The 72,089-nt window shown below is 30.3% G+C and overlaps 3 protein-coding genes across 3 annotated transcripts in view; 2 read left to right on the top strand and 1 right to left on the bottom strand.

Moving 5' to 3' along the window:
- Window positions 1-3,434: 3,434 nt before the first annotated feature.
- LOC142332197 (uncharacterized) lies at window positions 3,435-21,801 on the bottom strand. The gene is made up of 6 exons (XM_075378481.1): window positions 21,689-21,801; window positions 20,869-20,977; window positions 11,379-11,523; window positions 9,813-9,876; window positions 7,200-7,366; window positions 3,435-3,654 (listed from the first exon to the last, which is right to left on the bottom strand). Exons 1-6 carry the CDS (start codon window positions 21,773-21,775, stop codon window positions 3,510-3,512), a joined length of 717 nt encoding a protein of 238 aa, XP_075234596.1. The 5' UTR covers window positions 21,776-21,801; the 3' UTR covers window positions 3,435-3,509.
- A 514-nt stretch (window positions 21,802-22,315) lies between these two features.
- On the top strand, window positions 22,316-35,803 carry RpS16 (ribosomal protein S16). The gene is made up of 5 exons (XM_075378482.1): window positions 22,316-22,443; window positions 22,540-22,578; window positions 26,407-26,538; window positions 32,920-33,034; window positions 35,607-35,803. Exons 1-5 carry the CDS (start codon window positions 22,426-22,428, stop codon window positions 35,750-35,752), a joined length of 450 nt encoding a protein of 149 aa, XP_075234597.1. The 5' UTR covers window positions 22,316-22,425; the 3' UTR covers window positions 35,753-35,803.
- Window positions 35,804-50,750: 14,947 nt separating this feature from the next.
- Window positions 50,751-72,089, top strand: part of insc (spindle orientation adaptor protein inscuteable) — a 253,116-nt gene continuing 231,777 nt past the window's right edge. Inside the window, exon 1 of the mRNA XM_075378868.1 lies at window positions 50,751-50,962. The gene's annotated coding sequence lies outside the window, so the exon portion shown is untranslated. The remainder of the gene's footprint in view (window positions 50,963-72,089) is intronic.

Genomic DNA, 72,089 nt, shown 5'->3' on the forward strand with positions numbered 1-72,089 from the left:
TACGTAATTTAAATTAAAAGCAGATAAACCATTTTTCAGGAATTCATAAAATGTAGAAACCAATTATCGGTTGGTTAATTTATCACTAATTTGTAAACTAGTTTTGATGTTGCCAAAAACAAGACCATTATTATTTAAATCATTCTATAATTCATATACTGTTATTAAATCCATTAAAAGTTAAATTAATAATGAAATTGTTTAGTTAATTAACAATATGAGCCAATGCTTGTTTGGATATTATGATTTTTTTTTATTATATGTTAGATAAATAAGCTTAAACTACAAACTTATTTTCTAGTAAAATGGTGCACTGTAGCTTTTAAGATTTATTGAATGGATGGTTCAATACCACAATAATTTATTTACCATTTTTCCAGTGTGATTGTCAAAGAGAATGTTAAGATAAATGTTGTATTGTCTAAGAGAAAGATAATGGATATCATTTCTCTATGAATTAATAATTATTAATAGTGGGTACCTCAAAAGAAAAAGCTGAAAGCTTTAAGATCTTTTTATTTTAGCTTATTCACTAAAATGGAAAAGATTGAATTTTATATAGTATTAAAAAACTGATTATTTCTGTATCATGCATATTCTACAAAATATTGTATTATTTATATATATATATATATATATATATAATGCAAAACTATACAAACAATTATAGAATATGCATAAAATGCACTGTTTTAGAAAAACATTTTTTTAATATAGGTTTTAATATGACTGCCATCTTTCTTAATGTTATTTTAAAAAATTAAGTGAAGACCTTTGTCTTAACAAGGCTGTTTATTAGATAAGAACACACTATTTTACATTAGTACAGAATACAGAACAGACCGCACATTTGTCTGTATAGCTGTTTTACTCTAACAAATATACTTTCTTCTTGGGCAATGAACATTTTTTCCAACAATATATATATATATATATAGATATGTATGGTGTTTTATTTTAATCGCTCCCAATTTTCTCATAAACTACACACAATAATAAAAAAATGACTTGAAAGTTAATTATAATACAAAAGTTACTTAGATTGGAGGGGGACACCTCATGGCAACCTTGGTTTTAATATTGAACTTGACCTTATTTCAAGGTTAACATAATTTTTTCAAATGGAATGACCTATTTTTGACCCCACCAATAAAAAGGGAAGAAACTTTACATTGGAATATGTGGTCGCATACATAACCTTGCAACTCTTTTGAAGGTTATGCGGTTAACCATTAGAGATAATATACGGGACACCACCACATAGCAATCTTCTCAAAACTTAAAAACCAGTGACTATAAATATCTACAAAAAAAATCCAGCACCTGTATAAACTATCTCTCAAGGTCATATGTGTAACACCACATGCTACAATGTAAAATTTTCTGCTCTTTTCATTAGTGGAGTCAAAAATAGGTCATTCCATATGAAAAAATCATGTTAACATTGTAATACAGGTCAAGTTCAAGGTCAAATCCAAGGTCACCATGAGGTTCCCTCTCCAATCTGAGTAACTTTTGTTTAGGTCATTTTTTTTTTGTATGTAATTTATGAAAAAATTGCCTGGGACGATTAAAATGAAACACTGTATATATTTATTTATAATTAAACATAATAATCAAGCAGATAATACATTTACCCCCACTATCAAGATAAATCACTATGGCAACCTATGTCAAGAACGGCCCACCATTAAGAATACTCTGTACTGCTGTACATATTTTCATTTATATATACATATTTTTATTACTTTTCAATAATGTCATTTACTACCACTAGTTACATCTATAGAGAAACAATTAATTAACCTTCACAACTATGTTCTTTATGTTCTCAATTCGAAATATCTGTTAGGTCTATTCTAAAATACTGTTGCAAATGTAAATGTGATTGTTTGTTTGGTAAGCATGTTAATAAAATATTTGTTTACATCAATAAAAGTATCTATAAACATTAAAATGAATAAAAATAGCAAAATCACTTATTAATCCTGTTACTGTTCTTGCGAACATATATTAGTTAATACTAATCATGTTTACTTTATTTCTAATTGTACATAGAAATGGCTGAACTCCAGATTTACTTCTGTAGTTATTGGGGCTAAGTGTTAAAATACATGGTATTTATATCGACTTGAAATAACAATTTTGAAACTAAAATTTACATAGAACTGACCATCAGATGAATTGTTAAAACATTTAAATTATGGATATAAAACTCTTCTTAATATACAATATTATATTTATTTTTAAAAATATAATCCTTTAACAAAGTTAAATAAAGTAGTAATCGAATTTGAATGAAAGCAGGAGAAAAATGATTATTTTTTGTACAATTTTTCATTATTCCTACAGCTTTTCTTCAAAATTTTTTTTCCACAACATACGTAATCGTAAAGACAACATATGAGCAGCTTAAGGAAGAATAATACTGATATTAGAAGAAAATTTATTAGTAAATGACTTCAGCAATAAAAAAAAAATAATTCTCAATCAAGATTTAAGTGTACAATAAAAAAAAACACCTAATAAACTGATTTAAAAAAAAACCTTACTTTCCTATTAAGACACTATCAAAAATAATTTAGTTTTTTATTTTCTCTAATTTTCAATAGAATTTTTTTGTTATTATATTGTTAATTTTAAAACTAAATTAAGTTCAGTATGTAACATTCAAGAAAACCAGACAAATAAAAATGTCAGATATATCAAACAAAAATAAATTTGAAATCATTAATTATGAATAATGTGGAGCATATAATTAAGTTTTTAACATTAATAACTTTTGAGTATAATTTTGTTTACTTTCCCTAAAAACTTTCTTTTGCCTGTCTAATTTGTTAAAAAAAAATCTGACTCAAACAGTATCACTTCCATTAAAATGTTATACTATAACAATGGAATGGCACAATATTTATGTAATTGGGGTATATATTTTTAAACATCCATTAGTAAAAAATAATAATAACAATGTAGAAAACAAAAATCCTTATTTTATTAATAAATTAAAAGAAATAATAAATAACTTTCAATCTATATAATTAAATAAATAATAACATTTTTAACATTTCCGTAGCAATAACAAAGCATACAATTGAGTAACCATACCTGAACCACTTAAAGTAGATATTTACATAAAAGCAAACTTTTATTCATTCTAAAGAATACATTTACTTATTGGTAATTATTTTTTGTTAGAAAATCAAAACCAGTTAACCAATAGACGCTCTGTTAATATATTACCTAATAAATATATCTTTATTATATATGTAATAAACAATATTAATATGTATTTATTTATGTATAATATCAATATAATGTAAAAAAAAAAAAAACATGTAAAAAGAAAATAACTATCTCTACACTTCTTAAATAGGAACTTTTTCTTTGTATATGATTAAATTGTATTAAATTAATAATTTAGTAAAATAGGAACTCTTTAATGTAAAATTATACATATAAAAATAAAATAAATGATTGCCACCTGACTTTTAAATTGATTACAATAACATTTAGTTATCGATTGACTGATGTTGTAGTTTCAATGAATGAAGTTCTTGTTTTAGGCCTGCAGACATTTTTCCGAGTGTTTTTAATTGGTTATCAAGGTTTTCTGTATCAGAAGCTAATAATCTGTTTTCTTTTTCAGTCGATATCCTAACATAAAAATTAAAGAAGATAAAATAAAAACAAAAAATTAAATTATTAATTTTTCCATACGTTATAGTCTACAGATAAATTAACAGTTCAAGAGTAACTGACAAATGATAAGATGAAATACATACTAGATCTGACACGACTCGATGTGTAGCGTCCGTAATAAAACAAATCTTGAAAGAATTATGTCTGTTCAGAAAATACCTAACCATTTTTAATTACGTGCCAACTGAGATATTTACTGACATATGGTTGACAGCATTATGTTCCATATAACCTCCTCTGTAATCAAATGTTCTTGGATTGTTGATATCTTGATTAGTTCTCAAGCATTGATTAGTTAAAGCGTAAGTCTTGATTAGTTAAAGTGTTAGTAGTGATTTTTGTAATGTGCGATTCTCAGGAGCAACGATACAATGTAAAATTTTGCGTGAAACTGGGGAAAACTTTTACAGAAACCTTTCAACTTTTGAAGCAATCTTACACAGAAAACGGTCTGGGTCATATCCAACGTTATGAAAGGTTTTCACGATTTAACAAATGGTTGTCAGTCAATTGAAGATGAACCTTCTCCAGGAAGGCCTTTGACTTCAACTGATGACACCCGCATTCAGAAAATCAACGATTGACTGTCAGAGAACTTGCATAAGAGTTAGCATCTCAATTGGATCATGCCATGACATTTCGAGTGAAAAATTGAACATGCATCAAGTTGCAGCAAAGTTTGTTTCTAGTTTGATGACCAAACAGCAGAAAGAACATCAAGTGGACGTTTGTCTGCAACTTTTTGAACAAGCCGATAATGATGAAACATTCATGTAAACGATCATATCGGGAGATGAAAACTGGGTTTACGGCTACGACACTGAGGCAAAAGTTCAATCATCAAACAATCGCTACAAACACTTAACATCTTGCACTCAAATAATAATAACATGAAAACTAAATGATACATCAACAATCGAAAAACATATGGTTACAGAGGAGGTTATGCGGAACACAATGCAGCCAACTGCATGTCATTAGATATATCCGGCAGCACATAATTAAAAACTTTCGGCTATTTTCTGAACAGACATCATATATCTTACAAACCACTTGAAGAAACAAAATTAAGTTCTACATCATATTAAATCATGTTTTTTTACATTAATCCTTAATTTATGGGGTTTTTTTTTTATTTTCCTAATAGTATATATCTTGATATATTCGCCACTTCAAAAAATTATATGTTTTAACACTGTTACAAAATGTATACATAATTTCAATTAAAAATGGAATAGGAAGAGGCTATGAAGAAAAGAATTTTCTTTAAAAAAAAAAAAAAAAAAAGGAATCTTAATTCTCTAAAACGAGAGAATAGCCGGTCTTACATGTGATAAAGTTCATGCTAATGTACTTCTCACAGATTCCCAATAGTTATAATAGAAATTCTTCATACCTTCACAGCCAATTTACTTCCTTGTATGAACTAAAAGGTGTATTGTGAGAAAAATTTTGGTTTCAAGATTTCAATGGAATATCCATTTTGACCATCCCTGAATCCATTTTGACTAGTTTTGGCGTGATGTCTGTATGTTATGTTGCAAATTTTGGATTTAGGACTGTTGTAACATCTAGTTCTGCCCCTTCCATTTTGATTGCAATCGTCTGAATCAAAAGTGTCCAAAAAAAAACCCAAATACAAAAAAATTCAGATTTTGGGCTTTTTCTTTAACTGCAGTAATAAGCCCCCATTAAAAGCTTTTCAACAATATATCATAAGTGGTACTTATTTTCATTGCTTCCAGAGTTATAGCCAAATAAAATTTTAATAAATGAAGTATTTGGACCTTACAAGAGGAAGGGGCACTCGGTTCAAATCAGACTGTAAAATAAGTTTTATGATAAGTAATAATTCAATAATAACAATAAAAAAAAATATAAATTTTATGTAATTTTCATTTTTTTAAAAATGTGTACCTTTAAGCTTACAAGAAGTCATTTGGTGTCCACATCAGATTTTTTTAATAGTGTCATTAAAATTATGCAGATACTTCAACAATGTTATTAAAATACAAAGTTTGACAAAAAAAGTCCTCTGACAGGAAAAACTTTTCTTAAATATACATAAACACTAACTTTCTGTACAACTTATTTACAGAATCATATGATATTGAAGTTGCACTATTGCAAAAACTAGTATCACTTTACTTTACTATAATTCCTACTTACTGAAACCATCACGAATACTGCAGAAATGAACACGGTACAAACAAATGATACAAAACTAAATTTCCTCTATAAAGTGGTTTGTAAAACAACAAATACATGCTCTTTTGCTTCATGATGAACAATACAGACTATCTAGCCCTTAGCCAGTTAATTTTAATAGATGGACTGAAGGGGAAATCATGCAAAGAGAATGAAGCTCATGGCTAGACTCCCCAAGTCAGCCCCAGTCAAATAATTTTGTTCATAAAAAATAAACCAATAAATATAACCGCTATTAAATAAATAATTACCCACTCGATAAAAGAATGATACAGCAGCAAAGGACTTTTGTCCAGGTTGTGATTAGTAAAGAGGTACATAAATCTTCAGCTATACTTCAATTCCATTAATTTTAATTTAAATAATTTGTGTTCTCGTTTCAGCAGCTGACATGAATAAGTGGAGCAAAATAAATAGTAATATTATAGAAAAACTGAAATAAGAAAATAGTATTATGGAGTTTGAAAAAAAAATTGTTGAGTAACAAAACAAATACTAATTGGAAGACCAAATTAAAATGTCAGGAAATGGATGAAAGTGTTTTTCTACTTTTTATATCAATTAAATTTAACATTATTACATAATTTCTTTTAGGAAGCTTAAATTTTGTTAAAAGGGGTTGTAAACAATGAGATTTTTATCAACCCCTTTTAACAAATTTAGGCTTCCTAAAAGAAGTGATGTAATAATGTAAATTTAATTGATATAAAAAGTTGCATAAAAATGCTTCCAATGAGAGTCTGGCTAAACTAAGAAGGGTTTTTTTAACATAAGGTTAGTTTTGAATTTGCTGCCTACACACATGAAGTAAAATGATGGCACTTGCACAGTTGAGTTATTTCAATCAACAGTCAGTTGTTAGCAACAATAGTTTAATCATTTTGTGAATAGTTATTTTTATTAATCCATATATAATGAATGGATTATAAATACGCTTAATTTGCACTACAATACACTTAATTTGTTTATGGCTTTTTCTATCTACATATTAAATAATCATGATGATGATGATGATTTTCAGCCCTGCCTTATTCCTTTCAACTCCAACATCTCTTTTGCTTCCCATTTATCTTTATAACTGAACTCAAATTTTAATTGTCTTAAAAGATTTTCATTGTAACAGCTAAGTTTTTTTGTCATAAAATTTTAGAAGGTTTATAAAAATGACATGCATCTTATTATTTCTCAGAAAACTTTCCTTTATGATTAAAAAACACTAATGGATTTAAATTATAATTAATATATAACTAAAATTTCAATAACACTAAATAATTCTTAAAAATATTTCTTACCTCAAAATATCTTGCTCTGTTAATGGTTCTGTAACTAGTGTATCTTTTTCAAGATTAAACTTCTTGCGTGTGGCTTCAAGATCACTCTTTATACTAAGGAGTTCTCTTTTAACTTCTTCCTGAATTTCTACTAATCTTTGCATTCTATCGGACAGCACATTCTGACTCTGAAATTAAAATATTACAAAACTATAATCCCACTGGTTTCGACATCCAAAACCAATAATGCAAATTATAATTCAAAATATTATTGATATTCAAGTTCTAATTTAGCTTCAGTTACATACTGATCTTTATTTCAATAAAAAATATATAAATATAGTTTGTCTTTTTTATCTGTCTTAATATAAAAATATTAAATGTATAAAAACAAAGAAATCATAAATCATTCAACAAACAACCTTGCCTTGGCTTTCCCAATGTTAAAGGGTAGAATTCATTCGCTCTATTAATTATCTGGTGTGTACACTTTGCAAGTTTGTCGATTCCCCTACTGTTCTTGTCATACTTGCCAAAGGAATCTTTGTACCCGATCCACTTTCTGAACCTCCCATCTAAATGTTTGAGTCCGAGGCAAATCACAAGTACAGACTGAGATTACAACCGGTCTATGATCCGCTTCCAAAGAAGTTTTTTGAAATGCACCAGATAAGACGTGGTAGTTAAGGTTAATAACTCATGGTGGTTCCAGAGGCTGAACAGAAAAAGTGACAGGAAGTAAGGTTAAGGTTGCTGAACACAAGGGTAGACTGATCCACGAAAATAAATAGATAGATAAATAGATGTACCTGATGAAAATGACGAATGTGTATGATCCATTGCTTAATAAGCAGAGATCTAAGTTCTGCTTCAGTCGATCAACTATATTGATGTGAAACATTGACTCATCACTAAAAATTACACTGTCTGTAAAAAACTGTATCATCTGCAATTTTATCCATCTTTCTACACAAAAAACAACTTCGTCATCTGTAACATGTTGAACCATAGTTAGTTTATATGACTGAGTCCAACCACTTATGTAACACGCGCAAACAGTCATTTGTGGAATGCCAGTTTCATGTCATGCATGTAGAGTTGATTTCTTCGGACTACATGCAAAGTCTTACCTGAGTTGTTCCACAGCAGCATCAGGGATGCATGGGCATCCTAATTATTTTGTATGTTTAACAGAACAACCTGGCTCAATGAAGGTTTGGTGCAGAGTAAGTTGAATTTGCAACTGCAGTTGCTGACTGCAAATTATGAAACCAAAACACACAGCGAGCACACATTCTGCACCAGTAAATATATCTAATTTTAACAATACTGATGACCAAATTCAGTACTAATGAACTGTGCGTGTCAAAACTTTGTGTTTTGCTATGAAATGAGACCTCAACCTCTATGTAAGTTATCTAAATATATTTTTATATGCTTTTAAATTTGTGAACTGATTTTAGAATCACCTGGTATATAACGTTTTGCATTAATTTACTTAAGTTTTATGTATTTTATATACATAACATACACATTTATTCTTATTTTACATTCAATTTTTTTGTTTTTAAAACAAAAAAAAATTAAAGAAAACATTCCAAAAGTTATTTTGGTATTTGAAGAAGATAAATCGAGAAAAGAAAACATCAATGAAGTATCTTACAGTGATTTGAGCAATGAGGATATTACTGTAGAAAAAATGCAGCAAAGATGATCCTGAACCCTCAGCCTAAACTAACATTAATGCACTGGTAAAGACATTAGAAAATACATAACCACAGAATGTGATATATTAGAGGTGAATGGATAAAATTCATACTGAATGTAATTTTTTTCACTCTAACCAAACATCTTCCTTAAAATAAAAAAAAGCTGCCAGTTTTAACCATAATGAAACCAGCAAGCAAAACTGTAGAATTAATATCATAATAACAGAAAATATTACGACAAATGAAGATAATTCACTTAAATTTACTTTGTTACAAACTTTCAAAAGGGCCTTTAATAATTGGCCACCGTCTCTTAAAATACAGCAGTATCAATTTTGTATGACTACTTTAAATCTCTACACAATGATACATAACATTCACAATCAATAATAATATGAGGTACAGTAATGTGGTAGGTTATCAAATATTGTAGCGCCACCAAATGTCATGAATTTAATAATATACTTCAAACACAACTGTTTGTACATTCATGGCAACTGTATAGTACTAAAAAATTACAGCAAAAATCTTTAATCTGATTAACAGCTAGCTGTACATCACTCTTCTGCCAGGCTCATTTTCACATTGACTGTTCACAGTAAACATCTTAAAAAACCATATATAATCAAAACTGATAACATGTTCCACAAAATTGGCCATGTAAAGATTTCCTTAGAGGCAGCCTTCCCAAGCTTCTTACAATGTAATGTAAAATGTCTAAGAATTTGCAAAACAATCAAACCCAAGATAAATTATCAGAAGCTAGCAAAAAGGTGATCACAACTCAACTACCTACTAAGCTAATTTAGAGTTTATAAAACACAAGACTTGTTTAATTATTCAGTAGTATGAATCATAAATCAGGGGAAATAAAATTAAATGTTATCCAATGAGTAAACAAAAAAAAAACTTTTTTAATACTTACAAATGAATCTGATCCATTAATAAAATTACTAGTAATACTAGCAACTCTTTCTTCATATGAAAGTCTGAAACAAATATAAATTATATGGATGTTAATAACAGTAATTAAAATTAATAAACAGATTATATAAATTGACAGTAACAAATATTTGTGTCCATAAAAAATTACTGTGATTAAAATTTATTATTCTTCAGTCATAAATAGAAATTATTTAATTATTTTCTTGTTGTCTATTAATTACAAAAGTAAATTATGTTTACTGGTTTTATTTCAAATATCACTTTATTGCTTGATTATTCAAGATGACTTTTAAGCAACAGAAAGCCCAACGTGTTGTTTCGTTAGCTGAAGCAGTCACCTGTTACCGTTCAGAAAATGTTTAAAGCAAAATATTTAAAATCCTTCAGTTGTGAAACTTACTTGATCATGAATAAAAAAAAATTTCAAATAATTTCTTTGCGGACAAAGATAAAAGCAGTTGTAGATCATCAATTATGCATTTCCCCAAATGTAAGAGGCTTACAAATGTCATCTTCCACTAAGATGGAACAACTGCTAACTGGTCTGATATCGTTCACACTGACTACAACATATCAAGATCACTGGACTGGCAGAGATTGTGTTCCCTGGCCTTTCAGTTCACTGGAAAAAACCTCAATGGATTTTTTCCTGAAATTACGTTAAAGTCGTTGTTTACACAACAATGTTGAAGATCTGGACACATTGTAGTATGGATCATCATAGATAAACACCACAAATGCTGAAAAATGTATGGAGATTTCATCTCAATACTCTCCATGCCACTAGGAGCCTGAACATCAAGGTTCATTAAAGTTAAGGATTGAAAAATTTTAAGATATATTTTTGTAAAAATTGTATTAAACTACCTGCGTTAATAAAAATTAACAACACATTGTAATCAGGATAAGTTAATGGATAGACCGTATTACATATGAGATGTATTAGAAATTTCCTGGACTTTAGTTTAAAGCCATAAAACTGCTGAAGCTCATTATTCCCAAACCTGTCAGTATGACAACTGAACACATACCATTAAGTGAAGTTATACCATGAACATATACCATTTTATAATCTCATGTTAGTACTAATATGTAGTCAGATTGGTTGCATAAAATTTAACATGAATTTTATTAACCGACTAAAGACTTTAAATGTACTTCGTCAAGCATTTGAAGAACATCTTTACACATCCAAGAGACAAATTGGAGCATCACATGGTTTGAGAAATCCATGCTTTAACTAGTCTACACCAAATGCAGATAATAAAAAGAATAACATGGCAAATGTTTCACACAGAGAGGTAATAACAATGAAACTGAAAATGCATGAAAAAGACTGCTAACATCAATTTTTTTACATTATAAATCACATTTATACCAGAATATCTAAAATGTTTTTAAAACCATTTTAAACGTCACTCAGAGGTTTAAGTTACAATAACAAGCATGTGTGCACATACACAATATGAAAAATATCACCATAATAACCAATACATAAATTATTTTTATAATTAGCTTACTTATTAAAAATAATAATAACACTTACAAATCCTCATTCTTAACTGCACGTAATTTTGCCATTTCTTCACGTAATGACTTAGCCAATACTTGATTTTCATTTATCTCATCAGTATCACCTTGTTCTGTTTTATGCAATTCATCCATCATAAATTTATGACTACTCAGGTAATCTGAAAAAAAAAAATACAAACAGTATTATTATTATTGTAATAAAACAAGAGTGAACAAACGGATTAGAGCAAGAAATTAAATTTAATTTTCCATCTGTTTCAGGTGGTACAACATAACAAGACAAAATTATTGATATTGGTAAAAGACTGCCAGTTTTTTAGCCATTGGTAATTTTTATTTCTTTGTATTAAGACATCCCTTTGTAAAAAGTTACAAATATATATAAAATTACATTAAGCATATCATTTGGAGCAATTGTTATTAATAACTTCCAACAAAACTATCATAAATTCACTAAATGCACAATGTAAACTTCCTAATTTACAATTATATTCAATGGATTCAAATAATATCTGAATCCATTGATTCATTATAAATTATTTAAATACTATCTCAAGTGACTGATTGCCTTTCTCATTAAGGTGAAATTGATAGTTGATATTCAACTGAATTAAAATTGGTTATAGGTAGGAAAGCTATCAAAATAAATGTAGCAGTTTAAACAATCATAATTTTCAAAATTATATCTTAATAATCTAATATTTACTTTGTCTTGATAGCTGGCTTAGATGTAACAAATTTTAATAAAGTTTAATCATGGTTTCAGCTTTAATTAATTGTGAAAATAATGCATTATCTGATACAATATTTAAATAACTGATGATGAATCAACGTATTCAAAAAGTACTTATGTAAACCGGCAAGTTTAAACTGAATTTGCAATTAATTTTGGTGTGTTTATGGAATTTTTGTTGGTAAATATATAGATTTATAAAAAGAAAAGTTAAAATACAAGTTGATATCATCTTAATTGGTTTTGTTTAGTAGTACTGTCATTAACATACAAAGCAAATCCCAGCACATGAAGGGGCCTTCTGTCTTTACTTCCACAATCTTTTTAATTTTCTTTCTAGTATCTTTCTATCACAATTTTTATAATTGAATTATATGTAATACAGTTGATATGGCAGAAGTTAAAATCATTACTAAATTCACGGTCAAAAAATAATGAATTTTCTACAACGGACTAATTAATTCTCAATAAAGAAATAGCTATTACAGTTTCTACACAAAAAGGAGATTTTATGCAATCAATAGTTCTGCATAAATGAACATGAAAAGAAGCTGCACATTAGAGATGAATAGTATTGGGTATGTTCTAAGAAAAAAAACTGCAGAGTTCAAATTACTAAGCAAAGCAACTCTGTTTTCAAAATTCTCATTTAGATCAATGTATGATGTTTTAATTATTGCTGGGAGCAAAGAAAAATATATATCAGTAAAATTTTATGAAAAAAAACTATTAATGATAATAGAAAAGCTCCATAAGTCAAAAATGAGTGATTGATAACTGAACTCAAATGACAGGTAAATCCCAAATCTACATACAAAAATAAGTTCATTTTCACTTAAATGATGTATTTAACTATGCAAGATTAATTACTCCAATATGTTTTGGTGGCATTTGTCTTGAAACATACATTTAAAAACTGATTTCTTGCAACTGTTCTAGACAAAATAAATGCGTCACTTTAAATCCACCTCATAAAAAAAAATGAGTCTAAACACAATATGATGAACCATATGTTTTATATTTTGTTAATCCTGGATTACAAACTCATACACAAAATGTAGAGAGATAAGGAGTATACTTTAAAAAAAAAAAAAAAAAAAATACAGAGCACAAGCCGTCAAATAATTGTTTTATATATGCTAATTGCAATCATTTTAACAAGCAATTCAAAATATTCCGGATTAATGTTTCCAATGAATTTATGAAAATGTAGTATAAGTAAATATTACATTTTGCACATTTAATAATTTACCATACACATTATCACTATAAAAATTAACCAAATAGGATGTAAAAATTTTCGATGTGTGAATATGATAAGAAAATTCTTTAGAAGATGAAAAATAGGCCAGAATGAGATTCAAACTTCATACAGGATTTTCAAATGAAAGTTAAGGTGCTACTATTCCAACATGTGGAATAGTACAGACTTCTGTGTTAATATACAAAATAAATTAATCGTAGAGATAAAATGTTATGAAAATACTAATGAAATAATGGAAGAAATATTTAAATAGCTCAATTTCAAGAAAAAACAACTAAAATTAAGACTTTACAACAAGATCAATTACAAACCTTCAGATTAAAAGAAAAAAAATATATCAACAATCAAAGATAAATCAATAAAAGAGGTAATAAAAAAAAAAAACAAATATATACAAATAAAAATAATAAAATATAACAAAAAATAATAGCTATTAAGAGCAAATAAATGAAAAAAACTAACAAACACATAAAAAACTAATAAAAATTATAAATCAATTACTTATAATTCTGCTAAAATATGGGGAAAAAACCCAAATAAAGTTTTATCAAATATTTTTACGCATCACACACAAGCCCTGAGCAATGCAGATCACTTAAAAAAGTGAATAAATATACCTGCTCAGAAATCAAAGAAAATTTAATTGTAATTTTAAATAACTGCAGTACACTTTCTTCTTGAGACTACAGTCTAATCCCTTACAGATGAGTTGTTTACATGTTTCTTAACGTGGTGAGGAAAAAATATTTCCAGTTATATAAAGAATGATTCATAATTTTATTATGTTATTTCTTCAGAAATAACTGATAATAGTAATAGATAAGTTCTTTTATAGTATGAAAAATGCCAAGCCTACCATAATATAATAAAATTTTAATGATTACAGCAAGTTAGGAGGAATTTTTTCATATGGCTCATTTAATTATTAAATCAATAAATTTACCTAGATACATTTTAAGATATAAATAATTTATTTATAAATAAACTAATACAACACACCAGAAAGAAAATAATCAGATAACTTAAGCAGGAACAAAGCATGACAAAGATCACAGTGCTTTTTCTTTATTATAAAAAAAACTAATATTCTTAAAATGTATTAACTGTACATTAAGATGAGTCTGAAGTAATACAGCACTGCAGAGTGCTTACCACTTATGCCAAAAAAAATAAATAATAAAACTTAAGTACACTTAAATGTACAGTAAATAGGAAATTTCTGTATTTATGAAATTTCTGCTATATTTTATAGACATATTCCTCTCACAAAATAACAAAAAAATGTACACAGAAACAGACGTTTTGAAACCCTTTGAACTTGAGCAACAGATTTCACTAGATTTCTATTCTAAAGGTCAAGTAATGCACAAACATTTCTATTGAGCAAAATTATTGTATTTACATAAAGAAAAATAGATGAAAAAACCTATAACTGTATGATAAGTTTCGAAAAAACTGTTATGAAACATAAAATATTTGAATTGAAAAAAACACCTTTTCAGGTGTTCCAAATAAAACTGTAAGACTAAATTTTATAAGAAAACAATTCTAGTAAAATTGATGTAATTAAAGTCAATAAAAACCAAATACAAGTTTTAAAAATCCGTTGTTTATAGAAAACCAAACAAAGCAAAATTCCAAAAATTTTGCAGATAGTATATATTTATATTTCAACTAGTTTTTCCAGCTTGCTGCCAGATTTGGGTGTGTGTGTGTGTGTGTGTATAGGCAAGTGCAGTTACTGCTACTGGCTTGTAGGGTCTTAAGCTGCAAATGTAAAAATACCAGTAAACATGTAGGTCAACCACTCTTGAGACATGTGTTTAATTGAAACCCAACCACCAAGAAACACAGATATCCAGTCTTATATTAAAATCAGCTGCCCTTACAAGGACTCAAATCTTACAACTCGAAACTTCAAAAATCAGCTGATTTTGCGATGATTTTAATCACAACCTGGCAGGTTTAGATACTATATATAAATATATTATTAAAATATTTATTAAATTACATTGGTGGCAGCAAAATACATTAATCAATTGGTAATTGTACATTAACGAGAACAGTATAAGTCCTAACTTATACTGTTCTCGTTAATGTATTATACTACATATAACTGGTTGATATACATATGATTTGTCAGTACATAGAATCAACATAATCTAAACTAGACATAATCAACGCACTTCACTCACTAACCTCGTCTAATTGACATTAAATATACAAATTATACACAAGTTTATAACAAAAGTGATGTAAGTAAAAAAATGCATAATAATAAGAAAATTATATACATGCCAGTTAATGCAAAAGTACCCACTAATTTACTAAAAATTTTCTACTTATTGATTTTTTTCTCTTTTATCTTAGTAAGTACTTGTGAAAGTAATCAATCAGAAAAAAACAGTAAGTGTAAAGATTTGATTAATTTTAATTAATATTATTATTACTGGTTAATTCAAAGAAACGGAAAATTTTGAAAGTTGTGTTGGTAGCCGTGGGCGATTGGTACCACTTGATAAGTAGCGCCAGCCTCTCTAATCTAACCTGCCATTTAGTTGTCATGGATTCTTGGTGGTGCGCAACGTGCATTTGCTATCAAAGCGTTATACAAAAACAATGACAGTGTGGAGGGAGCGCGTAGAGAATTTTGCCGTCATTTTAATCTGGGACGGCACGACCGTGTTCCATCAGCACATGCAATTAAAACACTGATATCTAATTTTGAGGAAACCGGTTCGGCAATGAAAAAGAAACCTCCAGGCCGTGAGCGAACTGTCCGTAAACCACATAATGTTCAAGCTTTACAAGATGCTGTCACACGAAGTCCACATCGGTCAATCCGTCGTCTCAGCATCTTTACAATTGCATAGTTCAAGTGTTCGAAGAATGTTAGTGAAGGACTTGCAATACCTTCCGTACAAGTTGCAGATCGTCCAGGAACTGAAACCGAACGATGCAGTTGTGCAAGCACAATTCTGTAATGTAATGCTTCAGAAGATAAATATAATGAAGAGTTTGTTCACGAACTGTGGATGTCAGACGAAGCACATTTCCACCTCAGTGATTTGTTAACAAGCAAAATTTCAGATACTGGGCACAAGAAAATCCTACGCAGCTACACCAGCATCCGTTGCACAGCCAGAAAGTGACCGTGTCATGTGCTATGTCATCTTACGGTGTTATAGGCCCTTATTTTTTTGAGGATGACAACGGTCTTGCGATTACAGTGACGTCGGCTCATTACATAGCCGTGCTTGAAACCTTTGTTGTGGAACAACAAAAGAGATTTCCACAGATTCTTAACACAGCCTGGTTTCAACAAGACAGAGCAACATCACATACTGCACGAATATCGATGGCAGCTGTACGCCAGTTGTTTGGACAACGTGTCATTTCACGAAATGGTGACATTACATGGCCGCCCAGATCGTCTGATCTCTCAGTTTGTGATTACTTTTTGAGGGGTCACCTTAAAAGCAAAGTGTTTCACAGTAGACCTGCTACAACGGAAGAACTGAAGGCAAAGATCCGAGAAGCAATTGCGGAAATTCCAGTTGAGATGTAACGTCAAACCATGAACAATTTAACGAAGAGACTTCGAGAGTGTTTACATAGAAGAGGAGGTCATCTGCAAGATGTCATCATTAAAAAATAAACTAAAATGTATGTATCCTGAAATGGCAACATTTGTACAATTACATGAAATAAAATTAAAAAATTGTTCATTAACGTTATTTAATTTTTTTAATTTCCCGTTTCTTTGAATCTCCCTGTATAAAGTAAAACAGGTAGGAATGGGAAAACTTTATCTACAGACAGAAAAGAAAACAAAACAGGACAGGTGGTATGAATAAGACAATGTAGAAGAGAAAAATTATTTGATAACTACTAGAGGAGGTAAAGATAATGGTAATTTCAAAAGAGACTATATTAAATCTTTGAATTTAAGAGCTCTGAAGAAATAAGAACTGAAGATACATTTTAATTACAATATTATCCAAGGGATGAGGGGGAAAATAATCTTTATATACAGTAAGCAAAATTTAAGGGCTGGAGAAATATTCTCAGATTTTATGAAGAACTGTTAAGATAAGGTAAATGTGATAATTATCATACCGTCAATTTAATACATTGTGCACTGAAAATACTTAAGAAGTAAATGGAAAATGTGGCAGAGTGACTATCTTAGTTTAGAAAAGGCTTTTTATAATCAACCTCAAAATAATATACGCCATACAAGAATTGTCACAATCTTCAAGAATCTCAACAATCACCCTTTAGACTTTATAAAAAAAGTCTACACTATAAATAAATGCCCATGCACCCACTAATAATAAAAATAACTCTCCAACGGACCATAAAGAAACAGAAAAGTTCTGGGATCTACTCGACCTGACTATAAATAACATCCCCAAAAACCATGTTAAATAATTAATCAGAGACTTCAATGCTCAACTAGAAAGAAAATACAGTTACGTCATACTGGAAAATGGCCTGCCCAAAAAAAAAAAATGGCCAGAGAGTCTCGTCGATCTCCGCAGAAACCACAACCTAATCCCAAAATCCACATTTTTCAAGAAGAAACCTCAAAAACTCAAAACCTGAAACTGGAGAATGGCAACTACATCATGTCTTCATAGATAAACAACATCATACAAAGAGATCTACAACATAAAAGTCTAGACAGGCTTAGACCACTATGTAGTCAAAATTAAACTTAATCCCCAAAGAAAGCAACCGAAAAAATAATAATCATGGATAAACTCGAAGATCTAGTCAACAACCTCAAAAAAATCATAGAAGAATTAGACCCAATATCCCGTAAAAACATCAATAGTAGTACAGCGAATGTGACAAAACAGTGAAGAAAAGAAACCACCTGAACCCTAAGGAGAATAAAAAGACAACACAATAAAGACGCACTGAAGTCAATAGATGAACTTAATATAACACAGCCAAAAAAGACTACCAAAAACCTTCAGAAATCAACTCCAAACCCAACGGTAAACTGGCTCATAACAATAAACACAATGCAGATATCCTAGCTAATTATTTCAACAAACTACTAAATTGTGAAGAACCGTTATAACTCCTAAACTTTAATACCCACACCTCCTCACACAATAAAAGAAATCTACCAAGCACTGGATGAAATGAGGAATTACAAAGTAGTGGGAGAAGATCATACTTTTGTAGATCTGGAAACATTTAAGAACATCAGCAAAAATTCCCCTTCACCTACAGCTTGTCAACATTTGGATGAAAGAAGAACTACCAGTGTGGATGACAGTCCTCAACCATCTGCTACACAAAAAAGAGGACAAAACAGACCCTAACAATTACAGGGGAATCTCACTCCTAGACACAACATACAAAATTCTTTCCATTATCATCCTCAACAGAATCGATTCACAACTCTAGGAAGAACTAGGAGAATACCAGGGAGGTTTCACACCATGGCGGAGCTGTCCAAACTAAATCGTGAGTGTCAAGCTAATAATGGATTAAAACAGGAAAAGAAACACATGATGATATCATTTGTGAATCTTAAGAAAGCTTACGACTGTATCCACAGAGTTTTAGTAGGGATTACTAAAAATTCTGACACCTCAGACTGCATACCAAATTAATAAACATGATAAAAGTGACCTCCACACACAAAAGTAAAATTCAGAAGCGAGTTCTCAAAACCATTTGAGATCAAAACAGGACTGCGCCAAGGCAATGGGCTACCACTGCTATTAATCAACTGCGCTTTAGAAATGGTAAGGAGGTAATGAATAAAAAAAAAAAGCCCTCAAAAGTAAAAATATGCGGAAAAATCAAAACAAATTGTCTTGGTTTCTCTAACAACTTGGCACTGCTAGTGAATGACATCAGCAAAGCTAAATCACAGATATTAGAATTTAATATTCTTAGATATAAGAAGAACTAGTTAAAGCTCAAAAGTTAACCAGGTATACTTACAAAAAAAATGCCTATCAATAAATGCAAAAATCGAACACTACAACAAAGTTATAAAACTAGAAGCCACTTATGCTCCAGAAACACTTCCACCTGAACGAACAATTGAAGACAGACACTCCAGAAAATCAAAATTAGAATTGGAAGAACCTGCATCAATTAAAAGTACCAGAAAGACACGTAGTGAACAAAGTTGTGTACAAAGAGTTAGAACCGATCATTGATACCATAAATCATAAGGAGACGTAGATTCTTTGGACATATCATGAGGATGCACGATTCAAGACTTCTGAAACATCTAGTACAGTACGATCTCTACTTGAATAACACCAAGACAGGATGCAGATGGAACAGAGAAATAAGAGCATCTGAAGGAAATCAACCTTACATTAGAAGACACCACAAGTAAGATAAAACAAGAACAAAAACACTCACTTCATACACGCAAGAAAAAACTCACAAATATTTCCAACACTAGAAAGGGCACAAAGATTAGAACTTATGAAAAAGTACTGGAAGGACAGCAAGGTCCAAACAGTTCCATCAAGGAGCATTGGTTAATGGACTCACAAAAGTGATCCTACGTGGTTGTAAATGATTATACCCGCACACACAAATAAATGGGCAGGAATATCTCAAGATTTCTCAAATTTCATACATGTACTATGAGTATTCTTGAATCATTTTACCACGTGATTGAGTACCTTTATATGTACGTATTATTAATAATTATCGAAATAAATTGCAGAATATCTTAAAAAATACAAAATCAACAAATCTTAATTGTATCTTAAACCAAAACAATAGATTAAATGGTATTCTTAACAACAGTCCATATAAATAAAAACAAAAAAAAAGTTACACAAAAATTCAATAAAGCAACAGAAATTTTATTAAAAAAAATATTCAATAAACAATTGTATAATACAGCATTTAAGCCTGCAAACATATAAAGTATTTTAAATCTATTCATAACCATGAATGATAAATCTGATAAATAAAATGGGGCAGAAATTTTGTGACAAGCTTAAATAGGTATTTTATAATAATATATTTAAAAACTTGAGGATATAAAAAATCTGTAAAAATAAAACATCAAACAAACAAGATAGGCAAATAATAAAAATAAAATACAGAAGTTTTAGAAATAACCAGTAATAATAAATCCAGCAATTATAAAGACATACCATTTCTAAGATACAAGCAAATAAATTCAAAAGGGGGTATTTTGTTTATATTAATTAGCACTGAAGGGATAATTGGCTGAATTTTTATAATAAATACGGACAGTGTAACTCAATTACTTTTGAATATTAAAGGTTTTTTAGTAGTTTAAAATGAAATTTAAAATAAAGAAGTAATTTACAAATACACTATTATTTTATTAATGAACTGATGATGCAGACAATATAAAATAAGAATGTACCATATGATAAGAATAACCTCCTTCCTTTAACTTTACTGCTTCAGCAAATTTATAGTCAAGATAAAAAAAATTTCATCATAGATATTTTTGAATATAAATATTTAAGTACATACCCTGAAGATGTGCATTTGATTCCCTGATTTTCTTCAATTCATCCATCTTCATTTTTACCTCCACCTGCACTTTTTCATAATCATATTTCATGCCATCAACATATTTTTGCTGTAAAAAGACTTACATATTTTAATCAATACCAGCTAAGTTCATTATAAAAGATAAATTAAAATATCTATTGAACTGCTTCATATTTATATCTTATTTCATACTCAAAAAAATGAACAGCTACATATCATATTTTAAATTTATAAACTACATCTTAACATTTATTTTATATTGCACAAGCATCTGTTAACCAAATTAAGTTTTAAAGGATTTCTTTATGATTTATTTTATTGGATTTCCAGTCCAGAATACTACTGAATATTATTTCTACCGGAATATTAATAATATTACAATTGCATTATTGATATTTCCCATAAATCTTTCTCCATTCATATTCAAATTTTAAGTGATATGTAAATTGTTGCACCCTTGTTTTTGAATTGGTCAAAATACAATTATGTGTATGTTGCCACCTTCCATAAGAAATTTTTAAATCTGCTCACCACCAACTGTTAATCCAAAGATAAAAAATGGAACGGTAAATGCGACTTTTTTGGAAGTTAATCCTATTTTGAAACTGCAATGTTATGATTTATGTTATGTACAACTGTCGATATAGCAGAAGAAAACATTTATGTAAATATATATTGGCCACAGAATTCTGATACAATCACTTAAAAAAAGGTATTAAAATTAAACACAGTGCTCTGTACAAGAAGAATCCTAACCTAGCACTGTCAAAGCATTATTACTGTAAACTTATCTACTTACTTTTGAAGCACTAGCACTAGAGATGTCTTTCACATAATTCACTATATTGTGATCAGAATCTTCACCGGATTTAATATCAGTTGCCATTTTTTTATTTAATAGTACCAAGATACCATCCGACCGACGAACTACAAGTTTAAAGTTGAATCAACTGTTGGAAGAAGTTGGCGGCAAATGTTTAGTTACATGAATACGGAGTGATTAATTTTGAACTGTGAATTGTGCATTGCTTTGTTAAAAGGTTATGAATTAAAAATATAAAAGAAGTTTTCTGAATTTTTTTACTGCTTTTCATATCCTTCTTTATTATTTTAATGGGATATACTGTGCAACAATGAAACAACAAAGTAATGTAACATTTGATGACATGTAAAAAATATAATTTTAAAATTGTCCTTAAAATTTAACTTTAAAAACCTTTACAACGAAAAGTAAATTAAAATATATATTTCAGTACGAAAGAAAGAAAATATTTGAATTGTTAAAAATATGAGATATTTATAAATAAATGTGATCGTTAATTTTCATTTTTATTCAATAATTAGAATGTACTACATCAAACACAACCAATTATTTTAGTAGCAAATTTTATTACTGTTTGCGTATTTAATATAAACAACGTTATCAAATTGGCTGCGAAGCGGATACTCTGTTTTTTGGTTAGAGAACTTCCTTTTTACGTTGAACCGTATTAGCAGGTTTCACGTGTTAGCGTATATGTGATATATTATACCACCATGAGTACTTCGCAAAAGGTAAGTGTTTCTAAATTGCATTTGTAATTGAATAACATTGTTTTCTTGTATTTTTGGATTTATCATCTGATAAACTATTTCTTTTTTTGTTTACAGAAAGAGCCAATTCGATCAGTTCAAGTTTTTGGACGCAAGGTATGTAAATGAATGCTATTCATCTTCCACTTATAACATTTTAACTTAATGATTTAGTAATTTGTTACTTTCTAGCCGATTTATTTTGTGTCATATATTTTTACTTTTACCGATTATAAATACTTGCTAGACCAAACTTGAATTTGGTGCAAAATTATTTGACACTTTTGTGTTGGGAAGATTTCTATTATAGGCATATGTGTTAATCTTTGTAGTACAGAAATGTTATGGGTCATTGTTTTTAGTTATTCATTTTATAAAACTTATTTAAATAAAAAAATGTTAAAACTAAGAATTTGAATTACCATCCTAGTTTTAAATAACTGTACGTGAAAGTAATTTAAATTAAGTCCAATTTTGAGTGCTATTTGTGAATTATTTAAAGTTGTTTCTTGTGTGCGTTTTATTTTTCATTCTGAATAAAGGAAGTCTTCACAGAAGCTACTTTAGGTAGATTAGATTAGGTTAGGAACAGTTTTTTTTATTTTCATTTTTCTGTTTGTGTTTAATCTTCCTAAATGGTAAATCTATTTTTTCTGGTTATAAAATTGAATTAACTAAAGCTGCATGATTTAGTTTGTAAAACTGTTTACCAAATCATTCTCTTATTCCTGATTTAAAAAAAACCTCTCAGCTGATTAATTCTTTGAACTCTGTATTTGATTCATTAGAAAATGCCAATATTAAGTTATTTGTCTGGAAAGAAACTTCCCAGAAATGTTTTAACATGTTAGTTTTAAATTGCTTAGATTACTTTGGCTGTTAGTCAACAATGAATTGCCAGATATTTTAATCTGGCAATTTTAAGGTGATCAACATGTATCATTTTACATTGCTTGAATTTAACTGTGCTGTACATATTTCAGTTCTTATCATATTGCATCCTAAGACATCTTGGTTATAGAGCCATTAAGTTTTAGGTTGTATAATTTATGATCTTACCAGACACCCGCTCCTATATTGGAATAAGATCCAAACTATTAAATTGTATTATTTCATGGTTACTTTTTAGTATTTTTGACAATTTTGTTTTAAATATATATTATAAACAAGCATGATTATCTAGGTAATCACTATATTTAGGTTTGTATGCAGTTTTTTTAAACAAAAAAAAATAATGAGCATTATTGATAAATGATGAATAAATCTTTGATTTTATTTTGTTTATAATATTTTAAACGTTAATGAAAAACTATACAGTTATAATTAATCCTGGTGTTCAGATGTAATTTATCAACTAACATTGTTCTTAAGTTTTTTTATTTGTTTATTATTCTATAATTTTATTTTTATAAATTACAGATACATAATTTTAAAAACTATGTATCTTATAAAAATTTTAAAACATTCCTGCATCTGATTGCATAAGTCTAGATTTTATAAACAGTAGGTGAACTTTATAGTTTTAAAGTGTGATTAAATTTTAAGACATTAATGTTTAAGATATTTACCCAAAAAAATGGATGAGTAAATTTAAAAAAAAGTTTGTTATGTTGTAACAACATGTTTAACCTTATAAATATTAGAAGCATTTCAATTAGAATTATCTGGAAAAAATGATTGGTTATTTTCTCTTAATTCACTACCACCTAAAGTTTTATACAATATATGTTTACTTATACAGACTGTATCATAGAGTTTTTCTGGGACTTTCATAACCTATTCCACACAAGAAAATAATAGAGAAAGTTCCATATAGACATATATCCTAAAAGACTTCATTTGCAAGTTACAACTAGTGAAAGATTTCACTTTGATTTTAGCTATCCTGGAGAAATGAGATCATATTGAAATTTTTAGGATGTTATTTAAGGGGTAAAATTGGTGAGTTCTTATGGTTTTTGAAGTCTAATAAAATATGTCCCAGAACCTCCAGTAGTTTTTGAGAAATCTCAAGTGAAAACTCTTAAATTGGGGTAAAAATCTCTATTTTATGGTTGACGTTCAATAACTTTGTTAAATGGACAATTAACATGTAAAACCTTTAAACAAAACTTGAGAATCCACATTCCTGGCCACCGTGATCACCTGATCTAACACCTTTAGATTTTTGCATCTGGGGTTGTATGAAAAATATTGTATACAAAACGGTCATTGTTGTGAGGAATTATTTCTCCGCATTACAGATGCAGCTGAGCAACTTAATGACAGCTCTGAAGATCTAAAATAGCAACAAAAGCAAGCAAAGCGTGCCAAGAAATGTATTTAAAATGACAGTCTCATTTTTGAACATTTATTATAAACTGGTACTTATAATGCACTTTGGTTTTATGTTTTGTTTGTCAATAAAATTTGAATTTTTCTTTAAAATTTTGTTTTATTCAACTTATTTTGCACCATTTTGTTTAGAATTAAATTTTCTTTAAGTTTTGTGTTAATTACCCTTTTACACAGTTATTGTATGTAAAACATAAACAGTTTTTTACCCCAATTTAGGATATTCACCTCAGATTTCTCAAAAAGTACTGCAGATTTTGGGATCTATTTTATTTGACTTTTTAGGTAAAGCCCATATGAAATCACTAATTTTGCCCCTTAATTACATTAAAAAAAAATTTCAGTATGTCCTCACTTCACTGGGGAAGCTAAAATCGAAGCGAAATCTTTTACTAGCCGTAACTCGCAAATGAAACATTTTAGGAAATATGTTTACAAACTTTTTCCATTATTTTCACTAGTAGAATAGGTTATGAAAGTCCTGGGAGAACTTTATGGTATACTCTGTATGTTGTGCTTGTTACAATAACTAAGTTATGTACTTATATGGAGCATATCTATTTAAATTTACTTACCTAGCGTAACTGCTGTAATTAGGTGAATTAAATAGATTCAATTTGTTGAATACATCGAAATTAACTCTATTAAACACACAAATGAACTCTAGTTACCATTAATATATGCTTAAATACGTACTTCAACACAAAATTATTTAGGAGGCATAAACTTAAGATATATGCTGCAACAATTGTTCAAAAAGGTTTTCACTTACATCATTGGTAAGAAAACAATGCCCAGATTCCTGGTTAAATCTATCAAGGAAAACTTCAAAAATACTACTGTATGTCTAAACAAACTGTTTGTGTCATTTTTTGAAATTGCAATGAATTAGCAGAAAGAACAGTCTATTTTTTTAAATATCTGAAAAAAATTAATTGTGCTTTTTTCTCTTGTTTTTTTTACTGCCTCTGTGCCATTTTACTCTAACTTTTATATCTGTTAAATTATTCGTTGAGTGTACCGTTTTGCATGACCCAGTCACACAAACATTATTTTTCTCTTGATCTTTTCCTTCACGATTAGCCTACTTTCACAGTTTTAATATCCAATTTTAGTAGTTGACTACTTATCCATCCACGTCTACCAAAGTTCATTTTCAGCTATATTCTTGAATAGTTTAAATTTTTAGATTCCTCTAAATCATCATCTTGCACTTTTCAAAATTTCCTTTTTGACAACTTTCAATTTCACTGAATTTTTTATTTTTAAAATTTTTCCATTTGTTTACAATTGTCTTTACTAAATATCATTTTTAGAAATGCACTGGGTTATTGCCCAAAAGTAGCAGAATTTAATTTTAAAACTTAAAAATACTTTATTAAATTTTCCAATTTTTCAAGTAGTTAATATAAAATACCTATCAACTGAAAAATTAATTGGCACTAATGTAAACTGTTCTAATGTAAGATTATGATTCTTGGTACAGTCTTTAGATGTGTAAAAATATAAGTGAAATCATTATGTGAAGTTCTAGTCTCCTATAGATTTTGAAATATTAATCTAAATTGTTTATTACTGTTTTGTTATTTGTTTATTTTAATTTTTTTCTAGAAAAGTGCAACAGCTGTTGCTTACTGTAAACCTGGAAATGGAAACTTACGGGTAAATGGAAGGCCGCTTGAAATGGTTGAACCACGAGTACTGCAGTATAAATTACAAGAACCTATTCTTTTGTTAGGAAAGGTATTGTAGTTTTCTTAATTTAAGTAAAATTTAAAGTAGTGGTTTTCCATTTTCTATACAAGATTTTGTAAGGATGGTTTTTAAATTACAATTTAAATTGTGGGATCTGGAATGTTTTCTTCTGAATTGAATATTAATAAAAACAATGTGTAAGTCTTTCTATCCTAAAATCTGCCATATTATTTTTATGTTGTAGTGATTAAGCGGGTTGTTTTTTATAGTCAGGTTGAATGGGTTAATCTTATACTCAATCCTTACTTAAAAGAAAGGAATTGAGTTAAAAATATTTAATGTAGCTTATATACTCAGTTTTTGTGATATATATTTCCTGTTTAGTTTTTTACCTTTTACATATCCATCTATCATTTAACTAAACCTGAATTTATTAATAATTCGGTAATCTATCTATCCTGTTTCTTTCCAAGATTCTGCAAAAGATTCCTCTCCTTTTCTTTTGAATTCATTTAAAATTTTTCTAATCCAGGTTGTTTTCAACGCCCTGTAATATAACATCACAGAGGCCTCTATTTCCTTTTTTTCCAGTTGTCTGTACTTTGCTAGTATTAAAAAAAAAATTAAACTACATAAATATTACTATAATAAACCTCCCTCCCGCCCATGAAATCTACTTGTTTGTGCCCACTCGTTTTTTCTATCTACATTACTTATTCATCCTTAGTAATTTTACTACTTAAATATACATATATATAACGCGGTACTTATGTATTAACACCACCGCAGCTACAGCTTTATTTAAAAACAAAGTAGTCAATCGGTTTTGGTGGAAAATGTGCCGATATAGAGTTTAACATAAATAAATATTTATTTTATAAATATAATTTAACCAAACTTAACCCATGACTAATTAACACCATCATTTTTTGAGTATTATTTAATAAATTCAGTAATTACAATTATTTGTTATTATTTAAATAATCAAATTGCAATAATTACTGAATTTATTAAATAAATACTCAAAAAAATTACAGTGTTAATTAGTCAAGGTTAGGAGCGTAGGTTAAGTTTAGTTAAATTATATTTATAATATAAATAACCATTTATATTTTGTTTTGAATCTGTTTCGGCCCATTTTTCACCAAAATCCGATTGACTACTTTGTTTTGAAATAAAGCTGTAGCTGCGGTGGCGTTAATACGTAAGTACCTATAACGCTTTCACTTAAAGTGAGAGAGTTGAATATTATGTTCCCTTCTCTTAATATTCCTTATTTTAACCATTTTATGTTATCAAAAGCCTTTTCCAGTTTTTCAAGTGCCATGTACGTGGCATTTTTTATAAGTTAGCTTTCTAAAATGAATGAAGGACCAGAATGGCCTCCAGTACACTCTTGTTCTTTTTGAAACAAAATTGATTTTCATTTAATACAGTCTATCATATGTTCTATCTACCTGTTAACTGTACTAGTAAGTAATTTTTCATATGTGAGATGTTAAACTATTAGATGTGATCTGAGTAGTTTTCATATGTCATGTAGGTTTCATTCAGCTTGAATGAACGTGCCAGTGTACTATGGTTTTATGAAAGCGGTTTTGTTATTAATGTTCATAGACATTTTTGTTTAAAGTGCAGACGTGATCCTCCTAATAAAGACACAATTAAAAATTTGTATCAGCAGTTTAAGGATACAGAAAGTGTAGTATACAAACAAAGGTGGTTGCAGACCAGTCTTGAAGGTTGTACAAAATCCAGTCGGTGCATGCAATTGACGATAATGCATTTTTAGAAGAAGGAATCTTCTCTGAAGAAGCTATCATCCATGTTTGTGGATATGTTAACAGTCATAATTCTCAGATTTGGAGTAGCAAAAACCATCTTGTCCTTCACCAAATACCACATGATAGCCTGAAAAATAACATTTGGTGTGCGTTGACAACTGATTCAGACTGTTCTTCTTCATCCAGCCAATGGTTAGTAGCACTAGTTATCTGGACATATTACAGGAGTATGCAGTACCACAAATTGCTTACTTCCAACAAGTCAGCGCACCACCACACTGTGGTTTACATGTTAGGGACTACCTACATGAACAATTTCCTTGACATTGGATCAGTCATGAGGCTCAATTTCCCAGCCACCTTGATTGCCTGACGTTACGCCACTAAAGTTCTTTTTTTGGGGGTTTGTGCAATTAAGGTTGTCAACATCATTGAACTAAAAAGATGAATTAACAGCTCCAAATATTCTTCGTAATTTGTAACACGAAATAAGATAATATCTAGACATTTTGTGCACCACAAAAGGTGCTCATGCGGAACTTGTTAGAAGTTAATAAATCTTTTTAACAAAACTGTTTGAAATGCCCTATTCAACAATAAAAAGTCCATGTAAGTACATCGATTTCTTTTTTTTTTATTAACACACAAAGTGTGCTGAATAATTTATGATCACCTTTCTATCCTGATCAATAATATATGATCAATCAATAGGAGTTACTGTTTGTAATTTAATCAATATTAGATTAATGGTAATAGTTGTAAGCTTAATAATTCCACAGCCATTTTATCCCGTAAAAGATGAATTGTGCCAAATTTCCAGCTTTCTAGCTACTTTGAAGATAGGGAATTATAGTATTTAGTTCAAAAGAAAAAACTTGCTTTAGAGTTGTGTTTTACAAATCACTTCATGCAAAAGAATGAAGTTTAATGCTGTATTAAATCTTGATTTTCTTTGCAGTCTTAATTGTTTAAATTTGTTTAAGAACAAACTTATACAATAATGCATTAAATTGCATTATGCAATTAATTCCCTCTTTTTTTACTTGTTTTTGTTGTAATTCAGTTTCTATGTTCCAAAACTTTGTTAAGAGATTTTTATATTAAAAAAAATATGTTTAACACATTCAGTGCCAAGGATGCATATGCGATATCCACCACCAAGTCATCCCACCTCCCAGCAATGCCACATGTGAGTCTGGTGTAATAATATTTTTTCACGCTGTCCTGTTTCACTGGCACCTCAGTTGTGCTGGTTCTTTCTTTGATGCATATTGTATGAAATATAAAATTAGTTTGTGCTTGGTTTTAGTTTTTTTATGATCATGTCCAATGATGTAATTGCTGGTCCATTCCAACCAAAAAGGCTACATTAAACAGATTTAGTCGCCATAGAATTGAGAAGGATTTTAGCTAATGAAGGCAGTGATGCTGACTGGTTTTTGTGATGATGAATTTTGTTGTGGTGTTGACAGTGAAAATGTAATAAGAATTACTGACACTGAAGCCCTGTGGTGATAATTCTATTGATAATGCTGGTGAAAAACAAGAAATTATACTTACCAATGATAATCTAATAACAAACGATGAACCAGATAATAGAATTAACTTGACCAATGACACAGATAACTCGACAGTAAATCCTACATCAGCTCCAGTTACTCCAGCTAATATTACATGAACATCCCAGCTACTACCAGGTTTGAAAAATGTCCTGTTTACTGGAAATCCTGGTTTATTTGTCCTATACCAAATCAAGTTAAGCAGAATTTTTTTCCTAATAGCTGATGATGAGTTCTTATCACTTCTTTTAGTAGAAACAAATAATTACGCAAATTATTTAAAAATAAAAATTATTTCCCCTCTCTCACAAATTTCACTATGGAAACTGCTAGAAAGGACTGAGTTCCAAATATTTTTAGGAATTGTTCTGCACATGGGGAACATTAAGTTAAATAGATTGAAGGATTACTGGTTGACACATTGCTTATATAAAATTCCTTGTTTTCACAAATTTATGGGAAGAAAAAGATGTATGATATTTTTTGAGGTGTGTCTTCATTTTTGTCAAAATCAACCAGAAGAAATAACTTGTAATGACTGTTTTTACAAAATTAGTCCCCTTACTAGAGTTCAGTAAAAAAAAAAGGAATAATGTACTATCTGAATATAGAACTTTGCATTCAGTCGGTGATTTTGTGACGTCGTTTGATATTTTGGCAATATATCAAAAATAAAAAACAAATACAGCATAAAGTTATCTGCTTACTGAACCTGATGGAAAAATTTTAAAAGTAAAAGTGTACATTGGGGTTTTGGATGACTTTGGCAGAAAAGGTCATGCTACTAATGTTGGTCCTGCACGTGATGGAAGGAAAATTAAATGTATGCCATTTACTACTACTTATGGATAATTCTTATAACTCTTTAACATTTATCTAAAAAGTTATTAGAACTTGACACGTACACAACAGGTACTCTGCGTAATAGCAGAAGAAACAATCCTGGACACGTTTCTAAATCAAAATTGAGAACTGGTCAGTCTGTTTGCCAATATTTAGAAGTAGTAGGAATTGAAAAGTAGCGAAATAAAAATCGAAGTTACGTTTATAACTATTGAACATGAAAACAAACTTGTGGAAGTAATCAACAGGAGGTGGCAGACTTAAAGAAACGCCAAAGCCTATTGCTGAGTGTAATAAATATATGCCCAGTATTGACCAACAAGACCAAACGATCTCTTATTACCTGTTAACTAGAAAAACCATTTGTTGGTACAAGAAGTACGTTTGTAATTATTGAAATAATACTATTCAACGCAATTTTATTGTAAAACAATGAAAACAAAAATATCTTCCACGATTTTAGATCAGCCGTGATAGAAGAATTATTACCACAGAATGCTTCACGGGAAGAAAAACAACCAGGTCCATCGGTAGTGGGAAGTCACTTTATGGATAATAATTGCAAAGCTAGTGAGAAAGGTCACGCTCTCCAAAAAAAATTCTGTGTGCTCAGAATAATGAAAGAAAGGATACAATGTACTTCTGCAAGACATGTACTGATACTCCTGGGTTGTGTTTTGAACTCTAATCATACATAAATATTGTATTTGATAGTATTATTCTATATTAGTAAATACTGTATTTGATACTGTTTATGTATTATGTATCATAGTATTTATGTGTGAATAAAAATCTTTTTTTAATTATATTATTTTTTTAAATTTAGTTTGTTATTTCTTATCGATAATTTGTTTGAAAAAGTAGCTGTATTTTTAGTTTTGATTTGCATGCAGTATAAATAATTTATTATAAATAGACTAGTTGAAGATAAACAATAAAAATTTTGTAAATTATTTGATAAATTTTCTTTTTTTAAATATTAGTAAACATTGAAATTCTTTCTGTTATGATAGAGACATTCAAGTGATTTGCAAACATTTTAATTATGATTGTAGTTATACTCTGTAATTCTTTGATATGTATTTTATTAATTTTTTTGATATAATATTTAAGCCATTGTCAGTTTTTTATATCGGTAGTTTATATCATTAACATAGTCATGTTTACCTGTAATTATTTTTTTCATTAAAACGCTACTTACGTTATTTGTTTATCAGTGTTGTTCATACTTAGCGTTTATTTGTTGTTTGTTATTTAGTTAAAGAATGAATTATAGTGCTGTATTTTGATAAAGTTATTTTTCTTTTGACATAAAATGTTCTTTTGCTTTCTTACATCCATCAAACATTAACTGCGATGTAATTAGAGCAGTAGTGTAATAAAAAAATAAAGCTGTTTAAGTGATGGGCAGCGACAATAACTGGCCGCCACGTATGCGCTTGTCAGCACTTAAGTATTACATCCTGTTTCTCTCATTTACTATTCACATATGCGTCATTTTCAGTTTATCTCTATGTATAGTGTATAAAAATTACCTTTTTAATGCCAATAAATATAAACAAGCAAAAAGAAATGAATGGGTTTTTGGAATGGTCATGTCATTTTAAGGCAGCAATGAATGTGTTAACATTTAATGAAATTTAAAACAATTTCTGATAGTCACTAGTCACTTTCAATATTGCTGTATTATAAAATATTTATATATATTATTTTTCTAAAATTGATCCTTTCGGGAATCTATTAAAAAAATGGAATATATATATAGTGTGTGTAGTTTGTGCTATTTTGGCTTTAAGATGTAAGACAATTCATTTTTAAACTGAACCTTACAATAAATAGTTCTATTTTAATTATTAAGGGGTTGATAAAAGTAGAACTTTATTAAAATTATTGGCAATCTCTGCTGTTTGTTAAAAATGAATACATTGCTTCACTTTAAAATAGTTCTACTGACCAATGGCTGTAGATCATATTATACTCATGCCTCATACACATTGCAGTCTTACTGTTGTATTTTAATGTGATATATTATACGATAAGACTTAAATTATACTTTTTTTTTACCGTTTGAGTAATGATGTTGCTAAAACTGCCTTTTTTATTTGGAAAGATATTTGTTAGATTCTAGGGTTAAATTGTTTGAAAAAAAATTAATATTTATTTATTGTTTTACATAAATATCTCTTTAATTTTACCAATACATGAATATGAATGATGGGTTGAAAGAATTTTTTTTTGTGCAGGAAAAGTTTGCAGGCGTTGATATCAGAGTAAGAGTTAATGGTGGTGGACATGTAGCTCAGATTTATGCAATCAGACAAGCTATCTCTAAGTCTTTGGTGTCATACTATCAAAAGTGTAAGTATTTTTTTAATTTTAACTTTATTAGTTTTTACATTTTTAACTGTAATATTACAATTTTTTTAGTTTCTATATTTTATTAGAGTTTATTTTGTATTACCATATAAGATCACGTTAGTCAGCCCATTATCCAAGTCTCTATGATAGGACTGTTTGGGCCTTACAGTTCTCTCAGTTCGTATGTTCTGATCTTTCTAGTGTTGAAAATGTTCGTGTTGTGAGTTTTTTCTTGCGAGTGTTTTTGTTCTTAATTTTCTTGTTTAATTTTATCTTGCCTGTGGTATCTTCTGGTGCAAGGCTGATTTCCTTCAGATCCTCTCTTATTTCTCTGATCCATCTTCATTCTGTCTTGGTGTTTTACAAGTCGAGATCGTACTGCACTAGCTGTTTCAGAAATCTTGCATCCTCATGTTATGTCCAAAGAATCTTAGTCTCCTTATGTATGGTATCAGTGATGGGTTCTAACTCTTTTTACACAACTTTTGTTTACTGCCTGTGTTTCTGGTACTTTTTATTGGTGCAGGTTCTTATTCTTTCAGTCTTCTGGGGTGTGTCTGTCTTCAATTGTTTAGCATAAGTGGCTTCTGATTTTATAACTTTGTTGTGGTGTTTGAGGTTTGCAATTTTTATTGTATGTGTACCAGGTTAATTTTTGAGCTTTAACTAGTTTCTTTGTATTTGCATTGAGGTTTTTTCATTTAGATTGTTATTGTTGTTATTTCTCTGTGGTATTTAAATCTGGTTACTATTTTGATTTTATTACTGTTTACATTTACTTCTTTTAATTGTATTTGTTTTGGGGGCATAATTTCTGTCTTTTTGAATGATATTTAATGATATCAGCAAGTCCCACTTGCTGATCACACTGTCTTAAATTACATTTCCAAAACTTACGTTTACCAAAATAAAGTTTCATGTCATGGGAATTAGTACATTTTCGTTTTTTTGGTAAAATATTTCGCTCCTGAAAAAATAAAATTTCATCTTGTTCTGTTTCTGGCAAATCCCAAATACGCATTTTCGTAGCACTAAAAAATGGCGTCAAAAATCAGCAAACAACAAGGCAACAAGGAATCCAAAAGATTGCTCTTAAATGGCACTTTAGTGCAACTTCTGCTGCGGTGGCGTTAATACATAAGTTCCGTTTATATTTATTAAAGATTTTTTTATTGTCTTCAAAAGTACATTAAATCACATATCTTTTAAAATGTTGTAACCTAGGTCTGTTGGTCTTTGTGAGAAAAAGAGTGTGATTATATCATTTATTAGTAAAAGTATTTTTGAATTAATGTAGTTTATTTTCGGTAAATATATATTTTATAGTTCAGTGGAATGCTTCAGTTATCACCTTCATTTGTGAAGAAGAAATTTATTGTGTGTTGTAAATAATGTTAAATTTTATACCTTACTGATACTATTTAACATCAACATGGTATAACAAGAATTGGTGTATTTGGTAAGAATGATAGGCTCTTTAAAAGTAACTTACTGAGAAGTTCAAATTGTAATAAAATATACTTTTTTTTAATGTCTTCTAAAAAATTTCCCAATATTTAGTATTTTCTTATTTTGTTTAATTAGGTTTTAACATATGACAGTAACAAATTTAGTAGGAAGTTGCAGCAAAAGCATTAACATTATATTGCATAATACATTTTTCCGTTGAATTATTTATTTTCTAAATGGAATTTTTTATTAAGTTGATCATGAGTTACAAGTAGTACACCACATAAAAAAAAAGAAAACAGAATCTAACACAATTATGGTAGTTAGTTTTTAGATTTTAAATTAAATGACTTGCTACTTGATTTTCTCATCTGTTTAAAAAAGTGAGTGATAACAATTATTAAATAATAATTTGGAGTCCATTGTCTTTGTTGACTTTGAAGTAAGGATTTTCTGTTGTTTTTGTGTAATCCTTATCAGCCACCTAATTGTACCTTGTAATTTTAGCTATTATCTTTCATGGATTAGTCTGTAGTTAGGTATTGTTTATTAAGGTAATATATTCAACATTTACATCCTGTGGAAAATAAATTTGCCAGTACTTCTGAGATCTGTTGACTACTTATCAGCATTGTGATTATAATTTCAAAGTGCTGTAAAGTTAATGCTGAGAATTTCAATTGACTGTTATCAAACAAGGATGTTGGACACAATTGTTTTTTTTACTGTTAAGGGGTTTTGTAAAAATTCATGAAACTCGAAACCATTGTGACACCGGGTAGGATTGTAGAAGCTAAGATTGAAAAATACTGAAGAAACTTGGAGGTCAGTCCAAAATGATTAGTGCAGGATGCTCACAACATATTATTAGTGTGACAATGTGCCCTGCTACACTGTCACAATAATCTACATCCCTTCCAAGATGAAGGTCTGATCGGGTACCCTGATAATAGATTTTGGTGATGCAATGTGATCATAATCGCATGATTGTTAAGGCAGTTTCACTGTATATTTAGAAAAGGCAACTTATGTACATAATGAAATCGATCAGGGAGTATCCCTTTTATAAACTTTGTATTTACTTATATTACATGTAGATTTTAATTTCAACTTTTTATTTTAGTTATTGATGAAGCTTCAAAGAAGGAAATCAAGGACATTTTAATTCAGTATGATAGAACACTGCTTGTTGCTGATCCCAGACGGTGTGAACCCAAAAAGTTTGGTGGTCCAGGAGCTCGTGCCAGATATCAGAAATCATACCGTTAATTTGCATCTCCTGTGTTATGTTTTATTAAATTAATTAAAATTTGATAAATACTTGGTTTTTTATATTTTATTTTAATTTACCCAGAAATCTGGAAAACCTTTCATTATGTCAAGCGTATATGTACATTATATATAATTATAATTTTGTATTTACACCGTGTATCTGATATGAAAATAACTCTTAATCCAGCAGATTATAATAAACTTGTAGACGATCAGGTTTTGTTCTTTTTTGTTGAAACATAATGAACTGTTTAAATGTTTCATTGGAATTATTTCTTCCAGAGAACCTTTTGGAGCTAATTATATGCACCTTCTTTAGTAGAATACGTTGCAGCATTGTTGTTAATATCTATAACATGTAACCTACAAACAAGGATACCATGGCCAATATTTGAAAATCAGCTTTACGTATGAAATACATAAGAAACATTACATTGGTTTTATATTTTATCCAGTAATAATGGTTTACTTATTTTTTTTAAATGGGTACTGCTAACAGCAGTTTTACTGGAAGGGCTAATAATTAGTCTTAAATGGTGTGAGACCTTTAATAATGTATTTAACATTTAGTTTGCTTAAATTTTGGTGCTTTGGATAAACTTCGATTAGTGTTGGGTTTGTTTTTAAAAGTGTTAGTTATGGGTTATATTCATACATGAAAGTTAAGCAGAAGAGTGTAACAAGTAAGATGTTTCTTTTGTTATAATATATTTTAAATATTAATCTAAGTATGTATTACGGTAGTCTTTAAATCTAAATATTACAGTATTTTGACTTTATGTAAGTAAATACATTTCTCATCAGCGAAAATAGAAAAAATATTTAATATTTTATTTTATAAATAAAAAGAAGCTGTTGATTTTACTTAAAACAATTGTTTTATGTTCATTTTAGCTGTATTTTACAAGGGTCGTTCAATAGTTAGCAAACATTGTTCTGGAGCTAAAATTATTTATTTAATCAGTGTTAACTTTTTTGTTATGTTTTCAACTTAATCTCCAGCAATGTTAATGCACTTTTCCCATCACTCATGTCATTATTACCATTTAACTTCTTATCACGTAGCATCTCCTTCAGTAACCCAAACTGAAAATCTGATGAGACCAATTCAGGACTGTGTGGGGATTAAGGTAGTATTTCCTAATGCAGTTTGTTGATGGTTTTCCGAATTACCTGAGCACATACATGAAATTGGGCATTATTGTGAAGTGTTTTTTTAACACGGCTGGTTTCATTTTTTTTTTTTTTTTTGTTAAGCATGTCACAGTGGTTTGCGCTGTTTATCATTCGCTGATCTAGAAAATCAATGAAAACCGGGCCTTTTGCATCCCAAAAGATTGTCATAATGATTTTTCCTGTTGGGACAGGTTTGAAATTTTTTTTCTTGACTGGTGAACTTTTGTACTTTCTCTCGTGCTTATTTTTTTATTCCAGTTCATAACATTGTATCCATCTCAAGAATACTGTGCAAAAAAAAGCACCACCTTCCTGCTGATAACTGCCATATCAGCTCTGTTCTCTTGTCAGCTCTTTTGAAATCCATCTTGTGCTTGTGGTAATGTTATGAACTGTACAAACACTTGAAATTTTTCAGCTGTAATATTCATTGAAATCCATTAGTCTTCTTAGTTAAGAATTGTATGCGTGTTTCAAGTGTTGGAGTTGTAACTTCAGTCAGATATCGAGAACTGCTTGTCAGTCAACGAAGTTTGACTGTCCTTAAATTTTTTTTACTTGCTTGTAAACATTTGTGTGGTTCATACAGCTTTGTTCGTATTGTTTGGTCATATGAAAATACTGGGTTTTCACTTTGGAAAGCAAAACCTGATCACTGCACGTCATTTAACTAATTCTCAAACTTCATGTGGACACTATTATAAAAAGAGATGTTGAAGATATAAATAAAATATTTTACTAAAGGGTTGATGAAACGAAAATTCATCACTGGGTAACCAGCTTAATGTTATGAAAGTATCGAAATCTTCTTAAGAACTGTTTTGCCTCCACAGTTATTTGTGTTTTTAATTATTGAATGACCCTCATATGTAGTTCTTTATTCTTATACTTTATACTTTTTGCACATGAATTTTGATACAGACAAAAAATAATATAATGCTAATAAAATATATTTTTTGGGCTCTTACTCTTTTTTGAGCACAATCCTGTATTGTTTTTGCAGCAGCTCTATAGCAGTAATTGCACCTTTGATTTCTTTGGCTCATTGTGTTTTTAGTTAAAACTACTAAAAGCTGTTCACAAAAATAAGAAGCTATTATTGATTTGAAAGCGATCATAGAAAACATTCAGACAACTCCAAAAAGATGACTTAAATATAAAGGTGTTCAACATAAAAGAGGCTCCACTCAATAGTTTTGGTGTGAGGTGGGTAAAATAGTGTACGACTGAGCTGGAGTTAGATGGATTGTTTTATTGCCTGCTCATTTGAGTATTTGCTTTTGAACAAGGTTGTGTTTTTGTTAAAATGTTAAATTTAAAGAACATGCATTCGTAATGAAGGGAGACTTATTTAGAGACGAAATCTCATTTTATGTGTTTGCTAAATTTCAGGGAGAAATTTGGAAAGGAAGCACCAGTTAGAAGTGTTATTCAGACGTTAGTTAAAAGATTTTGTGAATCATGTTCAGTATTGGACTAAAAATGTGCCAAACACAGTTTTTAACAATGTGGCACTTACAAAATCTTTTCATAATCCTTCTCCTGGCTTTGTGGAGACTAGCCAGGAAAATAATATTTCACTTGGTTCAACCCTCAGTGGAGTGAAGAGAGGGAATTTTGAAATATTATTCATTCATATGCCAGATAATTATCTAACAGCCCATTTTTTTATCGTAGAAACTTGTTCTGACTTTTTGAGGATCCCAAAAAATGACACGATGTATGTAGCATAATAAATATTTAACCCCAATTAACAAGCTTATTGTTTTATTGGGGCTTATCAGAGCAAAACAGTACATCTTGATTTTGTTTCAAACAAAACAAATTTGATCATCCCACTAGAACTTGTTATTTAATAGAAGACCTGGAAATTTCACTTTCTGGGCACCAGAAATACTATCGTTATTATTACTGGGAAATATATCCAAACTGTCAGCAATGTTACATCTGAAAAGCACATGCGACAATTTTATTCATGTTTAATTACCACTAAACTATGCGTCACAAAAAAGCTTGTCTGAAGAATTATATTTTACAAATTACTTGATAGGAAAAGATCTTGTTTTATACCTAAAATACGTAAATATTTTCTACAATTTTATTTGAATTAAAAAAGAAATTTTGGTGAAATGTGCATCATTTTTGCTGTTTTTTTTCCTGTTTAGCTTCTGGGAATCACAATCTGGTATTCGTTCAAAGGATGATATGTGTAAGTGAAGTGTAGTCTTGTACAGTCTCAGGGTAACCATTTCTTAGATTTATGGTTAATTGAAACACAACCACCAAAGAACACCGGTATCCAGGATTTGGTATTCAAATCTGTATAAAAGTAACTACCTTTACTAGGATTTGAACCTTAGAACTCTTAACTTTGAAATCAGCTGATTTGCAATGACGAGTTCACCACTAGACCAACCTGGGGGAGGATTATGTTGATCTGGTGTGATCCAAGTGTATGAAGGGAATACAATACTTCTTTAAGAAAGTTCTTACAGTTCTGTACGATTACATTTTTGTAAATTTTAATTGGTTAAATTTTTTCTCTTTTTTGGATCTATTACAACCCTTCATTGTTCTGATTTGTTAAATAGTGAATTTCCTTTTTATATGATTTATTATACCTTATTATTAATTTGAAATTTTCAGAATTGTCTCAAATTAAAGGATTTGTAGAGGAAACCAGCCAAAAGGAAATAGTATTGCTAGTTAATTAGTGCTAAAACCAAATGATTATAGGCAATCTGATATGAGATGCAATGCAATATTAAAGTTTATTTAGCCATCCTCAAGGTAGTAAATAATTACTTTACGTTTTTAATAATAATTTAATAATAATTACGTTTTTTTTTATATAACTAAGTTGAAAGTTGGAATTCAGAGCTAACTTCGCTCTGTTAATTAGACGGAACATTTGAAATACCTCTTAGGGAATTGATTTAGGTTTCCTTTTATTGTATTTATTTGATCCTTTACTTTTTTAATCTTTTCAGTCAATCTTTCTCTGTTTCAATGATGTTCATTAAGTAGGTAGTTGTGAATCAAATGAATTTGTAGAGCCCTGCATTTTGGTGAGTTTGGTTCCTAAAAAATTTGGATTTTGGACTTTTTCTTATCACTGTAATAAGACCCCTCATTCAGAGCTTTTGAACGATATATCAAAAGCAGTACTTATTTTCATTGCTTCCAGAGTTATAGCCAAATAAGTTTAATTAATGATATCTTTGGATCTTACAAGGAAAGGCACATAGGTTTGAGTCAGACTTCATCTGCATTTTTTTTAGTTGATATATTAATAATTATTAACCCATGATTGTTAAAAAATTTTTATAATAAAATAAAAAATAATACTCGTGAAAAAAATCAGAAGTTATTAGTGAAATAAAATTTTATGTACTTTTAAAGATGTGTATATGTAATTTAATAGGCATTATTACGTATTTGTATATTTAATAGATTTGGTGAAACATCTGATTATTTAATATTAATTAAAAATTATAATTTAGAATCATATTATTTTTGGATTTTCTAGTTTAATTTTATCTAAATTAAAGTTACAGAGTTAACGAAAAATTGACCATCACAGGAACAACATATTCACTGAGGCATACATGCCTGATCTTTAATAAACTGCAAAAAATTCTTATCTTTTAGTTCATTACTCCTTTGATATTGTCTGACAATATTATCCCTAAATCGGAGTTGGTTTGATATAATTCTTTTGATCTTAATTTGTATACACGTTCTCTGGTTTTCAAATTTTCTCTTTATATTCATCATCCTCTCTTAAACTTTTTATTCTTTCCTTGGTCTTAATGTTTTTTTCCCTCTAATTAATAATTGTATAAATATTTGATGTTAATAAAAACTATTTCAGCAATTTTGTAATTGTCCACTTTATTAAGAATTGGAGAATTGTATCTCACTTTCAAATGAAATAAGTTTAAATGAAGTTTAGAAAAAAATGTTTATATGTAATTTAATAGATGTACAAGGAAGTCATGTGTTGTCCACATCAGATTTTTCCTATTTATATACTGCTTTCACCTGTCATCTGGTAATAACACTTGTAATCAATACAAATACTTGTATAAAAATAACTATAAATATCTTAATTATATCTGTAATAGTGCGTGGAAAATTTACTAAAAATAATGTAATTACTCTGGTTAAATGTTACAATTTTAATTGATGCTTCCTTTTTTGTAATAATAATTTTGTTTATCTTTAAAATCTTACAAATTAGATAATTACTAAAAGGATATTGTTGGAAATATTTTTGATTATTAATTAAAATGCCGGTTAAAAATAATAAGTGAAGTATAGTTTAACAATTCAGTTTTAAAACTATCAGTTTCTGTGTATTTACAATTATTATTTTTAGTCATTTTATTATTCCTTTTATAATTTATGAACAATATTTATTTTGATACAAATTATACTTGTTTTTAAAAATGTAAGAAAATATTCATGTTTACCTTTACCGATTAAAAATGATAAATTTAGGATTATCTGAAAATACTATTTTTCAATGAGTTTTTAGTTTGTTACTAGAATCATTCCTTATGTATACTTTTCCTTGCAATTTCAAAATTCTAACTTGAGATTTTGATAAAGTAGTAGAAGAAAGTGTGTAATTTTTTTATATTTCTATCGGAAAGTTGGTCAAAAACTAATCAGTATTTCAAAAATTCAGCTTTATGACAGGTGAAGAAATATAATTGATTGTACATGAAAATTTATCCTTTTACTAAATAAAAAATAGTATTATAATCGAATAGTACATATAATTTATAATAACTGAATAAATATAATATAAAAATAAAATCCTTTTACAATAATTGATAAAGTGTTTCCATTTGGTCGTCAAATGGCGTCTCGATCAAGTGTCCTAAAACAGCATGGAAACTATATTATTTACATAACTCACCAATGAAAAATAAAGTTATGGCTTTTACAACAGTACTGCCCACTAAATGGAAAGATTTTAGTTGCTGATCAATCTACTACGCAAGTCAGCTATTTTAAATTTCTTTACATATTAATTATTGATTGTCTCAGGTCATTTATTTGGGAGTGAGATATGGGCCATACCATCTGCTAAAAGGTTAAGTACTTAGATTAGGTTATTCAGAGCTGTTACAGGATTTGCACATCCAGCCAGAAGGCATAAAACATGTTTTTCTAAAATTAATGAATATAAACAAGAATGGCTGAATCGCACCAGAAGAATGTAATTATGAAAATTGTTAAGAAATATGCTTTGGGTAACCAAATAAGAGATGGAGCGATATTGATAAAGAGTTAAGTAGGTAGTGTAACAGGTAATCATGATGAAGAAAAAGGTCTGTTTTCTTGATGACATTTGTGCTCAACATAGTCTTACAATGCAGAAACCTAAACATATTTTAAAATTCTTTTAATTTCAATAATTTTGGATTGTTTGTAGATTGGAGTCGTTTAATTTTTTTTTATTGAAAACAACATAACATTTGAAAATATCAAATTTTCCTGATGTGTGTGTTACAATCTGTGCAACTAGTGAGGTGTAATCTTGAACAGACTATTCCTAAAACGTGTGGTTAATTGGACCCAACCACCAAGGTATACCAGTATCCACTGTCTAATTTTCAAATCTGTATAAAAGCAACTAAGATTTGAACCTCAGAATCTTCAATTTTGAAAATCCGCTGTTAAGCAAGTGATTTACGATGATGAGTTAACCACTAGACCAGCCTGGTGGGCTTAAATGACATATTGTCCCAAATTTTATTATTACAATGTCATTGTAACTTATTTAAAAAAAATTTCAGTTACTTTTGCAACAATCTTTTAAGTGTTTATTGAATATGTGTTTGAAACTATATCTCATTTGAATAATGTAAAACATTGTCTATTAGATCATGGGTGCCGGTGTTCTTTGGTGGTTGAGTTTTTCAATTTAACTACACATCTCAGAAATGGTCGAACTGAGACTGTACAAGACTACACTCATACATATCATCCTCTGAATGGTAATTACCGGAGGTATAGATTTAGGCTGACCATTCCTGAGATGTGCAGTTAATTGAATCCTAACCACCAAAGTACACCGATATCTACTGCATTCAAATCAAAGGTAATTACCGGAGGCCAAACAGGAAAAAGAAAGAAGGTTCATTGTGTTAACTGTTTACCAGGTTGGTCTAATGCTTAACTTGACATCACAAATCAGCTGATTTCAAAGTCGAGAGTTCTAATGTTCAAATCCTAGTAAAGGTAGTTACTTTTATATGGATTTGAATATTAGATGAGGATACCGGTGTTTTTTGGTGGTTGGGTTACAATTAACCACACATCTTGGGTACGGTCAGCCTGACACTACAAGACTACACTTCATTTACATTCATACACATCATCCTCTGAAGTAATAACTTACGATGATTCCAGTGGCTAAATAGAAAAAGAAAAGGTTCATTGTGTTTTTCATTGATTGTGTTCTGTGTGTGTAAAAATTGTTTTTTTTTTAAATATTCAGCAGAGCTAGTCTTTTTTAATTTGATGAATGGCCGTACATTACTATTGTAAAAATTATTTAGTTTTAATTAAATGCAGGGCTCGACGAACACTACGTGCCGGGGTGCGGAGTAAAAAAATCGAAGAACGCAAAATTGCTAAAACAAAATGAGAAGAAAATCGTAACGGAGTTTCTGAATTAATTAGAAAATTTTCCGAAAAAAATTGTAAAAAACAATCTAATTATAGGTACTACTGACCACAAAATTTTCAAGGCACAACTCTAGTAATCTATGTATATAAAAGGCAATGTCTGTGTCTGTGTGCGGTACAGCGCACAGACCGCTACACTTACAGGTTCGTTTGCGACGAAGATGGCTCAGGACAGAAACACCTTGAAGCGATTTTTCCGATTTTCGAAGTAGATTTTTGGTTAATGTTTTAAGCTTTCCTTAAAACATTGGTAGTGGTTGTTTGCCTTGTATCAATTTTTTAGCCTTTTTCAGAGAAATTCCGTACTAAAATTGTTCAAAGTCCGGAAGTTGAACAGGTACAATAAAATGTTTTATACCACCTTAAACGTTATTTAATATCCTCCACAAAACGACCAATTTCAAATCTGTACGATAATTAGGCGCCTGTCGGTAACACTGATAAACATAATTTTTGTTTCCTAACATGATTTCAATCTGTTTTTTTATGCTGAAAACGATGTGAACTCAGAATCTTTGTATCACTCACCATTTTTAAAAAAATTAAAAATTTAATTAAAGGATTTTTTTCGTTTTTCAACGTATAGTAAGCTCAGTAGCCGTTTGTAGTACAGACATTCAGTCTCATGCTTTAGGGCGACCGGATGGTGTGGTGGCGGAAGAAATGCCTAGCAAACCAATACGCGTTAAAAAAAAAGCCATGACCTAAACAACAAACAAAATATATAGAAAAGTAATATTTATTAAAATAGGTGTAATTTTTGTTTTTTATTGTTCTTACCGTTGGAATTGCCGAATTAGAACAATTTGGATAATGATTATCCATTATAGAGAGGTATGATTATAAAATATTTCACTGTCAAACATGCATTATTTTGTTTTATTGATTTTTTATTCGTGGATATCTAAATATAACTAATTTTTTTATATTCAAAATTTTAAATTGTAAATTAAAATTAAAAATTGCATATATATACATAATATGAAATCATTAATAAAAAAATCAAATTAAAAGCCAAAATTAATAATAAAAATAAAATAGAAATTCATGTAGACTAGCTAGCCAAAGTTGTGAGACTACATGGAATTCGATTTTACTTTTATTATTAATTCTAATTTGATTTTTTTTATTAATGGCTTCATATTTTATATATATGCAATTTTTTTTTTTTTTTTTTTTTTTTTTTTTGTCTTCAGTCATTTGACTCGTTTGATGCAGCTCTCCAAGATTCCCTATCTAGTGCTAGTCGTTTCATTTCAGTATACCCCCTACATCCCTAACAATTTGTTTTACATATTCCAAACGTGGCCTGCCTACACAATTTTTCCCTTCTACCTGTCCTTCCAATATTAAAGCGACTATTCCAGGATGCCTTAGTATGTGGCCTATAAGTTTGTCTCTTCTTTTAACTATATTTTTCAAAATGCATCTTTCTTCATCTATTTGCCGCAATACCTCTTCATTTGTCACTTTATCCACCCATCTGATTTTTAACATTCTCCTATAGCACCGCATTTCAAAAGCTTCTAATCTTTTCTTCTCAGGTACTCCGATCGTCCAAGTTTCACTTTCATATAAAGCGACACTCCAAACATACACTTTCAAAAATCTTTTCCTGACATTTAAATTAATTTTTAATGTAAACAGATTATATTTCTTACTGAAGGCTCGTTTAGCTTGTGCTATTCGGCATTTTATATCGCTCCTGCTTCGTCCATCTTTAGTAATTCTACTTCCCAAATAACAAAATTCGTCTACCTCCATAATCTTTTCTCCTCCTATTTTCACATTCAGCGGTCCATCTTTGTTATTTCTACTACATTTCATTACTTTTGTTTTCTTCTTGTTTATTTTCATGCGATAGTTGTTGCGTGGGACTTCAACTATGCCGTTCATTGTTTCTTCTAAATCCTTTTTACTCTCGGCTAGAATTACTATATCATCAGCAAATCGTAGCATATTTATCTTTTCACCTTGTACTGTTACTCCGAATCTAAATTGTTCTTTAACATCATTAACTGCTAGTTCCATGTAAAGATTAAAAAGTAACGGAGATAGAGAACATCCTTGTTGGACTCCCTTTCTTATTACGGCTTCTTTCTTATGTTCTTCAATTGTTACTGTTGCTGTTTGGTTCCTGTACATGTTAGCAATTGTTCTTCTATCTCTGTATTTGAACCCTAATTTTTTTTAAATGCTGAACATTTTATTCCAGTCTACATTATCGAACGCCTTTTCTAGGTCTATAAACGCCAAGTATGTTGGTTTGTTTTTCTTTAATCTTGCTTCTACTATTAATCTGAGGCCTAAAATTGCTTCCCTTGCCCTATACTTTTCCTGAAACCAAATTGGTCTTCTCCTAACACTTCCTCCACTCTCCTCTCAATTCCTCTGTATAGAATAATAGTTAAGATTTTTGATGCATGACTAGTTAAACTAATTGTTCTGTATTCTTCACATTTATCTGCCCCTGCTTTCTTTGGTATCATGACTATAACAGTTTTTTTGAAGTCTGACGGAAATTCCCCTTTTTCATAAATATTACACACCAGTTTGTATAATCTATCAATCGCTTCCTCACCTGCACTGCGCAGTAATTCTACAGGTATTCCGTCTATTCTAGGAGCCTTTCTGCCATTTAAATCTTTTAATGCTTTCTTAAATGCAATTTAAGAGAGCATTAAAATTAAAATCTTAAATGCAATCTTTTAATGCAATTTTTAATTAACATTTAAAATTTTGAATATATAAAAAAAATTAGTTTTATTTTGATTTCATTGGAAAAGGATCTTTAACAATTATAAATCTCAATTTTAATTTTAATGTATAATTTGCAACGAAAGATTTGAAAAATTATAGGGCAACTGATGATGCGACGTATTCGCGAAAGCGCTCTTGCTTGGATTACGGAATAAGGTAAACTATTTTATTTTATTTTATTAATTCTGTACTTGGGTTGATCGGATTAATATAATCTGTGTGTAGTATTCCCAAAAGAATCGATTTTAGAACAGCAATATTGTTGTTCTAAAATCGATATATATAAATGAGTATTTGTATGTTTGTTTATCCCGTATGCATTCCTATACCATTCATCTGATTGCGATGAAACTTTGGTGAGTTTTTGTGTACACGCTCGCGAAACTTTCTGAATTAGTTTGGACCCGATAGGTAGCGCTGGGGTCGAGATATTTTGACAAATTGTATTTGTTGTCAGATTTGGCTCATATTTAGAATATAGATTAATTGCGTGAAAAGAAATATTTTTTTGTGAAAAATGGGCTCGCTAGGGTAGAGGTATTTGGAAAAATTGCATTTATGGACCAATTTAGCTCATATTCAGAATATATATTAGTTACAGGAAAAGAAAAATTTTTGCAAAAACTATACTTGTTAGGTGGCACCGGTATCGAGATATTTACGAAACAATAAAAGAGATATATTAACAGACTTTCTTCTTCTATATATATCAAAGGTAATGCTCGTATGTGTGTCCGCTAGACTAAAAAAACTACTGGACTGATTTACGCGCGGGAAAAGGGAAAATGAGGAAAAGGTTAAACGGAAAAAACAGGAAAAAGAAAAGGGGAAATAGGGAAAAAGAGATAAAGTGAAAGGATAAAGGATAAGTTCGTAATGTTCATTTTTCTAATGTTTTATCATACTTTCAATTGTGTTAATTTAATCTATATATATAGTCAAATCTAGCAATAGTGAAGCATTGCCGGGTCTGCCAGTTTGCTATACAAATAATTTCTATTATAAAGTGACTGAATCCTATGTTAGCCTGTTGTTTGTTAAAGAACAATGATTTGAATATATATATATTCAAAACGCATAGTGAAAGAATCGTTGTAATAAGGATAAAATCAAAACCTAAACCGACAACGATTGTTAACGTCTATATGCCTACAAGCGCCCATGATGATGATGAGGTAGAGTGTGTATACGAAGAGATTGATGACGCAATTAAACATGTAAAAGGAGATGAAAATTTAATAATAGTTGGAGATTGGAATAAAAGCATTGGAAAAGGCAGGAAGGAAATATAGTGGGTGAATACGGGCTGGGCAAAAGGAATGAAAGAGGGGACCGACTTATAGAGTTTTGCATGAAGTATAATTTAGTAATTGCCAACATCCAATTTAAAAATCATAATACAAGAATATACTCTTGGAAAAAGCCAGGCGATACTGCAAGGTATTAGATAGATTATATCTTGGTTAAGCAAAGATTTAGAAATCAACTCGTTGACTGCAAAACTTACCCTGGAGCAGACATTGATAGCGACCATAATTTGGCGATAATGAAATGTAGATTGGGGTTTAAAAACCTGAAGAAAAGGTGTCAGATGAATCGGTGGAATTTAGAAAAGCTTGAGGAAGAGGAGGTAAAGATGATTTTTGAGGAGGACATCGCAAGAGGTCTAAGTAAAAAAGATAAGGTAGAAAATGTAGAAAAAGAATGGGAGAATGTTAAAAAGGAAATTCTTAAATAAACAGAAGCAAACTTAGGCGGAATAAAGAGAACTAGTAGAAAACCTTGGGTTTCAGACGATATGTTGCAGCTGATGGATAAAATATAAGAATGCTAGTGATGAAGAAAGTAAAAGGAACTATCGGCAATTAAGAAATGCTATAAACAGGAAGTACAAACTGGCGAAAGAAGAGTGGATTAAAGAAAAGTGTTCAGAAGTGGAAAGAGGAATGAACATCGGTAAAATAGACGGAGCATACAGGAAATTTAAGGAAAATTTTGGGGTACATAAATTAAAATCTAATAATGTGTTAAACAAAGATGGTACACCAATATATAATACGAAAGGTAAAGTCGATAGATGGGTGGAATATATTGAAGAGTTATACGGAGGAAATGAATTAGAAAATGGTGTTATAGAGGAAGTTGAGGAGGATGAAATGGGAGAAACAATACTGAGATCTGAATTTAAGAGAGCATTAAAAGATTTAAATGGCAGAAAGGCTCCTGGAATAGACGGAATACCTGCAGAATTACTGTGCAGTGCAGGTGAGGAATCGATTGATAGATTATACAAACTGGTGTGTAATATTTATGAAAAAGGGGAATTTCCATCAGACTTCAAAAAAACTGTTATAGTCATGATACCAAAGAAATCAGGGGCAGATAAATGTGAAGAATACAGAACAATTAGTTTAACTAGTCATGCATCAAAAATCTTAACTAGAATTCTATACAGAAGAATTGATAGGAGAGTGGAAGAAGTGTTAGGAGAAGACCAATTTGGTTTCAGGAAAAGTATAGGGACAAGGGAAGCAATTTTAGGCCTCAGATTAATAGTAGAAGGAAGATTAAAGAAAAACAAACCAACATAATTGGCGTTTATAGACCTAGAAAAGGCATTCGATAACGTAGACTGGAATAAAATGTTCAACATTTAAAAAAAATTAGGGTTCAAATACAGAGATAGAAGAAGAATTGCTAACATGTACAGGAACCAAACAGCAACAGTAACAATTGAAGAACATAAGAAAGAAGCCGTAATAAAAAAGGGAGTCCGACAAGGATGTTCCCTATCAACGTTACTTTTTAATCTTTACATGGAACTAGCAGTTAATGATGTTAAAGAACAATTTAGATTCGGAATAACAGTACAAGGTGAAAAGATAAAGATGCTACGATTTGCTGATGGTATAGCAATTCTAGCCGAAAGTAAAAAGGATTTAGAAGAAACAATGAACGGCATAAATGAAGTCCTACGCAAGAACTATCGCATGAAAATAAACAAGAAGAATACAAAAGTAATGAAATGTAGTAGAAATAACAAAGATGGACCACTGAATGTGAAAATAGGAGGAGAAAAGATTATGGAGGTAGAAGAATTTTGTTATTTGGGAAGTAGAATTACTAAAGATGGACAAAGCAGGAGCGATATAAAATGCCGAATAGCACAGGTGAAACGAGCCTTCAGTAAGAAATATAATTTGTTTACATCAAAAATTAATTTAAATGTCAGGAAAAGATTTTTGAAAGTATATGTTTGGAGTGTCGCTTTATATGGAAGTGAAACTTGGACGATCGGAGTACTTGAGAAGAAAAGATTAGAAGCTTTTGAAATGCGGTGCTATAGGAGAATGTTAAAAATCAGATGGGTGGATAAAGTGACAAATGAAGAGGTATTGCGGCAAATAGATGAAGAAAGATGCATTTTGAAAAATATAGTTAAAAGAAGAGACAGACTTATAGGCCACATACTAAGGCATCCTGGAATAGTCGCTTTAATATTGGAAGGACAGGTAGAAGGGAAAAATTGTGTAGGCAGGCCACATTTGGAATATGTAAAACAAATTATTAGGGATGTAGAGGGTATACTGAAATGAAACGACTAGCACTAGATAGGGAATATTGGAGAGCTGCATCAAACCAGTCAAATGACTGAAGACGAAAAAAAAAATATATTTATATATAATTTATTTTATATAAAATTTTTGTACAATACCACAACTTAAGTGCACATATCACATGGCTATTTGTAACAATATATATATATATATATATATTTTTACAGGCCAGTAAGTAATAATGAAAATAATAACTAAATGAAATTGATGTAAGTCACACTTAATTTATTATTTAAAAGATAGTAAATAATTCTTTGTAAAATCATACAAGACTGATGGTAATTTTTAAAAAATCTGATGTAACTTTATGTATATATAGATTTTATAACACAATAAATTAATAATTGGTTCATTGTTAATTTTTTTTTTACTTTGTACATTAAGTAGAAATAAATAACAACAGATACCGTCGTTTTTTTTACATAATATTCATTGAACCGAGAACATTTAGTTAGTATCGTAAATACGAAACCAAATTTATATAGAATTTAATAAATAAAGAATAAAAATAATGTAGTTGACTCAAAAAATATTTTTATGCCTCGCGGATAAAGGTTAAGTCATACCATTCTACGAAACATTACGTATATAGTGTACGTAACGCTCTTGGTGGTAAATTGCAAAAGTTGTACACATAGATGAACCAACGTAGTATTGTGCTGCACTCTACAATATTATACGCGGTGCTTTCAAGTAAACAACACGGACAGTTCAGTCTACTGGCGGTTTGGTATTAGTTGACATGTGCTTACTGTATGTGTAAGCCGTTTACGATAAGCGAATTCGAAACACCGGTAGATATTTATACGACTTGATCGTAAAAGTGATAATATCATTGTTTATATGGGTTTTTAGTGCGTTTCAATGTATGTGAAAACTGATGATTACAAATTCTCGTGATCAAATATATGTTTTTTGAATAAGTGAATTACACATTACGACCAAATTTGTAAGTAATCAATTTTTTTCTTAACATGTAGGTGTATTACTATTTTATTAATTTCTCGTATATGTTATTTTAATTTTATCGATATTTATTAAATATATTTTTATAAATTATTTTACTTTTTAAATTGCTACGATTAAGAAATAGATTCATATATAATTAGTTATCAATTTTTTGGTTAAATATAACAAAAAAAATCTGATTTGGACATCACGTGATTTCCTTGTACGCCTATTAAATTGTATATATATATACACATTTTTTACTATACTTCATTTAAACTTATTTTATTCGAAAGTGAGATATGATCCTCCAATTCTTTAATAAAGTGGATAATTGCATAGAACAGTGGCCCGAAAATTACCTTAGCATTTTATATTTATATATTAATTTTGTTCATGTCGCTTAAGTAGATATGTGGTATAAGTGAGAACGTGTCGGATATGTAACTATTCACCCATCGGTTCGAATCTTGACTTTATGTGTATATTTTTTTCAACTTTTTTTTTAATTTTTAATATATTGATTTATTAATAATTATTAACCTCTAATTGTAAAAAATTTTGAATTAAAATGAAAAGTACATAAAATGTTTTTTCACTAATAACTTGATTTTTTTTTTTTTTATTGTTATTATTTAATTACTATTTATTGTTAAAATGAAGTCGGATTCGACTTCAATTTAACAATCAGTGTGTCTATTCCTTGTAAGATTCAAATTAAAATTTTGTTTGGCTATAACTCTGGAACCGATGAAAATAAGTACCACTTATGATATATCGTTGAAAAGCTCTCAACGAAGGATTATTGTTGCAGTTAAGAAAAGTCCAAGTGTTTCAAAATTGAAACCCCGCTTTATTTAGAGGTTTGACTATATACACTTTGTTGGCCCAGTCGATTGCGATGAAAAGGGGAGATGTGCAACTAGATGTTACAACAGTCCTAAATACAACATTTCAACATGCTACGGCTAATCGTTTATGAGTTATGCGAGATACATACGTACGTACAGACGTCACGCCGAAACTAGTCATAATGGATTCAAGGATGGTCAAAATGGATATTTCCGTTGAAATACACTTAACCATTATTCAATAAATAGTTAGTTTATTATTTTATTCTTTAAAAAATAATGGATGGTACCTTAAATACAGTTATTATTATAGAGGGTACCCTAGTTCCATCAAATTATGTAATAATTATTTACTTTTATAATTTTATATTGTTTGGTTATATGTCTACTAAGGCTTATGTATTAAGAATATAACTGTAAATGTTTTTTTTTTAACCTGTTTATTTTGTGGAATAAGGATTATTATTATTAAATCTGAAAACCGAAATGTTTCGCGATTAGCCTATAATACTTTCTTTATTTCGTACAAGGAAGTAAAAATTTGACAAAGATAAAATATTTTGTCGTGGTTTTTTTTTAAAAAAAATTCTTTAATCGGTCCTTTTCAATAATTTTTATTTTAAAAAAGTTGCAAAAATAATTTTTATATTTATAAATACTATGTAGTACAAAAAAATTAAATTTAAAAAAAAATATTTTTGTGTAATTAAAGAAAATAAAACCGTCAATAAATTGAAATTTAAATTTTAAATTAAATTTTGTTTTATATGAACTGTTTACTTGTATTTTGAGTTAAATCAACAATGTTTTGGTATATTATTTTATTTAACGAGGGACTATGATATAGAACAGAGTAAGTGACCACCTCTGCGGGTGTTACTTCTTGTCTATCGAATCAGTCTTTTTCGCGTAACGCAATAGAATACATCGGCGTATAAGAAAAGCCTTTGTTATGCTATACGTAGCTATTTAAAAAATAAATTGCCTACTCTTATTAAAATATTTTTAACAATTTATTTAAAGATTAAATTTTTTCTTATGCTATTATATTCGTACTGTTCATTTTAAAATGATATTTAACTAGAAAAAGACGAATAGTACTGCAATATATATATACAAATAATAATATGTGATCGTCGATTAAATTTTGTTTGAACTGTATTTATTTACTTAGATCTTCCTATTTTTCCAAAAAGTTAAGCGAACAATTTATTGAATAAAAAATTGTCATTTACATAGACAATTTAAAGCAATTTTTCATTTTTATTTCCTTCTGTAGCTTTATTGCTCCTGTAATTAAAAGATAAGCCTCTAATAAAAGAAACGAATAAAGAAAGCATCAACCAAAATTTTGGGTTTTTGCAAAATGATAAAATTTCAAGGTCCTTTAGTTTAAAAAAAAAGAAAGATTTAATGTATGTTCATGAGTACTTTCCTGTCACCCGGCTAAAGCCGCGTTCCGGGAAATTCCTACAACTTGGGTCGTTTCTGATGCACACATACCCACAACTTAATTTTTAATATTTATCATTTCATTTAAATATAATTGTTTTTTTTTTCGTTTATCTAATTCAATGATTCTAACTAAAGCGCGCGCGCGAATACCGTATTTAATTTGGGCGGGTATAGCGGTACTACCGGCGACGGTCAGTATTAACTAAACTAATGCAATTTCACAACTTGATTGAACAAATTTTGCTTGTACGGTCGGCGGACTGTTGTAGCCGTGAGGCTTGACGCACTAGGTACCGAGTCGACCGGGAGATCGAATTCAAGAGCCAGCCAGACCGTGTTACGTTTTTACACGTTAAATGTTATTCACTTGTTTAATTCTATCGCTCACCTGTGACGTCAAAACATAGTAGACCACTACAACAGCATCTTTTGGGGTGCGATTTTGCAAAAGTTTTTTTTTTAATCGTTAACCGATGCGTCTAAGAAAAATAAGACCTTAATTAGGCGAAATCTCGAGATACTGAGGGTGACCTTGCTCTACAGCCTCATCCCCTTGACCTTTAAGTTGAAAATTTATTGGAATCAATGTCCCATATATAGAAGTAATCTGACCAAGTTTGGTCGAAATCGGTCCAGTAGTTTGGAGATATAAAGTGTTTAAAGGCCAACACTGAACACACAAACGCGCGTGTATGTATGAACATTAACATCCGGAATATTTCCATCCGGTTTTTTGGGTTTCTTTGGTGTCAAAACGTCAAGATTCAGTTAAAATTGGATATGCCAAAATTGGACCGATACAATACTTTTCCTTCTAGAGCTATAGCGTTATCTAGACGGGTAAGTAAAATTCAACTCGTATTTGAAATAAAATTCTGTCAAGGTTTAGAGTCGGGCAAGTTATGTTACAATTTGCTGGCTATTTTTTTATTCCATACGTGGTACTAGATTATTATAAAATTATATTAATCTGATTTTTTTTAATTGAAATTAACTATTTTTACATGAAAATTTAAGAAAATTAGCTGGAAAGATTAGGATAAAAAAATTCCGCTTAACTTGTTTACTAATTTGTTTATCTCATTTACATAAATTTCTTTTATTTTTATTTCAAGATCTAAATTTTCTTGATGAAAATTTTACAAGCATTTTTTATTTATCATAAGGGCATCATGTGTTTCCAAGACTCCTCAAATCTATATATATAAAAATGAATGTTTGTCTGTCTGTATGTCTCTTATGCCTTCCTAAACCGTTCATCCGATAGCGATGAAACTTCGGTAAGTTGTTGTGGGCACTCCCGCGAAGGTTTCTGAATTAGTTTGGACCCGCCAGGTGGCGTTGTGGTCGAGATACTTTGAAACAATTGCATTTATGGTCCGATTTGCTCATATTCAGAATATGTGTTACTTACATGGAAAGAAATACCTCTACAAAAAATGAACCCGCTAGATGGCGCTGGGGTTGAGATATTTGGAGAAAATTGCATTTATGGTCGGATTTGGGTCATATTTAGAATATATATTAGTTACGTGAAAAGAAATATTTTTACAAAAAATGGACCAGCTAGGTGGCGCTGGAGTTGAGATATTTGGAAAAATTGTATTTGTGGACTGATCTAGCTCGTATTCAGAATACATATTAGTTATGCGAAAAGAGAAATTTTTGCAAATCTATACCCGCTAGGTGGCGTCGGTGTCAAGATATTTACGAAAAAAAGAAATAAATATACAGACTTTCTTCTTCTATAGATATAAAAGGCAATGTTCGTATAGCCTAAAAAACGATTTACGCTACTGGTCCGATTTAAAAGGAAAGAGGGGAAATAGGGAAAATAAAAAAGAACAGGAAAATAGGGAAAAAGAGAAGAATGGAAAAGGGAAATGATAAAAAGAGAAAAAAGTTGAAAGGGAAGAAGGGAAATAGGGAAAAAGAGATAAAGTGAAAGTTTAAATTTTATGAAGTTCCGTAATGTTTTACCAAACTTTCAATTGTATTCATTTAATATATATATATATATATATATATTCACTCAAATCTAGCAATAGCGAAGCATTGCCGGGTCTTCTAGTTTGAAATAAAAATACGTTAAAAAATAAAAACGATGAAATTCTGGAAATTTACACAGTTATTTATTTTATTCTCCTTATACGAAACATATAATACGTGTAATAATTATCTGATTAATGGATAGTCTGAAAACGAGGGAATTATTTAAATTATAAATAGTCTAGTTTATTAACTATGCAAACTGCTGCTTGGTAACAAAAAAAAAAAAAAAATTGATTTAAAAAGTATGTACGAGGGCAAGTCAAAAAGTAAAGTTAAATTAAAAAAATCAGTATATTTATTTGTACTTACACGAATGATACATGCATTATTTTTCAAGTAATCCCTTCCTACTTTTATGCACTTAGTCAAACTTTTAACGAGCTTTTGAATTCCTTCCTGTAAGAAAGTTTTCGGTCTGGTGTGCAGAAAATGTTTCAACACTTCTATGGCGTCTTCATCAGATCGATAACGATTTCCTCGTAACTCTTCTTTTAATGGGCTAAAAGATGAAAATCGCTTGGAGCCAAATCCGAACTGTATGGAGGGTGATCCAACAGCTCAACACCGAAATCTTGAAGGCAAAGAACTGCTTTTTTTGACCGTATAAGGTCGAGCATTATACTGAAACAAAATCACACCTTTAGAAAGTTTACCACGTCTTTTGGTTTTGCTTTTTTTGCTTCAGTAAACACAGTAGCTCACAGTAGTCATTGTTTACTGATTGACCTTTAGATGTGAAGTAAACCAAAAGTGAAATTTCCATTTCCCAGAATATCGTCATCACCTTTTCTGCAAACATCTGAGTTTTAAACTTTTTTGGAGATAGGAGAAGAAGAATATTTCCAAACTAAATTTTATCGCTTACTCTCGGGTTTAAAGTGATGGACTCATCTTATCAACGGTTATTATTCGCTTAATAAATGACTCTCCTTTATCATCGTAACGTTTCAAAAGCTTGTGGGAAATTTTCAAACGATTTTCTTTGTGGATGCTGGTCAATTGACGTAGAAGCCAGCGAGCACAGACTTTTCGAAAGTTTAAAGAATCATGGATGATTGAAAATGCTGAACATGGCTTATATTCAACACACTTGCAATGTCATCATCCCAACCCCCGTAGGGGAAGATACCCGTACCCGCCTTGCGACGCTTCCGGTCGCCATATCCCTTCCCCCCGTTACTAGCCGTGATGGGCTTTAACGGAGGTCGTCTTTTGATCCTGTAACCTTTTACATCTCACAGTAATAAGCCAGGCCTCGTTGGGATACCACCAATATAATGCCTCTGTAGACATTTACATCGGTGAATTATGACTCAGCCTTCGCCTTCGCTGTAGGTTTCTTTCGGACATCTTGACTGTCCTACTTCGTTGCCCTCTGAAATAGCTAACTGAATTCGCGGAAGCATGAACCCCGCACCTAGTTAGTTCTACATTTAACTGAGTTATTGTGAGTAAATGTCTCATAATATTCTAAACAAATTCAATAAACATACCACAAGAAATGTTGTTTGCAACAACGGAATTTATTCCTAGTTCCCTTAGTGAATTCAACTTTATGGTTCGAACCACTGATTTGATTATAACTACGGACTCCGGTCTGGTCTTCAGGGAGAGGAGGACAGACGTTCTACTCCCACTCAGCTTCATCGCAGAGTCCCGCGTGACATTCACCACAATAAACCGTCGTCGAGATGCCGCTACACCTCACGGCTGCACGGATAACCATACCCTTGGCAATGCAATCGTCGTTCCTTGCAATGTCATCAACTGTAATTCGTCGATTACCGTGAATCATTTGTTTAACCGCTCAATATTGTCGTTAGTATTTGAAGTAGAAGGCCTACCTTCCCGCTGTTCATCAGGGAGAAATCCTACCATTTTTATAGCAATCAATCAGTCTTGCTTCCACTCAAACAGTTCTCTCCATATTGTTGATGTGTTCGACGAATCTCGTTCACCCCTTCTGAACGGAGAAAACGTATCACTGCTCGCATTTCTTCCTTGGTGCCATCAACAAAGGAGCACTCATTTTAAACCGACTTTTAAACACAATCACAAATAGCTAATTGTGAAACAATACTTTCAATGAACAACTGAGAGGTTATGAGTTATAGCAGAACAATCATTGCTGCCATACATATGATTGGAATGAAATCAAAATTTCCCTTTACTTTTTGATTTAACCTCGTAATTTAAAAATTAAAAATAGGGTATTTAAATTTTTTTTTTGCTCCCATCCCTTATGGAGGTTTTTGAATAAGGCATCATAAGAAAGGAGCTTAGCTACCTAAGTGGGATTAAATTATGCAAAAAAAATGTATATATATATATATATATATATATATATAAAATTTGAGTAACATTTTGAGGTACAGAAATTACAAGGGTCTTTATTTCCTTGCCTCCTTTACTGGGTGCGATTAAAATGAAATCACCAAATGCCCCATATATAGAAATCATCGTACCAGATTTAATGCAAATCGATCCATCCACTCTAAAGATATCATTAAAAAAAACTGGCCTAAATATATATATGTGTGTGTGTGTACGAACGAACATACATACTTTCTTGATTTTTGTTTTTTTTTCTTTAGACGGGTGGGTGGGTCATGAAACATGAAACTGTACAAAACACCCAGACATGCTCAATTTTTTTGCTGAATTACCAAATTTTTGATGAAGATATTGTGTAATTTATGAGGAACGTAACTCGGGTGAAAGGCATTTATGACGAATAATTTCAGTAATAACGAATTTATTAGGTCCTAAATAAGGTATATTCTAAATATGATCAAAGTTGGAGGTAAGTCCATCATAATTGTATATAATTACCTTAAATTAAATTGCGCTATTTTAACTTAAAACATATTAATAAATAAAACCATCTGTAAATGTAATTGTTAAGAAATATAATGGAATTTAAAATAATACTTCGTAATTGATTACACGATAAGTGTTTATAATTATCGTCATCTGGAATATTCTGTGAAGATCGTTGTGTGTGTGTGTGTGTGTGCGCGCGCGCGCGCGTATTAATTTTTGTGTTTCTGAGTGAAGACAAAAGAACGACATGTAATACTTTATGAATAGAAAGAAACAAAAGTATTAAATAACAAATCGATGATGACAAATTTCTGAGTAATTCGGAACACGTAATTGCATTCTTGTTTATATATATATATATATATGTATAATTGTAATGCAATATTAATGTGGTTTTGTGGTAAAATTAAATTATTAATATATCTATTCTAATTAGAATTATTATTATTATTGGTTATAAAACATTAATTTTTTTAATTTTATGAGTTTGGAAATATTTAAACGTAATAAGAAAGAAATTTGATATAAAAAGCTACATTAATTATTTTATTATTTATTAAAAAAAAGTGCTGCACTTCTCTTATATTTAATAATAACTAATGATGCGTTTTATTATTTAGTAAAAATTAATTATATTACTAATACTTTGATTAGCATATTATATAAAATATAATACGAAATCTGATTTTATTAGTTAATATCACTATAGTTATTTATAAAGTTATATAAATTCCTATTAAAGAGTTATATTAAATATTAGCTGCCGACCTCCACGGCTGAGTAGATAGACACACACACTCCCCCTCTCTTACCCACAACCTCTCACTCTCTCTCTCTCTCTATATATATATATATATAAAAAGAGTCAACATGTTATATCTGAGATAGTATTTATATATGTATACTAACAAGTCAGTCTAGCTAGAAACTGGACCCTCAGGCCCCACGTCGGCCCAGGCAAACCCCGAACCCAACTCAGAGGCTTCTCGGGGCCTACCCCAGAACCGCAGAGCTCGCTTCGCTCGCCATTCCCGTGTTGTAAGGGAACGGCGCCTTATACACGAGCAGAGCTCGTTTCGGCATTCCCGTCTACCGAGAGGGCTCCGCCCCCTGGACCCTTGCACTGTTCGTTATCCTCTCATGATTATGAGAATAATACTGATAAATAAAAAATAAGTATTCAGGATTTATAGAAACCTGAAAAATAAACTAAGTTACAAAAGACAGGACAATGGTGGCTATGGTAAGTAAAGAAGACACACCTTTGAAGACGAAAAATTCACAACTTATTTATTTGGCATGGAGGCAGAAATATAATAATGCAGTAAAAGGATTAATCTTTTTTTTCCTTAATGAATATCTTTAATTTACAACTTCTCCTTCTTGCGGGTGAAGAAATAATGAATACTTTTAATATTTTCACTTTCTAAAGAGCTAGGGCCTTGGTCGATGTCGTAAAACCTTTCCTTGCAGGATACATTCGTGTTATCGAATGTATCCTGCAAATTTGAAAGTAATAGGTCGGTTGGTTCTCGTGTGATGCGGTAACAAACAAAGAGACAAACTTTATATATATATATATATATATATATATATATATATATATGTGTGTGTGTGTTTTCGAATAACCATGATCTGTTTGATAGACAGTGTACCTGATACATGCAAAAGTTAGCCTTCAACTTACTAACAAATACCCCGTTTGAATTTTGAAGATCAGACGATTCTTTTCGGAGATAAGAGCATCCCATTGCCTCTCCCAAAACAGCTTCCCAGGGGCACCCCGTTTGTTACTAGTTTATGTTGATGATCAGTCTAGCCTCCCAAAAGATGCTCGTATATCTCACCACTCTAGTCCCTCACGTAGTTATCGCGGAAAGCCCATTATTATTAAACAGAATTTATTTTTAATATTATTTTATTTTATTCAACGTAAATTTAATTGTATTATTTTTTTTAATATTCATTCTTTTGATTCGACTCATTCAGTTGAAACCCAGCTCACACAGTGATAGACAATCACAGTTCACAGTTCATTAAAGATTGTTCTTCAACCTGCAAATAACCACTACAACACATATATGGGACATTCTTTTACAAACCGAACACCTTTCTGACCGACATATTTTTGATTTAGCTAAAACGTTTTTTACATGTTCTATACGACAAAAAATTAATCTAGCGCGGTTCGTCACATCGGCGCGCGGGTCACAGCGCATGCTACTGAATCGCACGAGGAGTACTGACAGAGCGGAAACGGCCAATACGCAACTGATTCGAAGAACGCGCTAGATTAATTAATTTTTTTCATATAGTAATAATTATTTCCCCATCGATAAAAAAAGTGTTTTCGAAAGGAAATTTGACAGAGAACACGATAGAAATATTAAAAACTTGATACGTGGGGGGGGGGGGCAATTGTTAAAAATCGATTTAAACATTTTAATTGTTTATAACAATTTCAATTTGTAAATAATTTTTTTTTCAAGTACTTTTTATTAAAGCTCGTTCTTTTACCTTTAAAATGAAATCTGTAGCTCAAATAGAACCAGAGTTATGAATTTTTAAAAAAATATACTACAATCCAAAAATCACCAAATTCTTAAATTTTCAATCCTTTCTAATTTCCAAAAAAATGAAAAGAAATAAAATCCTCGAATAGGTATATCTTTTTTTGTTGTATAGAACACGTAAAAAACGTTTTAGCTAAATCAAAAATGTGTCGGTCAATTTTCGACCAAATCTGTACGGTTTGTAAAAGAATGTAGAGATAAAATATATCTAAAAACCCTTCAGTTATGCCAAGAAACATGGGTAAAAATTTGGTTGCGATTGATCGAGTGGTTTATTTTTATTCCGAACAAACAAAAATCCTCTTCGTCTTTATATATATAAAAATATCAGTGCTTTTACACCTTCTTAAAAGTTACATCTTTGAATGAGTCATCAACTCTTTGTGGAATCGTTTATAAAAGTGATTATCCTTCTGAAAAAGTGTGATTCGCAGTATTTAAAAAAATAAAAATAAGTCGTAATTTACGTCCTTAAAATAATTAGTAAAATAATTTTAAAATTATTATTTTAATTTTTATAATATCCTTCAGTAATAAACCTGAAAAAAATGTAGGTTTCCTTGAATTGATAAAAGGAAATATAAAGAAACTGAAAAATTATTAATATTTTTTTATTTTTTAGTATGATGGGCGCCGTAGTTTCGAAATATATTCACAAAGAATGTTATATATAACTTTAATTATAATCATATGTTTTTTTAAAAATAATCGCATACAAACACATTAATTTTAATTTTTTTAATTTTTCATACCTGTTAAAATACAGTAAAACCAGTTTTAAGCGGTTGTTCTTGGTTAGTGTTAAAAAAAATATTAATAATGTTTGTTTAAGATTAAACCACAAATTGTTTTGTTTTAATAGTTTTGGAATTGATAAAAAATTTTATTTTTACTTTTTAAGTTAATATGAATAAAAGTATAGTTAATTATTTACAATTTACGAGTTTTTGATTAAGTTTCTTTTAGTGGTTTTGTGAAAGTATTAACATTTTAATTATTAATGATAACTATAGCATGTTTCTTGCTCATAAATAGGTTGATTTATTAGATGACAAATTTTCTTAGGATGATTCTTTTGCAAAAAAAATCAAACCGCACTGATTTCCTTCGAAGCATAAAACTAAAAGATTTAAAATTAGTTTTTATATTGAGTACAAATATAGTTGTTTAGAATGTAATAATTTTTAAATAGGACAGACAGGATGTATATTTTCTCGACGATATTATAAAAATACTCTATAATAATACTTCATCAGAGAGTCTACTTTTATAAATCTCTTATTAAAACTAGTTAGCTGTACAACTTCAAAAGAACTAAATGAAATTCTTACTAATAAACAAATAAAGGATGAAAACTTGGTAAATATGGGAGATTAAATTTTCTTGGAATGGCACCGTTGGTATTTTATATAAACTTTAATAAAAGTTCAACTTACCAAAAATAGTGAATGTTAAATTATTCTAGCGCTTTCGGATTTATTTGTCCATCATCAGGAATAATCGATTAACTATAAAATTTAAAGTTGTGCATTTAAATAGTAGAATAGAAATTAATATGAAATATAATAAATTATTAAAATTTATGTATTCATGATAGTTGATTATCAAGTATTAAAAATAATTAAAGTCATACATTAAATGAAAACGTCTTCTCCGAGAGAGATTCTCAACTCTCATAACAGTTGAGAATCTCTTTTGAACTGTTATGAGTATACAACTGTTACGAATAAACAAATGTTAATAATTTATTTTATTTCATGTTAATTTCTATTCTACTATTTAAATGCACAACTGTAAATTTTATAACTAATCGATTATTCCTGATGATGGACAAATAAATCCGAAAGCGCTAGAATAATTTAAAATTCACTAATTGGTAATTTGAACCTTTATAATTTATATAGTAAATATGAGAAAATCAAAATGATGTATACGGAGGTCGGTTTTAAAATTTTTACAAACGACCAGTAGATGGCGCTATTGAGATGTGACATTACTCTTGTAAAATTTACTTTTATTTATTGTTACAACACCTCAGAAATCGGCTGTGTAGTTTGTTTGCAATGAGCGTTTAAAAAAACAGTTTTGTGAAAAAATGGAAATTTCATATAAAGGTTTTCACTAGATGATTTTTTACGATTTTAGTAAAGGCCTAACACAACAACAATGCCTCGAATCACTTCATTCAACCTTTGGTATTGAATCATCAGGAAAGATTTTACAATCGGTTTGCAAAATTTCGTCGTGGTTGTGCTTTCATCAGCGATGAATTTCTTGAAGGTGGACCTAAATCGGTTGTTCGGAAGTTTAACCTAGGAGTTAAAATACGAAATATCTTGGGAAAGGCTCTTCCAATCGATTTAGCGGTGAAAGTTCGGGTGGCCATGTGGAAGTTGCGAAGAGGCAGGGAGGCCGAGGTATTTGGGATGCGTTCGAGCAGGACCTGTACCGAAGCGGAACGGTGATCACAATGAACCGGTTCTAAATTTCGTTAAGTTACCCATCTCCCGCATGAGGAGGAGGCTTTACAACCTCGCGACGGATGCATGGCAGCAAGAATGGCACACCACGACTAAGGAAAGATCCTTGTATAGATTTATACAGGACTTGGGGGGGATGGTATGCCTCCTTCGTTTTTAAGGGCAACGGGTGACCAGGTGCTCACCAATCACGCGAAGTTGAACCAATATTTGTTACGGTTCCGCCTAGCAGCTGATAAGCTGTGCGTCTGCGGGGAGGTCCAGTCGAACGAACATATGATGTTCGACTGCCCAGCTCTTATGGGGGGGGGGGGGCAGAACTCAGGCCATCCTGGAACTTAGAGGTCAAGGGGAAAATTGGCCACTCATAACCGGCGAGTCAATGTTCCTTGATGCCGTTGCTTTGTTCAACTGGCATCAGTAGTTTATTTAAGGGAAAGACTCCTACCTCGCTGTTGTGGGAAGCTACCCGAGAGTTATGGCTGGCCATCAGCCAATTAAAGCTTCAAGCGCTTTAATATTAGTGGATAGGTACTTGCTGGCATTCAGCGACCTAGGCGTGGCAGTGAATTTCTATCTTGACGAGATAAATTTAATTTATTGAATGTCATATATATTTTAGTAGTTGAGGGGAAGCGTCTACCCATTTTATAAAATATAACAAATGAGCAGTGGGACACAAAGCAAGCGGTGTGTGGAACCACGCTTAGTTCGCTCACACAATTAGATTAGATCTAGGAGCTAGTTAGAACAATGGTCGCTAAACTAATTTGAGGCTCAGCAGCCGTTTTTGGCACAGACATTCGGTCTTATGCTTTAGGGCGACCGAATGGGGTGGCGGCGGGAGAAGTGCCATGCAAATCAATAGGAAGAGATAACGCCCGGCTTGTTGGCTACAATTTGGAATAAAATCGACGTCAAATGGGATGTATGTCACATTATATGTAGAACCAAAGTGAATTTTGGGTGAAAAACTTGATATGTTTTTCTATGAAATGAGACCTCAACCAAATCGAAGTTTTATATGAAGTTGTGAAATCCTTTTTGAATCAACCGATATTTACATTTTTATTGTCAGCTTTGTATTTACATCATGAATTTATATTTTATTTATCTTAACAGTTAATAATGATAATTGTTTTTAATTTTTCTAAATTTGATAGCTAATTATCATGAAATTTTTATAATTATTTTTATTTTTGCGTTAATTGGAAGGAATCTTTATAAAATGAAATTATCTTATTAGAGAGATGATTAATTTTAAAAACTGAAATATATATTTATTTAAAATTAATTAATTGTCTGTTATTTTTTATTTATAATCATTTTAATTTTAATCATAATTCGATAAATTATTATCTTTTTTATAAATCGATGTTTCGAGATAGGTAAGTAGAAAATACATTAAAATCAATTAATGATTACCAAAAATTATTTGATTGTACGAATATTACTTGTCTTTAAAGTTGAGTAAAACAATCTATTAGCAAATAATCAATTTACAAATAATATTTGTTAAATTGCTTTTATTAAAAAAGATAAGTCATATTTTCGATATTAAAAAAAAACGTTTAAAATTATGAAATAAATAGATTTAAATGTATATGACCTTTGGTAGAATAATATTATATCTGTCTTTCATGATGAAGATTCTGGGCTCGAATCTCAATCAGGTTGGCATTTTTTCATTTTCTATAAAACTTTATTGCTTGTAAAAAAACCGGCAAAGCTCTCATATAGATGGTAGACTACTACTTAAAAAGAAAATTAAGCGAACAGTAAGGTATGTAAGATGCCAGTAAAGAATCATATAAATAATTATTCTACTCTTTGAATAAATTTCTGAGATGCAGGATCAGTGGTGACCCCCCTCTTTGACAATCGCAACGAAAATTAAACGCCTCCAATATTAGAACTAATCGTATAAAATGTGATAAAAATCTAGTTGAAAATATATCGTGCTAATTAATATAAGTAACGAAAAAAGTTAGATTTTTCCCTCACCCTCCTAGGCCTTTGTTCTGGAGGTTCCGGGTTCGAATCCCGGTCAGGCGTAGAATTTTACATAGTCACAAAATTTAATTTCTATATTTCCAATACATGCTTCTCTTTAAGCTTCTGTGGTGAATTAATTCATCGAGAAAAAAAATTACTCAAATAAAGTGACATATATTTTTGTAATAGAATTAAAACAAGCCTTCGAGTTTAGACAAGATAATAAAGAAAAAAGTTTTTTTTGCCTCCTTCCCTTTATAAAATTTGAATAAAATCAAGCACCATGAGAAAGTACCTTAACTACCTAAGAGAAATTAAATTATGTGACAACATAGCTTGAGGTCTGTATCTCTCTGGTTCTTTGATCGACTGTGACAGAATTAATCACAAAAGAAAATAAACCAATATGTAGTGGCGGCTCGTAGATAAAATTAGTGAAGGTCCTGATCCAGAAAATTTTCTTATGGGCCTTTTCAAGGGCGTGGTTAAAGTTTTCTGTGAATTCAAAGAACCGAAAAAAAATGAATCAAATAGAATAGCTAGAAGCAGGATAATAATCTAATTCTACACTTTATCACATTCAAGAATACGGTACACGGTTTAACCAAAAAAAAAATAAAATATCAATACAGATAATATTTTTTAGTATTATTAGGTAATAACTTAATAAAATGTCCGCTTAAAAATACTATAGTCCAACGATGCTTAATTTAAATTTCTATGTTCACAGAAACAAATACATAATTTAGTTTTATTAATTACCTTCTCTTTCGCTCTTCCAGCGTGTTTTCAGACAGAGAAATCAAAAAGCCCTTGCTTTCTGTCATCTTTTGATTACTACTGAAAAAACAACTAAACCGCTTTCATATTCCTTCCACCAACTAAACTAGAAACGGGAACGAACAAGGAAGGTTCCGTATATACACGGAGTAAAAAACAAAACTACCTTCACCAGCACGCCAGGGTCGGCCCTGCGGAAGCTACAGTGCTCTCTCTCTCCTTTGCAGCCTTACGTGCAGCTTCCTATGTGCACACGAGCTTAACAGCCAAACACCACACGCCGCTGGAACTGTGAAGCGCACAGCTCCGTACAAAGATCTTTTTCATAAATTGGGGTATGAATACATTATCCTTAAGGATTATATATTGTACAAGTGCAAAGAAAAAAGAACTTATTATATTAAATGTTACCGATAATTTCAAGTGGAAATGGGGGGTGCTGCAGTTCCAAAGTGTCTATACGCGAGCCGCCACTGCCAATATGTTATTTGATTTTCACATAAAAAATTATTTAAAAAAACCACAACAGATGTTACGGTACACAATATCTTCTTCAGATGTTATGTACAAAATGCTAAAGCTAAAAGTATATTACAACGAAAAAGGGGAAAAAAGAGATTAAATATCCCAATTTCTCTTTTTCGTTGTAATATACGTTTAGCTTTAGCATTTTGTTTGTAACATCTGAAGAAGATATTGTGTACCGAAACAGCTGTTGTAGTTTTTTTAAATAATTTTTTTGTGAATCAACTAACATATTTGATTATTTTGTTTTTTTATGATAGATTTTCATCAAGTAACGGTTTCATCCACCGATTATTTACAAAATTAATTGGCATAAATGCTCATATACAGAAATAACTTAACAGAATTCATCCAAATCGATCCATCCATTCTGCAGATATTATTAAAAAATATAGGTTAATATAAAAATGTATACATATTTTTTTTTTTGTCTTAAGGCATTTGACTGGTTTGATGCAGCTCTCCAAGATTCCCTATCTAGCGCTAGTCGTTTCATTTCGTTATACCTCCTACATCTCTAACAATTTGTTTTACATATTCCAAACGTAGCCTGCCTACACAATTTTTTCCTTCTACCTGTCCCTCCAATATTAAAGCGACTATTCCAGGATGCCTTAATATGTGGGCTATAAGTCTGTCTCTTCTTTTAACTATATTTTTCCAAATGCTTCTTTCTTCATCTATTTGCCGTAATACCTCTTCATTTGTCACTTTATCCACCCATCTGATTTTTAACATTCTCCTATAGCACCACATTTCAAAAGCTTCTAATCTTTTCTTTTCAGATACTCCGATCGTCCAAGATTCACTTCCATATAAAGCGACATTCCAAACATAAACTTTCAAAAATCTTTTCCTGACAATTAATTTTTGATGTAAACAAATTATATTTCTGATTGAAGGCTCGTTTTGCCTGTGCTATTCGGCATTTTATATCGCTCCTGCTTTGTCCATCTTTAGTAATTCTACTTCCCAAATAACAAAATTCTTCTACCTCCATAATCTTTTCTCCTCCTACTTTCACATTCAGTGGTCCATCTTTGTTATTTCTACTACATTTCATTACTTTTGTTTTCTTCTTGTTTATTTTCATGCGATAGTTCTTGCGTAGGACTTCATTTATGCCGTTCATTATTTCTTCTAAATCCTTTTTACTTTCGGCTAGAATTGCTATATCATCAGCAAATCGTAGCATCTTTATCTTTTCACCTTGTACTGTTACTCCAAATCTAAATTGTTCTTTAACATCATTAACTGCTAGTTCCATGTAAAGATTAAAAAGTAACGTTGATAGGGAACATCCTTGTCGGACTCCCTTTCTTATTACGGCTTCTTTCTTATGTTCTTCAATTGTTATTGTTGCTGTTTGGTTCCTGTACATGTTAGCAATTCTTCTTCTATCTCTGTATTTGAACCCTAATTTTTTTTAAATGCTGAACATTTTATTCCAGTCTACGTTATCGAATGCCTTTTCTAGGTCTATAAACGCCAGGTATGTTGGTTTGTTTTTCTTTAATCTTCCTTCTACTATTAATCTGAGGCCTAAAATTGCTTCCCTTGTCCCTATACTTTTCCTGAAACCAAATTGGTCTTCTCCTAACACTTCTTCCAGTCTCCTCTCAATTCTTCTGTATAGAATTCTAGTTATGATTTTTGATGCATGACTAGTTAAACTAATTGTTCTGTATTCTTCACATTTATCTGCCCCTGCTTTCTTTGGTATCATGATTATAACACTTTTTTTGAAGTCTGATGGAAATTCCCCTTTTTCATAAATATTACGCACCAGTTTGTATAATCTATCAATCGCTTCCTCACCGGCACTGCGCAGTAATTCTACAGGTATTCCGTCTGTTCCAGGAGCCTTTCTGCCATTTAAATCTTTTAATGCTCTCTTAAATTCAGATCTCAGTATTGTTTCACCCATTTCATCCTCCTCAACTTCCTCTTCTTCCTCTATAACACCATTTTCTAATTCATTTCCTCCGTATAACTCTTCAATATATTTCACCCATCTATCGACTTTACCTTTCGTATTATATATTGTATACATATAACATTACGAAATTTTTCAATGATAAAATTGTATCTTTTGTTAGTTGTCGTCAAAATCTGGCAAAACTTTGCCATGTAAAGTTTTACTCGATTAGCATACTTTAAATTGTATAATACAGAGTGAGCAACATAAAACCGAACCCATAACGCTGCAGAATCGGTAGGTTATATTGGAATGAAATTTTATCAACGATACGGATAAATTAAATAAGAAAAACATAAAAAGTAATATAAATGTTGCATTTATTTACGTTATTGTTACAAAAGATGTTTAAAACGACCACCCTGGGTATCGACGCACTTTTGTGCTTGACTGATAATATTGAGAATCATCTGACGCAAAACGTTGTCGTCAATTGCATTGATTTCTCGTTGAATGTTCACCTTCAGTTTATCAATAATATGGGGATTAGATGCATAAACTTTCTCCTTAAGTTGCCCCCAAAGGAAAAAAATCACAAGTAGACAACTCTGGGGAACGTGGAGGCCACCGTCCTCTGCTGATAATTCGTTCTTTTGTGATAACTGAATGAACGCGATTCAGTGAAACGTTTGATGTGCGACACGATGCTCTTTTTTATTATCAATTCATTGGGCGTAGAATTCTTCAAAAAATGTGAGGTAAATTTATGTATTTACAGTCCGTTCAAAAAATATTGATCCCACTATACGATTACCGGAAACGGTACACCAAACACAAATTTTCTCAACGTGACGTGAACGCTCGAATATCTCGTGAGGATTCCTCGACAACCAGTACCTGGTGTTCTGGAAATGAACGTGGCCCGATAAATGAAACCATGCCTCGTCTGACATGAAATACGACATCGGGTCTATCTCTTCACAAACAATGTTTTCGAGAAGTCAGTTACAATAATAAAGTCGTTTCAGTTTGTTTGCCCCCTTCATTTGTAACGCGGTACGGTTTCAATTTTAATTCATGAAGAATTTTACAAGATGTGCATTCAACACCAGCTTGTTGGGAAAATTTTCGTATTGATTATTTTGAACTGGTAGTTGTTCTTTCAATATGAGAGATAGCCTGTGTAGTTTAATGAAAGGTTGCCTATTTCGTTTTGCATCTGAAACTGAATCTGTTGTACGACATTTTTTAATTAAATCGTGTTTACTACTCTTCGCTTAGATACAGACATTCGGAAATTTTTCTACGAATACTTGACGTGATTCTTCAAACGATCCAGAATAAATATAGGCCTCAACTATAGCTATCTTCTTCTGGATTGAATAAGGCATTTTACATAAACACAACTTTCTTTCTTTCTTTTCCTGTTTAGCCTCCGGTAACTACCGTTTAGATAATTCTTCAGAGGATGAATGAGGATGATATGTATGAGTGTAAATGAAGTGTAGTCTTGTACATTCTCAGTTCGACCGTTCTTGAGATTTGTGGTTAATTGAAAACCCAACCACCAAAGAACACCGGTATCCACGATCTAGTATTCAAATCCATGTAAAAATAACTGGCTTTACTAGGACTTGAACGCTGTAACTCTCGACTTCCAAATCAGCTGATTTGGGAAGACGCGTTAACCACTAGATCAACCCGGTGGGTAAACATAAACACAACTGCACTCACAATACTGCACTGACACGCAACCACCTGATAAACGGCAGCAACAATCAGTAATAACATATACATCCACTAGTCGCGCTAGTTGTGTTAGAGTCTTTCATAAATAGTGTTGGGTAGCGGTTTCATTATGGATTCGGTTTTATATTGCTCATTCTGTATATTGTATATCTATACAGTATCCTGGGAAAGTAAATAAAGAAATATAGTGGCGGTAATTGGGCGTTAGCTTGTTGTTACCGGAAAGAGAATAAAGGAAAAAATAGAAGTATTGTTTTTATTTATTGGCATCGATACCAGTGTTAGTTCGTAAAATATATATATATATATGTTTAGAAAATACCAGTATTTATTTATTGATTTAAAAAAAAAAATTGTGCATGCGACAGTCTTATTTGAAAAAGCTTAACTGTGTATAATGTTACGTAAAAGGTTTTTTTTTTCTTACAGTATTTAATTTTCAGCTGCAGCCGCTGTTTATAATCCTTCCAGAAAGGTTTCATTAAAGGGGCTTCTTTCGCTATTGCATTTCATATGCAGCTTTTGATTAAGTCTGTAACGTAAATTAAATTAGTTTATTTTTTTATTATTTTTTTTTAATAAAAGTTTAATCTGATTAAATACTTACATCGTCTTGCTGCCATAGGTATTAACAAATGCAGATTTTCCTTTAATAGTTTTACTTCATACTTATGTAATATGTAAAATGAAGTATTCTTCATTATATATATACTAATCAAGTTATAAGTGTGTTTCGCGTGCGCGTATAATGGGACGGTAAAAATAAATATATTTAATTTTATTTTCTTGGCATCATAACTCTAGAACTATGCTACAAGAAGAAAAAAATGGTAATCAGCAAAAAATTGATATTGAATTATTCCTTTATCGACGTTTCATGACTCGGGGACTCCAAAAAAAAAAAAAAAAATTGGTGGTTAATGTTGTACGTATATGTTGTGTTGGTGTGTCTGAAACTTAATAACTTTTGACTGGATAAACCAATTTTGATGAAATTTGGCACAGAGACTCGTGTATATAGGGAAATTTGTTGGAAAAAGTTTGGGGTCAATATCTCCAGGTAATGGGGTCGATAGTTTCTTTGGAGTAAATTTTTTCAAAATTTTACAAATATGATCCCACTTTATATTAATCTCAGTACTTACGTATATTCTTAACTTACAATTTTTACAAAAAATTTCCTCCAAATTCTTCCCTTCCCAAAAATCAAAAAAACGCCGTTTTTTAATTTTTGGCATATTTTTTAACCGATTTTTTTGTTCATATTTTTAAACATAGTCAGTGAAGTTGCCCAAAAAAATACTTTGGGGTAATATTGAAGTTGGGGAGCCGATCAAGGTTTAAAAATATCGATTTTTTAAATCTTTTTCACGTATCATCATTTTTCGACTATTCAAGAATAAATAACCAAGGCCAGGAAATATAACTTTTGTGTAGTCAGCTTTTTTAAGTTATATTTCGTTTTTTTTTTATTCTTTCCTTTGTTATAATGTATTATCCTTGTATAACAAAAAAACTATTCTGTTGTTTAAAAAAAATTCTGCAGAGGATGTCTGAGGGTGCCTGATGCTGTAATAAATTTGGTGTTATGGCGACCGGGATCGTCGAGACGCGGATCGTCTTCCCGTTCGGAGGTCAGAATGTTTAAAACAAAAATAGTTTCCCATTTCAAATAATTTTGTTTCTTGACGTTCTGAGTTCCTGTTATTTATAAATTAACATTTATGAAACTTTCTGCATCAAGATTCAATATATATATATATATGTGTGTGTGTGTGTGTGTGTGTGTGTGTGTGTGTACATGTATATTTATATGATAGATTCTTTTATTTCATAAAAGGTGCTTAATATATGAAAAACGAATTTAAGTTTGATTCTTGAAGCTTGATATTATAACTTGATTTATTAATAGCATTGATACTAAACA

The sequence above is a fragment of the Lycorma delicatula genome, chromosome 11 (genome assembly GCF_047948215.1).
Source record: "Lycorma delicatula isolate Av1 chromosome 11, ASM4794821v1, whole genome shotgun sequence".
Classification (NCBI taxonomy): Eukaryota; Metazoa; Arthropoda; class Insecta; order Hemiptera; family Fulgoridae; genus Lycorma; species Lycorma delicatula.

Coding starts and splice junctions, on each gene's coding strand:
- LOC142332197 (XM_075378481.1), bottom strand. CDS start 21,775: ATGGCAACTGATATTAAATCCGGTGAAGATTCTGATCACAATATAGTG. Junction 9,877..11,378: donor GCAGTTAAGAATGAGGATTT/GTAAGTGTTATT, acceptor TATTTGTTTCAG/ACTTTCATATGAAGAAAGAG. Junction 3,655..7,199: donor ACAGAGCAAGATATTTTGAG/GTAAGAAATATT, acceptor TTTTTATGTTAG/GATATCGACTGAAAAAGAAA.
- RpS16 (XM_075378482.1), top strand. Junction 22,579..26,406: donor TTCAAGTTTTTGGACGCAAG/GTATGTAAATGA, acceptor ATTTTTTTCTAG/AAAAGTGCAACAGCTGTTGC. Junction 26,539..32,919: donor CTATTCTTTTGTTAGGAAAG/GTATTGTAGTTT, acceptor TTTTTTGTGCAG/GAAAAGTTTGCAGGCGTTGA.